Below are 72,089 nucleotides of genomic sequence, written 5' to 3'. Positions count from 1 at the left end.
TTAAAAGGCTCATATATAATGTCTTCCTATTTCAGTTCAGATACCAAGCCCTGATGTCAGAGAGAATGAGTTGAAAATTACTGGTGTTTTTATTTTCCTGGCTAAATTGGTACCATAATGGAGCAGTATCATTAGCTAAGTTGACAATCTATTCAGCCAACTGGCTGTGATATAACTTGGTTTTGACGATTTATTACTAATTTGGGTGATAGCCATTATTTCCAATTATTCAAATACAGTCCTATTGAATTAGCATTTTCTATCACACATTGGTTAAACTGACATCTTTTAACTTTGAATAAAATGTGACTTTTATATGTATTTGCAAAGCTGAAAGTTTTCTGCCCCCTTATTGGTTTACATGAAACTTTTTCCAGGGAGATGTCCTGGTAGGTCCCGTTGGGCTGGGGGCATCTCTGTGGGACTGGTTACTAAGCAACCAGCTGTAAGGATTCAGGAAGGGAGAGGTGATGCTCAGTGGGGAGGTCTGGCAAAGAATCATCTATCCTGAAGTCAAGGGGAATGCAGAGTTTTAAGGGCAGAGGGAGATGAGGGCCTAGAGAGGTGACATAGGAACCAGGAGGGTGACAGGAGGCAGAGTGATGGGTGCCTTTCCCACCACCCTGGATGCTCTCAGTAAAGGGACTGAGTGAGGGTTTTTCCACTGTGGTGCTCTTGACGTCTGGAGTCAGATGTAACTCTTCCTTGTGAGAAGGCTGTCTTGTGCATTGCAGGCTGTTTAACAGCATCCCTGGTCTCTACCTACTAGAAGAATCCCCTTCCGAGTGGTGACAACCAGAAATGTCTCCAGACAGTGCCAAACACCCCCTGTAAAATTTCCTTTGTTTGGGAACCATTGAACTAAACCTGTGATATCCTTATTGGGATGGAACATTATAGGACCAGAAAAAGAGGCTCAGTTCAGTGTCTGGATATATATTTTTTTAATATTTATTTATTTGTCTGGCTGCACCAGATCTTTGTTGTGAGACACAGGATCTTTAGTTGCAGCATGTGAGCTCTTAGCTGTGGCATGTGGAATCAGGTTTCCTGACCAGGGATTGAACCCAGGTCCCTGCATTGGGAGCTTGGAGTCTTAGCCACTGGACCACCAGGGAAGTCCCTGGTATCTGGATTGACATAAAAGAGAAAGAAAAGAGAAAGAAATCAGACAGAAGAATTGCATAGAAGTGACCATGAGGAGGTGAGGCCTTCAGATATCTGCACACACTGTGTGTGTGTGTGTTACAGGCAGGACGAGGGGAGCATCACATGTATGTTCTGACTGAGGGTCGCCATGTACAGTTGTGCAGGTTGCAAGCAACTCGGGGTGGGGGAGTCATAGTTATAGTCACAGAGATCTTAGATTTTTATAATACTCAGGACAATATTCTGGCATACAATGGCAAACTTTTTAGAGAAAGGTGTTTTTAAAATTTGTCTTTTGTTTCCTAATCCTCACTTTATAAGTACCACTTGGGCAAGCTATGGAGTTGTACATGAGAAATCAAATTGCATTTATGTAAATATTTTGGAAAAGGAGATTTATGGGAAATGGCCAGGTGGGCTGAAGTGTGAATGTAAGAGATTTGGAAGAACATATGAGAAATTATTTTTTAATTAGTTTTTATTGGAATATAGTTGCCTTACAATGTTGTGTTAGTTTCTATTGCACAGCAAAGTGAATCAACTATTTGTTTACACATATCCCCTCTTTTTTGGATTTCCTTCCCATTTAGGTTGCCACAGAGCACTCAATAGAGTTCCCTGAGCTATAGAGTAGGTTCTTGTTAATTATCTTTTTCATACATAGTATTATTAACAGTGCTTCCAACTGGAGTATGACCTCTGGGCATGAAGAACCTTGGGAGACTTTTTTATTATACCTACATGAATCAACCAGGTACGATTTCTGCTATTAAAAACAAGAAAACTCAGATAGAAGTGCAATACATTTGAAAAGTAGCTTTCTAATTAAAATCACACAAAATATGTATGTGTTTCCAAGAAGTGACAAGCGTGCTGGGGGCTTTAAGTGGTATAAATGACTTCATAGAATCAGGATTTTTCCCAAGGGACAATTTTAAACATTTCCACACCCTGTCACAGGCTTGCTATGACTTCCCCTCTGCAGAACGCAGGGGAAGCTCCTTTGCATTGTAATTGATTGAGGGTTTTCTTCTGGTCCATGTGCTTCAAGGAGATGTTGTCCTTCCTCACCTCCTCCCAATTTCCAGGTGACGGATGTGCTAGGTTGAATTCCATTTGTTTGCAATTGTATTTAGGGAATGCAATCGATTAAATGGAAAGGTGTTTGGTGATGAAGATGAAACACTTTCACAGGCTCTATGAAAGTGGATTTTATTAGGTGTCAAAAGTTAGCCTATCGTAGGTCAAATTCACACTCAGATTTCTCCGTGGTTCCCAACAAGTTAAGATCCAACTCAGGGGCTTCCCAGGTGACTCAGTGATGAAGAACCCATCTGCCAGTGCAGGAGACAAGGGTTTGATCTCTATGTTGGGAAGATCCTCTGGGGAAGGAAATGGCAATCTGCTCTGGTATTCCTGCCTGGGAAATCCCGTGGACAGAGGAGCCTGGTGGGCTACAGTCCATGGGGCCGCAGAGTCAGACACAGCTGGGTGACTAAATAACAGCAAGGCACCCAAGGTTCTTGAAGGAAAGGGATTGCCAAATGTTGCAATTTTATCCTCAGGCCCAGTCAAGAACCCTCTTATAAAAGAAAAAGAATGGAGGTTACTTCCTAGACTTCCAACTCGATGGTACAACAAGGGTAGCCTTCTGCTACAACAGGCGCCCTTCTGCTTCCATATGTGCAGCTCAGAAGCACAGTTTTCAAGGGTTTTAAACTGATTCCCGAGTTTGTGCATTTCTTTCCGAAGAAGCACTGTTTAGATCCTTCACCTTTAAAATCTGACTCCAACGTTAACCTGGTAACCCAGCAGGATGGCTGGAATGTTCCTTATTCCACAGGACTTCATAGGCTTTGAAAACTTGTTTGTTCTTTTTTTCTTACTTCTTTTTGATACCTATGCTTTGAGCTCTTGCCCACAGATTTCTCACATAAACAGAAGCCACTACAGAAACTTTCAGCTATTAGTATAGGTGTTTCAGAAGAGTTCTTCCAAATAGGAGGAGGAGCTTTTTTTTTAAATTTAAATTAAAAAAAATTAAATCCATTCTTTTTTTTAAAAAAATTTATTGGAGTACAGTTGAGTTCCAATGTTGTGTTAGTTTCAAGTATGCAGCAAAGTGAATCAGTTATACATATACATGTGTCCACTCATTTTAGATTCTTTTAGGGATATAAAGCACATGAAAAGATGTTCAGCATAACTAATTATCAGAGAAATGCAAGTCAAAACTATAATGAGGTATCACTTCACACCGGTCAGAATGGCCATCATCAAAAAAAAAAGCTACAAAAATAAATTCTGGAGAGGGTATGGAGAAAAAGGAAACTTCCTACATTATTGGTGGGAATGTACATTGGGTGGGAATGTAAATTGGTGCAGCCACTATGGAAGACAGTATGGAGGTTTTTTTAAAACTAAAACTAGAGCTGCTACCCATTCTTAAACAAACTTGTATCTTTGCTCAGAGCAAAGCACTGAAACAATCTCATGCAATCATTCAATTCATTCTCTAAGCATTTGTAGGGTGTTTTTACTGAAAAAATACATACAACCTAAAAGTTGAAAGTTATGCTTTATTTGGTGAAAATTTTTAGGACTTAAGCATGGGAGGCAGCATCTCAAGTACCCTGAGAGAACCGCTCCAAGGAGGCAGGAAAAGGAGCCAGGTTATACAGAAGTTTGCAACAAGAGCAAGTGGTCTGATCGTCAAAAGTTTTTTTGTAACTTAAAAACAAAAAACAAACAAAAAAACCCCACCAAGTTAAGGAATTTACTGTTTCTCTGACTGGGAAAATGCAAGTGGCTGGGCTCACTTGCATTCCTCTGATATGCACCTCAGCTATCTGGGGCCAGTATCCTGTGTTTTCACATCCTGAGTTTCCTCAGGGCTCACTAGCTCACCTTCCATAGTGGCTGCAATTGCTGGTGACCATGACATCCTTGTTTACTGATATAGCAGGAAACATTTCATTTCTCAGGTGTCTAACATTATCCCCCCCACAATGGGTTTCCTCATTCATAATCTCCTGGTGGTAAAGACTAGTAAGAAGATTGTTCTATTATACAATGAGTACTTTATCAGGACCCTGAACTTGGTAACTTTATGTAACTTGGAGGCTTCTCAGGACAATTCCATTTCCAAAATTAGACTCCCATATGGTTTTATTTATGTATTTTTATCCCTCCAAGGGATGATAGGGTAATAGATGGTGTCAAATTCATCATACTTATTCCTATAAATTGTCTATATTGTAACACTCAGTGATCACGGATAAGATACCATGCATTTCTTAAATCTCCTTTGGTGTATTCAAGCTCTTTTGATAGAAAAGTGGCCCTGAATAAATCAGAGAGGGACATATCCCTTTTTGTCTGATGCACAAGAAAGCTGTAACTGGATTTTTTCTTTTTTTAAAAAATTATCTTATATTGGAGTAAAATTGATGAACAATGTTGTGTTAGTTTTAGGTATACAGCAAAATGATTCAGTGATACATGCATCCTTTTAAAAATTCTTTTCCCATTTGGGTTATTACAGAGTACTGAGCAGATTTCCTTGTGCTATACAGCAGGTCTTTGTTGGTTATCTATTTTAACTATAGTAGTGTGTACATGTAACTGAATTCTATGGCTTCAGAAACTAATGGAGTTGGACTTGGATGGAGGATGTTAGCAAATATCAGTGATATACAGCTTCTTTCCTGGAGGAAGTTATTAAGGGTTAGAAGTTCCTTTTTTTTCAACAGGGCAGAGGGTAACCTACAACACTTGGGTAACGGGCTTCAATGTCCCCTCTGTCTACCACCCACAGCTGTACGAAAAGCCAGCTCAAAGACTCAGGACTCTGTCCCCTAGAACAGAGGTCTTCTCTTTCCATGGAGAAGTTAGCAGTCTGTGATAACAAAAACGTGGAGGATAACCTCAGTAGACCACATCTGCCTCCATCTCACTAGGATCAAACAAATGAAGTTATTCAGCCCAGAAGCATTTTTAACTTTGACATCTCTTTTAAAAGCTTTTTAGGAAGGGTCAGAAGAGCATCTCTATAGGAGGATGACTCTAGGTTGAATAATAGAAAATTAAGGTTGGAGGAAGAGCAGATGGGGATGTATTTGGATAGTAAGGAGTGGACCAGGCAAAAGGAAAAGGAAACTGTCCTTCCTTGAAGATGGATGCTTCTTAGCTCAGGACCTGCAGATATTTCAATGTCCCTGGAGGCTGGACTTCAAAGGAAATAGTCACGAATCACCAGACATGATGAATAAGAGGGGCCAGACCTGTCAGGGGCCTAAAACAATTAAGGAATTTGGACTCTATCCAAGAGCAATGAGAAGCCTTCCGAGATTTTTTAGGAAATAGATGGTCAAGGTAAGAATTCAGCTTTGAAACATCGCTCTGGAGTCTGTGAAAAGAATGATTTAGATGAATCAATAGAGGAAGCCAGGAGCAGTGCTAGTCTGTCCTGGGTCTCATCAACTGCATGTCTGTCTTCTCCCAACTTCTCCCTCTGCTGATATCTCTGGTCGAACTCAAGAAGCAGGGGCTGAATCCTTATGATACTTAGGCACATCCCAGGATCCATGCATTCTCATCTCTACAGTCCATCTTATATTTTGTCTCATTTGCTTTATCTCTTGTTCTCTGACAAAACCTTGACTTCTACAGACATGCATAAACTTGAAAGAATATTAAACCCAGTGTGACATTTATACCATTGGGTGTGAGAGATGTTAGGGTCATACATATTGTTATTGTTTATTAGGATAAACACTTGATTTCATTATTATAGTGACATTTATTCTTTTTCAATACTTTATTTATTTATATCTTGGCTGTTATACATCTTCATAGCTGCACAGGCTTTCTCTAGTCTGGCTGAGTGGGGGCTGCTCTCTGGATGTGGTGTGCGGGCTTTTCCATTGCAGTGGCTTTTCTTGTTGGAGGATGGACTGCAGAGCGTGTGGGCTTCCTGGGCTCTAGAGCACAAGCTCAATAGCTGTGGCTCACGGGCTCAGTTGCCCTGTGGCATGTGGAATCGCCCCGGATCAGGGACTGAACCTGTGTCTCCTGCACTGGCAGGATGGTTCTTTACCACTGAGCCACCGGGGAAGCCCAGTGACATTTATTCTTATTCTATATCAAAACTAGCATGATTGGACATCAAATGCATAAGAGTATAGATGTTTTGGCCTATTACAAAGGGCAAATGAATATTAAAGCTTAAAAAACTAAATTTATAGTTAAAAAAAAAAAAGGAACAAAGTAAGTAGTAGGACATGTGGTCCTTGTACAAAGCAGAATGTGACACATGAATGACTCCAGGGTCGGAAACTGAGTCGCAGAAATCTATGAAGCTCAAATGGAGAGTATTTGGTCAAAGATTTAAGTTTCTCAAATTTTCCATGGGGTACAGGGGACTTCCCTCGTGGTCCAGTGGTTAAGAATCCGCCTTCCAATGCAGGGGACACATTGGATACTAAGATCCTGCATGCCACATTGCAGCTAAGTACCACAACCAGAGAGAAAAGCCTTTGAGCTGCAACTAAGACTGGACAAAGGCAAAAAAAATTTTTTTTCCAAGTGATACATTATGCTACAAACAAAAGCTCTTCAAAATTAAAATGAATGCTCTATGCACTTGCAGTACACTTCAGAAAATGTTAAAATTATTTTTTAGATTCAGGAATCTTTTCTTGACTCGTGTCCCTTCTGTAGCAGGTGAATTTCAGACACAGGTAAATTGGACAACACACAGGAAGTACTCATTTTGAAGCAAAAGCACCCACAGATCTGACCATGTGTCCCCCTTGTCACTGACAGGGGAAGCAGGTCTGTGATCTGAGGGAGGGGCAGGGACTGGGGTCAATGTTCTCAGGGATTTTTGAGAACCTGGGTGTAATCAAGGTCCTGACTCAGCCCAGGCAAGTGGACAGGGGCTCCCGCTCAGCTCCTGCTGGGCTCTGTTCCTGAGGATTGAAAGTGGTGTCACTTCATAAACTCTGTCACAGCGCAGCTGTCCTGGTGACAGCATGGCACCCGAATCCCAGGCAACAAAGGCAAAAATAGAGAAGTGGGACTCCATAAAACTAAAAGTCTTCTGCACAACCCAGGAAATCATCAACAGAATGAAAAGGCAACCTCTAGGCTGGGAAGATATATTTGCAAACCATTGATCTGATAAAGGAGCTAATATCCAAAATAGATGAGAAACCAATTGGGCTTTTTAAAGATAATTCCATAAATATTCATGGAACTGCTATTGCATTCCCATTATACCCCAGATACTTAGAAAGGTTCAGTACAATGTTTTCAGATTCTTGATGCACTGGGAGTGGGAGTGGGGAGATGTCTGGGGGCTTGGTGTGATTGGGGGTTATAGGATGCTTGGGTGGAGATTGTTTAGGATGAAGATGGAAGGCAGCTCCTTTGTCTGCAAAGCCTTGGAACAAGCATTTCCACCCTAATTCCAAGGCTGTGGGGAGGAATTTATAAGCCCTCAGAAGCACCTCACCATGAAAAGCGTCTACAGATCTAAAGCAAGGGAAAAGCAGGAGGCGTGTGCTTTCGGGACAAGGGCGCTTCCTCTTTCATTTTGCCTGGAGTAGGGTCTTGGGGAGTGAAGCTGGCTTGTATCAAAAGACAGTTTTAATTTCTGGATGCCCACATACTGTCATGGGGGTGCTGTGGTTAAGAGCAGGCTTGAGAAGGCTCATTACAATTTTATTAGCCAGTGCTAATTTAACTTCCCTGGGAGTACTTATAGGAATGACTGTAAGTACCATTACAGGGGGGAAAAGCCAGAAAATAAATGTGCTTGAATGTACTTGAGAAAATGCCAGTGTAAAAATCACATATTATGTATCTTGGTAGTTTTAGCTTTCATTTCTGTAAACCGAATATCACATATCTTCTCAATAACCTCAGAATCCTAGGACTTTCTGGTCATTCTCATCCAAGTCATCAGTAGGGTTTTTTTTTTTTAATCATCTGATGCAGATCATTATATTAACATTTATTTGCCTGAGTTTCTGGACCTTATTACATGGAAGAGTGAGTAAACTTCCCAATTTGAATGAAGAGGTATTTATGGAAAATGAAGAACCTAAGGAAATAATCTCTTATAATTACTCAGTATCTTTTGTTTGTGGTCAGCTTGCATGTTATTTTTGGACCCACGCAATCAGGCTTGAGTAGGCTAGATATGCGTTATAAATGCTACACCTGCTAACAAATGCCATACACACAAAAAAATGAAGGAAGTTTTTTCTGTTTTTTGTTTAGTTTATTTGGTTGTGCTGGGCCTTAATTGTGGCACATGGGATCTAGTTCCCTGACCAGGGATCGAACCTGGGCACCGTGCATTGGGAACATGGAGTCTTACCAGCTGGGCCACAAGGAAAGTCCCCTGAACAGGAGCTGAAAGCATATTTAGCAACTGCTTGGGAACCATAACCCAGACCTACCCTGATGGAATGTAGTGATTATCTCATCCATGATCCCTTAGAGATGACAGATTTCATCTAAAATACACTGCTGTCAAAGGGACATGGCTTTACACGAACTCTGGGGAGGCAGTGAACTGTAAGAGTCATAGGATGTTAGGTATGCGTATTGTGTAAACTATAGACACCTGGATTCAAATCCTCATGTCAGGAACTTCCCTGGTGGTCCAGTGGTTAAGGACCCACCTTGCAATGCAGGGGATGTAGGTTCAACTCCTGGTCAGGAATTAAGATACCAGATGCCTCAAGGAGCAACTAGAAACCCACATGCTGCAACTGGAGAATGTGTGTGCATGACAAAAGACTGCCTGACTCAATGAGGATCCTGAGTGCCACAACTCACACCGGATGCAGCCAAATTCATGAATTAATTAGCTTAAAAAATCTTCACACTAACTCACTAGCTGAAACATTGAGTAATTTGACATCATGGAGTGGCCTCTTGTTGTTCATTGTTCAGTCGCTAAATAGAATCCGACACTCTTTGCAACCCCATGAACTGCAGCACCCCAGGCTTCCCTGTCCCTCACCATCTCCCAGAGTTCGCTCAAACTCATGTCCATTGAGTCAGTGATGCCATCCAACCATCTCATCCTCTGTCATCCCCTTCTCCTCCTGCCTTCAGTCTATCCCAGCATCAGGGTCTTTTCCAGTGAGTCAGCTCTTTGCATCAGGTGGCTAAAGTATCGAAGCCTCTTACTAATCTCTAAAATCCAGGTAATCCTTATAACCCTCACCTAGGGTTGAGAAAATTAAATGAGATCAAGAAAATTAATAGAAATGTGCTATGCCTGTGCTACTCAAGTAATCTTGGCTACTGTTACTATTTTTGTCCATATTATACCATTTGTTCTAGAGTATAAAACCCTCATGGATTCTAACACATAGGCACATTTGCATTGTAGATGGAAATCTTTTCTCTGAAAGTGTTTTGTAATGTTTAGTGTTGTGTGTGCGATATTCACTGGCTTCATTAATTCCATTTCTTATCAACAGCAGCAAGTTTGCTATCTTCCAACAGGCTCACCCCCCATCGAAACCTCCCAGGAGACCTCTATGAATGGTTTACTTTCCTAAAGTTTCTGGAGGTTAATTTGCCTCATAAGGCTTTTTAATTGACATAATTTTTTCCTGTTCTCTTAGGTACCAAGAAACTGAGGTCTGGGAATCTTGCCATCCATTGATGATGCTTTAAGTGAGCCTGTTTCTGGGTGGGAAAAAAGGGCAGCAATATTTCTAACACCGCCCAACCAGCTTTTTCCTTAATTAAGAGTGAGCTTCCCAGCAAGTGAGGGTGGTCAGAGATAAAAATCCATTAGCAAAATAAACAAGCTGATAAACTTCTACTAGACCCTGTGGAGAACTTTTTTCTATGTGTCCAAAATTGAAAGCTGATTGCCACATCATCTGTAATTACTAGACTCTCTTACACAGCCAGGCACTTAAAGGACTTGTGCAATTGCTGAAATTGAGAGGGATTATCCTTATAGCCCTGGTCAAAGCTTAGTGGAAAATGCACTTTCTTAAATGCACTATTCTTAGAATAGATGAGACAGACCTCTTTGGGCCAGGAGGTGACGTGGCAGTGTCTATAAGTAAAAGGTGGCAGGTAGCAGAGAGGAAATTTTTTCACTTTTCCATAATTTTCAGGTCATCATTGTCTTGAATCTCCTGGGCTACATGAAACCCGCAGACTGCATTACCCAGCAAAGGATGGTGGCTTCTATACATTATCCTTGGGAAGTGTTTATAGAAACTCATTTTATGTGGTTTTTCAAAGCTAACCGTGAAACTGAGCAGGACCCTGTGGTCCTTGCCCTCCATGTCCTCAGCTTGTCTTTTGTCTGTGGGAAAACCTTGGCCAAAGAATAAGCTTAATCAGAGAAGTGAGAAAATGCAGAAACAAATAAGAACAGTTAAAGGAGACCAAAAATGTAGTCATTAAGTATAGTCAAGGGCCATATATAGTTCCTCCTCAAAGGCCCTAGTCAAGGGCCATAGACAATGTACTGAGCCATCTCTTAGGAGCTGTCTTGTAGATACCGACATGCTCATGGAGTGCAGGAAGTTAACGACATGATGACCAGACATAAGTTGCCACAATTCTGAGACTAGGTCTCAAGAAAGGAAATAGACCAACGCTGGAACTGAAGATTAAATTCTACTTAAAACAATCAGGGAGCTTCCCTGGTGGCTCAGATGGTCAAGAATCTGCCTGCAATGCAGGAGACCTGGGCTCGATCCCTGGGTGGGGAAGATACCCTGGAGAAAGGAATGGCAACCCACTCCAGTATTCTTGCCTGGAGAATTTCATGGACAGAGCAGAATGGGAAGCCCATGGGATAGCAGAGAGTTGGACAAGACTGAGCGATTAACACTTCCACTTTCACAACAATCAAGATGCTGCTGGTCAGATCACCAATGACCAATGTGAAGATGCCTGTCAGAGCTGACTGTGTGGAGCCTTCTCCCTTTGCCTGGAAAAGCTCTTGCCCACTGATTATCAGTGGGGAGAGTTGGCCTTTGGACAGGTATTCCGCCCTCCCCTTTTGAATGGTTGCTGTCATTCAAAATAAAGCAAACTTTCCTTTCCACCAACCTGGTCTCTTTAGTGACTTTTGAATGGCAAGCAGCCAGACCCCATTTTCAGTAACAGTGGCTTTTCAAAGCTAAATGGAATCCAGTTATTTTGGGTGTCTTAAGTAAATATCTGGGTTTACCACATGGCTCAGTGGTAAAGAATCCTCCTGCTCATGCAGGAGATGTGAGTTCCATCCCTGAGTCAGGAAGATCCCCTGGAGAAGGAAATAGGAACCCATTCCAGTATTCTTGCCTGAGAAATGCCATGGACAGAAGAGCCTGGTTGGCTATAGTCCACAGTGCTGCAAAAAAGTTTGACATGACTTAGTGACTGAACAACAATAAGCACATATCAGTCATGTTTCTCAACTAGACAGGTATCCCAATGGTCTGCCAAGGACAGATGTCTGTCCTGTCTCCCAGAGACATCCAAGGAAAAACAGAAACAGGGCAGCTGACCCAAGGTCACACTACATGGGAACATGGGACATCAGTTAGAAGACAGGGCTGCCTCAGGGAGCAAGGAGGGGCAACCGAGAACCTTTGTCTGCCCGTGGAATAGAATCCATAGATAATTTGGGGCCAAAAAAAAAAATTCCTGATACTCATCAGCTCGGCCAAAAAGCAGAGCCATCTACAATGGGGTAAATTAGGGTGAATTAGGATACCCTCAACATCCTTGTGAAACTGCAAGCACAACTTTTTTTTCTCAACTCTTACGAAAAATGTCTTCTGCCGTAAGGCGATAGAGAGTGGTTACCCATGGTCTGGATCCAAGGTGCAGACTAAAATATTTTAAAATTAGTTACCAAAAATAAAGGTGGGAGATTTCACATAAAAATCTATGTTTCTAGATTCTGTTGAAAGCACAGGATTTTGTGCCCTGAATCCACCTTTTCACCCAGCAATGAGCCAGGACTGCGCTCTCCACCCTCCTTCCCCTTTAAATGGTGTGTGTTCCCTACTTGATGTGCTTGTAAATGGACAAGGCCAGGGTCAAACCCAAATTCAGCTGCTTGCTGCTCAAAAGGCCAATCCTCGAGAGACAAGTGTTGGTGGAAAGGGGAAAGCTGCTTTGTCTTATAGTCCAGAGACAAGGGAAGATGATGGAATGATGTCCGAAGACCGTCTCCAAGCTACCAGCTGGGAGACAAAGGTTTTAAAGGCAGGGGGAGGGAGGGGGCTGCCGGGGGCATGTTCAGCACACGCTCAGTTCTCAGATTGGTTGACATCAAGGTGAAGTTTTGAGCATCTCCAATCTTCTGGTTTCAACTGGTCTGGGGTCTATGTGCTTGTGGTCACAAGTTTCTACCTGGTAGGGATTTAATTCCTATAAAAACAACTTATCAATGGTTAGAGCTTTATCTGTATTTTTTTAGAATTTATTCTTGCTTTATTAACAATGTAGCTTACAGTTTTTTCAAGTAAAAAGGGTTTTTTAAAAAATAATTTAGAATAAAAATTAAAATATAATTCTGATACAGATTTTCATTTATTTACCTGAATATTTTTATGGAACTGGGAGCTCAGTGACTCTGCTATCGGGCTGGTTTAGCGTCTAAATTGTTATCAGTTTCTTGGTCCAACAGGTATTCTTTGTTTCTCTATATTCACATTTCCTAATCACTCACTTTTTAAAAAAAATTTTTTTTCATTATCTATTTATTTATTTTTGACTATGCTGGTTCTTCATTGCTGTGTGAGGACTTTCTCTAGTTGTAGCCAATGGGGGCTTCTCTTGTTGTGAAGCACAGGCTCTAGGCACACAGGCTTCCGTACTTGCAGCATATTCGCTCAGTAGTTGTGGCTCTCAGGCTTAGTTACTCTGTGTCATGTGGGATCTTAGTTCCCTGACCAGCAATCGAACTCGTGTCCCTTGCACTAGAAGATGGATCTTAATCACTGGACCACCAGGAAAGTCCCTAATCGCTCACTCTTGAGCCAGTGCTTTGAGATTCAGAGGAGGCCTGGGAGACCAAAGCAAAAGCCTTTTACTTTAAACATAAGGGCTTGAATGCAGTTTCAATCCCCTCTTTTCTCTGATACCCCTCAGTCTTGAGGAGGACAGTATTGGATGAGAAAGGGAATAACGTTATTTTTCTGGTTCCTGTAGTCAAGGAGCAAGTATCACAAAGGAAGTGTGCACAGGGTGCTATGGGTGCAAAGACACACATGTGTGTGCATGCATGTACCCCTGTAAGCGGTCTGGCGTTGCCGCTGTGAAACTAACACTGCAGAGAAAGCTGGACTCAACCATCATTCCTCTGCCCGCCCCTGGGGGCACTCCAGCAGGCAGTCCTGACCCTCCGATGGAGTTCTACGGAAGTTATGTACAAGCCTCCTGTCCATATCTTGTGAAGTAAAAGGCTGACTCAGGGGTTTATGATTGCAGACTCAGGGAATGAACTTAAGATTGCCAGGGAGGAAGGATGGGGAAGGGATAGTTAAGGAGTTTGGGATGGACCTGTGAGACTGTGTGTTTGTGCTAAGTCACTTCAGTGACTCTTTGCAACCCCGTGGACCACAGCCCACCATGCTGTCCATGGGATTCTCTAGGCAAGAATACTGGAGTGGGTTGTCATGCCCTCCTCCATGGAATCTTCCCCACACAGGGATCGAACCTGCGTCTCCTGCATCTTCTGCTTTGCAGGTGGAGTCTTTACTGTGCTGAGCCACCAGGGAAGCCCAGTAATATCCATTCCTCCCATTTATTGAGCACCTACTATGTACAGCTATAGATAAGGAAAGCGAAGTTCAGAGAAGTTAAGACATGTGCCTAAAGCCACCGTAAAGGAGTATTAAAGCCAGAATTCTGTCCTGGAGTGAATCCTTAAACACTACCCTTGACCTTAGCTCAAAGGACACCAGGCAGGTCAGGCAACACATGAAGGAGAGTGATTGAGGAGTGGTGGGGAGGAAAACTAGAGGTTCCAATGGCTGATGTCGTGGAAAATGGGGGCCCATGTTACCAATTTTTTAAAAGAAACTTGAAATCTGTACTTTCATGTGAATGTCATTAAAGAAAATAACTACTTTTTTGTGTGTGTGTGTGTGTGCAAACCAAACAAAATACACTGCAGGCTGAAGCTGGTGCCCAGACGGCAGTCTGAACCCATAGCTGTGCACTCCTCCAGCCCGGGTCTGTCTCCAGCCCAGAAGGTTCCCCCTGCCCCAGACACACCTCCCAGCCTTTGATGTGACTGCAGCTGCTCCAGGGCCTCCAGCTTCTCCATCTGCTGCTTGGTCTCACTGATGTTGGAGCAGATGGTCTTCATGGCCTGCAGGGCACTCTGGACCACAGGGTGGTCAGGCTGTTCGCCAGGGGTCCCCTTGCTATATTTAAAATGGATAACCAACAAGGACCTACTGTATAGCACAGGGAACTCTGCTCAATGTGATGTGGCAAGCTGGGTGGGAGGGCAATTTGGAGGAGAATAGATAGGAAAAGGAGTACGTTAAGGTTATATATTGTCACCCTGCTTATTTAACTTATACGCAGAATACATCATGAGAAATGCTGGGCTGGAAGAAGCACAAGCTGGAATCAAGATTGCCGGGAGAAATATCAATAACCTCAGATATGCAGATGACACCACCCTTATGGCAGAAAGTGAAGAGGAACTAAAAAACCTCTTGATGAAAGTGAAGGAGGAGAGTGAAAAAGTTGGCTTGAAGTTCAACATTCAGAAAACTAAGATCATGGCATCTGGTCCCATCACTTCATGGGAAATAGATGGGAGAACAGTGGAAACAGTGGCAGACTTTATTTTTTTGGGCTCCAGAATCACTGCAGATGGTGATTGCAGCCATGAAATTAAAAGACGCTTACTCTTTGGAAAAGAAAGTTATGACCAAACTGGATAGCATATTTAAAAGCAGAGACATTACTTTGCCAACAAAGGTCCATCTAGTCAAGGCTATGGTTTTTCCAGTAGTCATGTGTGGATATGAGAGTTGGATGGTGAAGAAAGCTGAGTGCTGAAGAATTGATGCTTTTGAATTATGGTATTGGAGAAGACTCTTGAGAGTCCCTTGGACTGCAAGGAGATCCAACCAGTCCATCCTAAAGGAGATCGGTCCTGGGTGTTCATTGGAAGGACTGATGTTGAAGCTGAAACTCCAGTACTTTGGCCACCTCATGCAAAGAGTTGACTCATTGGAAAAGACCCTGATGCTGGGAGGGATTGGGGGCAGGAGGAAAAGGGGATGACAGAGGATGAGATGGCTGGATGGCATCACCGACTCGATGGACATGGGTTTGGGTAGACTCCGGTAGTTGGTGGTGGACAGGGAGGCCTGGTGTGCTGTGATTCATGAGGTCGCAAAGAGTCGAACAAGACTGAGCGACTGAACTGAGCTGAGATTCACGTACATGGATGACTGAGTCCATTCACTGTTCACTTGAAGCTATCACAGCTTTGTTAATTGGCCGTACCCCAAAACAGACCTGGTAACTCAGTGGTAAAGAATCTGCTTGCCAATGCAGGAGATACAGGTTCAATCACTGACCTGGGAAGATCCCACATGCCGCAGAACAACAAAGCCCATGCGCCACATCTACTGAGCCTGTGCTCCAGAGCCCGGTTGTTGCTCAGTCACTCGGTCACGTCCGATTCTTTGTGACATCACAGACTGTAGCACACCAGGCTTCCCTGTCCTTCACCATCTCCTGGAGCTTGCTGAAACTCATGTCCATTGAGTCAGTGATGCCATCCAACCATCTCATCTTCTGTCATCCCCTTCTCCTGCCTTCAATCTTTCCCAGCATCAGGGTCTTTTCCAATGAGTCAGCTCTTTGCATCAGGTGGCCAAGGTATTGGAGCCTCAGCCTCAACATCAGTCCCTCCAATGAATATTCAGGACTGATTTCCTTCAGGATTGATATGGTTTGATCTCCTGCAGTCCAAGGAACTCTCAAGAGTCTTCTCCAACATCACAATTCAAAAGCATCAATTCTTTGGCACTCAGCCTTCTTTATGTTCCAACTTTCACATCCATACATGACTAGTTGAAAAACCATAGCTTTGACTGTATGGACCTTTGCAGGCAATGTCTCTGATTTTTAATACACTGTCTAGGTTTGTCATAACTTTTCTTCCAAGGAGCAAGTGTCTTTTATTTTATTTATTTATTTATTTTGTGAGCAAACGTCTTTTAATTTCAAGGCTGCAGTCATCTCGGGGGTGGGGGGAGAGGGTCACAACTACTGAGCCCACGTGCCAGAACTACTGAAGCCCATGCACCCTGGAGCCTGTGCTCCAAAACAAGAGAATCCAGCGCAGTGAGAAGCCCACGCACCCCCAGCTAGAGAGTAGCCCCCATTTGCCACAACTAGATAAAGTCTGCACAGCAGTGAAGACCCAGGGCAGCCAAAAATAATACACAGAAATAATTTTTTTTTTAAAGAGTTAGCGATTAGGAAATGTGAAGACATAGAAACAAAGAATAGCTGTTGAGTTGGGGAATTGGTAGCAATTTAGACTATAATTCTGCCACAACTCAGAATACCAAACTCCCAGTTCCCTGAAAAATATAAAGGCCTGACCGACATTCCTAAATTGTTTTCATAGGAAGCAGATCCCTCCAGATGAACAGTGTTGACCACAAGAACACAGACCCTATCTGGCCGAAACCAGAAGTTTGATGACACTTGAAACTTCACTTCAATGCCAACCAGTCCTAGAACTGTGCATGAGCTGACCGCGCTCTGCTCACTGAGCACTAGAAAACTCCTCCCTACCCTCTTCAGGGTGTTTTACACATCTTAAGGGCATAAGCCCACCGTGGTCCTCTTTGCCTGGCAAGGCAATAAAAGCTACTCTTTTCTACTTCACTCTGCATTTCTATTTGGCGCCGATGAACAGAGGCAGAGTCTCAGCAACACTGCTAAGGGCTACTTTCTGAAGATGCACAGAAATAACATTCTGGGTAGAGAGGTGAATCACAAACTAGGCAGAGGAACTCAGTTTTAGGGAGACTCATATTCGCACTCATCCATGAGTGGGGATCCTTTATATTTTGGGTCTGATGGATGCACCGGACATTTGGGTCCCCAGAGAAAAAGGGATGTATAAGACGGTCCATTTACAGATACTCAGTCCTTCAGATTCTGGCGGCTCTTGTGCTTTTCGGCCCACGTGGTTTTTCCCAGATCCAGAGCATGACAGGGGTGTCAGCAGGGTAAAAAGGCAGCTTCATTTGGAGGTGCTATTTTAATGACTGTGCTCTGCATGCTTGCTGGTGATATTCTGTCAAATGAATGCTTTTTGAGGGAAACACCACTGCCTAAAATTTTATCACTTTTCTTAATAATCATCTTTATGCTTACCTGGGGGGGCCTAAGGCAATTTCCTTGCGCATCTGTCAAGTTAATCCATTGGCTGTCACCTTGTGTTTGGAGTCAAAACAAATACATACACGAATCCTTAATTTATAGCAGGAATTTCTTTAAATCATATAAGGCTAAAGGAGAGGCTTTGTTTTTTTGATCCCATGATGTATTCTGTGAATACCCCTTAAGATCACATTTGTTCAATAGGTTGAATAAATCTGACTTGCTGCCAAGGTTATTAAATAGACTCCATCTTTTACTCTGCTAGTTCTCCCCCAATTTTTTGCTAAGGAAAAAAAATTCTCCTCTGTCAAAAAGAAATATTTAGGTCACTTACAGAAGTTATCTTTGCCCTGAGAACTTAATTATGGAAAGATTCAAATTTTCTCATATGTTATTAAATAATGCCACAACTTTTTTTGACTTAATACATCTGTTCCAATTTAAGTGAAGGCCTGATAATAGGAATAATGATTATTGCTGCTATGAAGCTGTAGTTACCACATCTTGGGGCTTCCCAGGTAAAGAACCCACCTGCCAATGCTGAAGACATAGGAGATGCAGGTTCGATCCCCGGATTGGGAAGATCCCATGGAGAAGGAAATGGTAACCCACTCCAATATTCTTGCCCAGAAAATCCCATGGACAGAGGAGCCTGGCAGGCTACGGTCCATAGCATTGTAAAGAGTCGGACACAACTGAAGCAACTTAGCACACACACACACCACATCAAGAGACAACTATTCTCCCACCTGTGATCCAGTTCGTGAACAAATGGCTCTTTTTATTTAAAAAAAGAATTTTTGGAGGGAGTCTGAACTGCAGAGGGATCTAAAATCTGTGAATTTCCCTAGTTTGAAGATATTCATCATTGTGCTCAGTCACTAAGTTGTGTCTGACTCTTTATGACCCCATGGACTGTAGCCTGCCAGGCTCCTCTGGGATTATCCAGGCAGGAATACTGGAGTGGGTTGCCATATCCTTCTCCAGAGGATCTTCCGAACCCAGGGATCAAACCCTTATTTCCTGCATTGGCAGGTGGATTCATATCATGTCTAACCAATCAGTACACATGCAGACAGCATTCAACGCCAGAATGGTGAGTCCCCACATTTCTGCCTACACCCACTTTCCCTGAACCATGCATTTCTGCAGATCTGTCCTCAGAAAGTCAACAGAGGAGGGCATCGCAAAAGGAGGTACTTTTTGCACTGAGTGCATTCTGGATGTTTAAAAGACCTGCGTTTTTTTTAATATGACCCGATCCCTTAGCAACAGTGATCTTTTACACTCTAGCAAGAACCTTGGCTCTTCTGGGCTTCGGGAGTTATTTTGACTAGACTTGGTTTTTACCTTCTTTTTCTTTTTACAACACAGAGCTATCACATGATGCAGCTTTATCTACCCCCTCACTCTATGGAGAGTGTTCTTTCTTCCCATTTCTTCCACAAGAAATCAAACCTCTTTCATCTTCTTCCCTGAAATACGTTAGGGTATTCCTGTGAGCTGACTTATTGGAAAAGACCCTGATGCTGGGAAAGATTGAAGGCAAAATGAGACAGGGGTGGCAGAGGATGAGGTGGTTAGGTAGCAATACCAACTCAGTGGACATGAATTTGAGCAAATTTTGGGAGACAGTAGAAGACAGAGGAGACTAGTGTGATACAGTCCATGGGGTGGCAAAGAGCTGGACATGACTTATCGACTGAACAACAACAATAATATGTGATTTATTCTTCCAGATCCCAGTAGAAGTGCTTTTGCTTTCAAAAGAGAATACTTGGAAAGGGGATCTATGCATACTTATGGCTGATTTATGTTGTACAGTTATACAACACTGTGAAGCAATTATACTTTAATTAAAAATAAACTAAATTTTAAAAATATTTTTAATTAATTAATTAATTTTAATTGGAGACTAATTGCTTTACAATATTGTGGTGGTTTTTGCCATACATTGACATGATCAGCCATGAGTGCACATGTGTCCCCCCATCCTGAACCCCCTTCCCACCTCCCTCCCCACCCCATCCCTCTGGGTTGTCCCAGAGCACCAGCTTTGAGTGCCTGGCTTCATGCATCGAACTTGCACCGGTCATCTATTTCACATATGGTAATATACATGTTTCAATGCTATTCTCTCATATCATCCCACCCTTGCCTTCTCCCACAGAGTCCAAAAGTCTGTTCTTTACATCTGTGTCTCTTTTGCTGCCTTCCATATAAGATCATCATTACTGTCTTTCTAAATTCCATATATATGTGTTAATATACTGTGTTGGTGTTTCTCTCTCCGACTTACTTCACTGTATGTAATAGGCTCCAGTTTCATCCACCTCATTAGAACTGACTCAAATGTGTCCTTTTTTTAAAGCTGAGTAATATTCCATTGTGTATATGTACCACAATTTCTTTATCCATTCATCTGCTGATGGGCATCTAGGTTGCTTCCATGTCCTGGCTATTATAAACAGTGCTGTGATGAACATTGGGGTGCGCGTGTCTCTTTCAGATCTGGTTTCCTCGGTGTGTATGCCCAGGAGTGTGATTGCTGGGTCATATGGCAGTTCTATTTCCAGTTTTTTAAGGAATCTCCACACTGTTCTCCATTGTGGCTATACCAGTTTGCATTCCCACCAACAGTGTAAGAGGGTTCCCTTTTCTCCACACCCTCTCCAGCATTTATTGTTTGTAGACTTTGTGATGGTGGCCATTCTGACTGGCCCCAGACAGATCACAGAGCACTAGAAGTGCTTTTGCTTTCAAAAGAAAATACTTGGAAAGGGGATCTATGTATACTTATGGCTGATTCATGTTGTACCACAGAAACTAATAAACATTGTAAAACAATTACACTCCAATTAAAAACTAAATTAAATTTTTAAAATATTTTTAAAAATAAAAAATATAGTAATATCCCTTTTCCTATGGTACCCTTCTGCATAGGGCTGTTGTCCAGTAGTTTCTGGCACAGAAAATGCACCCAGGAACTGTTTTCTGGATGAATAAGGACAATATTGGATTCCCTATCTTAGGTCAGAAGCCGACCATTGGTAAAGTCACTCCTTTCCCTCCTTTCAAGTTCAAGATTAGCATACTTAGATGATCCCATTTTCACAGTGAGATAATCTTGTATGATGACAGGCAGATCTTCAGAAAGGCAAAAATCACCAGCCCTGAAGTCTTGGTTCTGAACAGCTAATGATGAACAAGTAGCAGCGCCTTAAGGAGCCCTCGATGGCCACACGAAGGAAACAGTCTTGGTGCCGATAAGGGAGAACTCGCAAATCAATAAAGGCAATAATTAAGTGGGCTTTTTAGAAAGTTTATATGTTCACTGATGCAGTTTTGAATATTCGAGTTTAAAAAGAAAAATCATCTAGAGTGCAAAAATACAGACGCTAACTCTAAGACCACTTTCAATGTCAACCACTTGGAAACTGAAGGCTGAAATAAGCTACGCAAGTCTTTAATTTTTTTTTTTTTAAGCCTTTAATTTAAAGCACTATTATAAGAATGTGCCTGGGCTTGACAAAAACTTGAACAGTACTTTTGTTGAGTTTTGTGATGTTTATGTATGGGCCTTGTTGAATTTTTAGGTATGAAAATCTGTTCTTCATAAGGACAGAGGCTATTTATTTTTTAAAATGCCCTGACAGGCATTTTAGAAAATAGAGTTAGAATGGAGAGAAGCGCAGTTGGTCAGGACACACCCATGTCAGAGGTGGAAATTGCTTCATCTCTAGACTATACTGGGGCAGTGACAACGTTAAAAATGATCCTTACCCTCATCAAAACAAATGAGACTTCCAAACTCTGCAATTAGTTCTTTACAAGATTATATGCAACATGACTCTATTAATAACATTTATTTTTGCACATTCTCATTATTTAGCAGCAAACTTACTATTCTATATAATAACTGAATAATTGATTGAGTCTAAATAGTTGCATCAGCCATGAAATTAAAAGACTCTTACTCCTTGGAAGGAAAGTTATGACCAACCTAGATAGCATATTAAAAAGCAGTGACATTACTTTGCCATCAAAGGTTCGTCTAGTCAAGGCTATGGTTTTTCCAGTGGTCATGTATAGATGTGAGAGTTGGACTGTGAAGAAAGCTGAGCACCGAAGAATTGATGCTTTTGAACTGTGGTGTTGGAGGAGACTCTTGAGAGTCCCTTGAACTGCAAGGAGATCCAACCAGTCTACTCTAAAGATCTGTCCTGGCTGTTCATTGGAAAGACTGATGTTGAAGCTGAAACTCCAATAATTTGGCCACCTCATTCGAAGAGTTGACTCACTGGAAAAGACCCTGATGCTGGGAGGGATTGGGAGCAGGAGGAGAAGGGGACGACAGAGGATGAGATGGCTGGATGGCATCACTGACTCGATGGACATGAGTTTGAGTAAACTCTGGTAGTTGGTGGTGGACAGGGAGGCCTGGCGTGCTGCATGGGGTCTCAAAGCGTCAGACAAGACTGAGTTGAACTGAACTGAAATAGTTGCAAAGTCTACTTTATGAAGTTAAGTGAGCTTAGGGAGTGTAGCAGTCAGTAAATGCAAACATATACAAAGTAACAAATAATCCCCAAATCACATACACCAGAAAAGGCTGATTTCTCACATATGTCTCACTAATCTCAACTCTATGACTCTGGCTACCAGGAAGTAAAAAGTAAACTGATTCATATATAGCAGCCAGACTTTGTAGAGTACTGTCTCTTTTGAAGTGCTCTCCAAATTCTTCACATGAAACTGGAAGATTCTTAATATGGAGAGGACCACAGTGAGAAGAGGGATACAAATATGAATCTACAGACCAAGCTGTACAGGAAAGGGAATCTTAAATTATTTTTAATCTTTAAAAAAAGAAGTGAAATCACTTTATTTTCTAAAACCCCATTGACTTTCTCATTTAAGTCTTGAGAATATACAATTTTAGGGATCATCTTTAAGAAAAAAAACTAAAATTACAAATAAAAATCAGGAATGGATGTGCACATTTACTTAGGAGGAAAACATAAATCATAAGAGGTTAAATATTTTTAAAAGCTAACCAAGGCCACAAATATCACAAAATTTCAGGGAACAAATGCAGTATCGTTGATAAGTAATGACTTGAGGCAGCTCTATAATTCTTACACATATTTTGTTGAGTATGCTTTAGGAGCTTCTTTTTTTTTTTAATATGGACCATTTTTAAAGTGTTTATTGAATTTGTTACAATATTGTTTCTGTTTTGTTTTTTTTGGCCAAGAGGTATATGGGATCTTAACTCTCTGACCAGGGATTGATCATGCACCTATTTGGGAGATGAATAACCCCTATTGGCTTAAAACACCTCCTAATCTTGTTTGCTTTTCTCTTAGACTCTTTCTCACCTTCCCCCATGCATGTGGATTGTTTATCCCAGGTGAACAAGAGAAACACATTGTGACAAATCACAATTTCCTCTTCACCTATGGCTTAGATCAGAATCTAAAATGTGAAACTTAAGAGAACAAGATTCTTCTAACTCAACACCCACCACCTCTCCATCCTCTGACTTTCTGCTGTCTGAAAAGCATTGGCTCTGTCCTGAGTTTAAAATTTCTATGATGAGTCTCAAAAGTTAGCCATGGGCTTGTTTGCTTTTTATTTTCTTCTATTCTGGGAGTATTGTCATTTGGGCAATAAGCCAGAAGTGCCCCAGCTGTCTGGTTGTAAACAAAAGTACAAACAGATGTGGGGAGACTGCATACCTGGCTTAATATTTCATATCATCCCAACACAGATGTAGTTGTGCAACTGCAGAAGGCCCACAAATGCTTGGAAGGCAGCCAGTTCTAACAATGTTCTGTATCCCAAACCCAAACACTCTCGATGTGGGTGGTGGTATTGTTTAGTCGCTAAGCTCTGTCTGGCTTTTGCGACCCCATTGACTCTAGTCTGCCAGGCTCCTCTATCCATGGGATTTCTCAGGCAAGAATACTGGAGTGGGTTGCTATTTCCTACTCAGTCTGGGTGGGACTTGGTTAGTTTCAACGTGGCTCCCTCAAGGCAGGAGATGCTGTAATTAATAGAAAAACCAGCCTATAGGGGGAAAACCAAAATTACTCCCAGAGAGAGAAGACACACGGAATTAAACAAGCCTCTTTCCCCCCTAGTGTGTGTTATATTTATTTAAATATTTACTTAGAGCAAGCACATTTGAATGAATTTTCAGTTAAAATTAAATCAACTCATTAAATCATATTTAAGAGATGAGAAATGTACAATCAACGCAGGGAGCTAATTTCTGAGTCTGATTGACTTGAACCCAAGGGAAAACAGAATGTGTAAGGGCTGTGGTCTTCTTAGAATGGACAGGGCTTTCCAATATAGAAAGCATCCATAACTGGTGAACTGATGTTCACCCAAAGGTGGGGTGAACATCCCCACAATTCAGGAGCATGAAGAAGTTGAATAACAGTGGGGTACTCAGCTGGCAAAGAGCAGAAAGCAAACAGAAGTGACTCAGAAGCTTTTCAGCACCAGCTTCCCTGTCCCCAGGTATGAAACTCACCCAGTGGAAAATCCCATCTCCATTTCCCAAACATTCTCAACAAGATCTATGTGCTGGCCTTTCTGAACTTTAAAAAGTTGACCTATACTAAAAAGTTGACCTTAACCTTCTGTCTTCCAGTTGGGTCTGTCCAGTGGGAGGCACCAACCAGACCCCAGAGAGCAAGAGGAAAGACATATCAGAATATTTCTGCCCTGCCTTTTCTCTGACTTGGTGCCAAGACTCTGACAATAGCACTACCTCTCTAAGATTACCACCCCAGAAGATCGTCCCACCTCCAAGCCTTCAGCCTTGAGTTATGGTGACACTGGCTTCTCCTCTTGCCCTTTCAAAAATAAATGAAATAAATGAAAAATGCCAACAATGAACATGCTTATAATAAAAAAAAACTATAGTAATTTTAAAAATGTAGCCTGTGTTTCACCAGACCCAAACAGATCTACACAGTTGTTTAAAAAAAATCACTGCACTATATATTGAGTTTCAAAGATATGGCCAATGTATAAAGATAAAAATAATTTCCTGGCTCTAGACCCAAGAAAACATAGTTCTGTCTCAAAAAAGGTTTTGCAGAAGCCAGACTGATAAAGCAGGTCAACTCAAAGCTCAGGGTAGGAGCAGAACGTGTAATAGGAGGCAGCTTTCTTAAGGTTTGCATTTTAGGACATTTACCTCTGGTCATTAGAGTTATTGCCTAATAATGTCGTATGTGTCAACACGTGAGAGAAAACCCATTTGGTTGCTTTATTTCTCCAACAAGAGAACACATTCATCCCATTTGTAATTTTTGCTTGTATTTGAATAATCACTGGATAAAAGACCCTGTAAAAGTGAAGAGCAAGCAGTATGTGGTCAGAACCTGTACTAGGAGTGAACACTGGCGTGTCACTTTCCAGCTGGGGGACTTGAGTTGAGTTTAATGTCTCCATACCTTGATTTTCTTGTTTATAAAATAAGGGTTAAAAATACTACCTTTATAGAACCCTCCTGCACTTTTGGAGGGAGTTAAATTGGTGCAGCCACTATGGAGAACAATATGGAGTGTCCTTAAAAAAATAAAAATAGAGGTACGATGTGATCCACAAATTCTTCTTCTGGGTATATATCTGGAAAAGATGGAAACTCTAAATTAAAAAGATATATGCACCCCAATGTTCATAGCAGCATTATTTACAATAGCTGAGACATGGGAGCAAATATGCTCATCGAGATATGATTGGTTTAAGAACGTGTGGTATACATATATACAATGGAACATTACTCATCCATAAAAAGAATGAAATAATGCTATTTGCAGCAACATGAATGGACCTAGAGTCTATCATACTAAGTGAAGTCAGTCAAAGATGAACACCATATGATATCACTTACATGTGGAATCTAAAAAATAATACAGATGAATCTATATACAAAGCAGGAACAGATGTAGAGAACAAATTTATGGTTACCAAAGGGGAAAGGGGATGGGGGGAAGGATAAGTTAGGAGTTTGGGATTAGCAGATACAAACTACTATACATAAAATAGATAAGTAACAAAAGGATTTATTGTATAGCACAGGAAACTATATTCTCTATCTTGTAATAACCATAAAGAAAATGAATCTGGAAAAGAATATATATATATATACTATTATATAATATATATGTTATTGTATATATATATTATTATTTCCTTCCCATTGTATTGAAACACACACACACACACACACACACACAAACTGAATCATTTTGTTGTATACCTGAAACATTGTAAATCAACTATACCTTGATTACGAAAGTAATTAAGTAAAGTAAATTGAGCTTTACTTAATTAAGAAAGTAAATTGAGCTTAATTACGAAAGCTTTTTTTTCAGTTGGGATTTAGGGTGTGGGTTCAATCCCTGGTCAGGAAACTAAGATTCTACATGCCATATAGAGCAGTCAAAATTTTTTAAACATAATAATATATGTTCTTGTGTTTTGCTCATGTAGCATTTGTTTGTTGTTGTATGTGTTGTATTGTATACTTCATACACTAATTCAGCTAGGATTTAAAAAGGCAGAAATCAGGCTGTTCCTCTTTTTGTCTTCTCATTTTCTCACACATTGCTTAAGAACTTAAATTACTCTGATATTTTGCATTTACAATAGAAATAAATGAAATGTGGCAGATAAAATTTAGGTTATATCAAGTTTTTATGGCCCATGAAAAGCACACGCCATCTGAAAAAGCTTTCCAGGTAATTATAAAGATGTGAGGATAACTGTGAGGCATTTGAGATGGAGACCCGCTAATCACGTTAAAGCGGTTGTGAATGCATTAATTTATGATTAAGTGTACCATCCTGTGTGTTGCCTGGAGCTGATGAATTCAGATCCAATTCTGAAAACCCCTTAGAGAAGAAAAGCATTATTTGAGAAGCAAGGGTTTGGGGAAATCAGTGAATTTTAAAATAAATATGTCTTGATAATTAAATCTAAATGAGTTCTGGGGAGAGTTGGTTGGGGGCGGGGGCCCCTTCCAATCAGTATTCCTGAGATTAGAGGATCTGTCAGTCTGGGTTATGTAGCACATATTTAATATTATTAGTATTTCCTTCCTAGTTTATGGGAGCACAATTTCGTCAACATCTCCAGGCAAAACTAGTAAGAGCATGGAATAATATTTTCAGGTCTTAAAACATACAATGCACATCTTCCAAAATGGATGTATTTAGTATTCCACTCTTCTTAGCACAAAAATTGCCAAAACCTCTATGTATAAATACGGGGTTAATTTGCTTATGTCTGAGATCTACTGATGATCCATCATGGATGCAATAAACTCATTTCCCTATTCTACAGAAAATGAGTACAGGGACTTGTAATTTGTCAAACCTTTTCTGCAAGTGAGGAATAACAAGGCCAAATAGACTGTATTTTCTGAGACATTAACCAAGGTTAACCTTTATGAATAAATCATGACTTACCCGTGGACTGGCAGAAAGAGAGAAGATAAAGAAGGGAGAAGAGGGAGAAGGAGGTGGGGGAAGGTTTTACCTTGTTGGCCTAAAAGATAGTCATATTGTTTATCTTCATTCTGTGCCTCCCACTGGAGTCTTCATCCACTCATTTTATTTTTGGATTCAGTTGATTGTGTAGGTGGTGCATATTGCAGAACACAACTCATCAGCTCAGGGGGGAAAATTAATTCATTCTCTCCCAGCATGGCTTCCAATACACAGAATACTCATGCAGCTGGGGCTTGGGAAGCAGGTGTGAGATGACAGGGCACTCCTGCTCCATCACATATTTCATTTTGGTGGTATTGTCGGTTTCCAAATATGCCTTTCTCTCCTTGTACTGAGGTGCCTAGTTTGACGGCTTTGCATTGTGTTGCTTGGCCAAGCTCAGCCCCTGATGTTGACACTTCCATGAGAGGAGGGCCGAGCTTATTCCACGTGTGCTGTGGTGTCTATATAACTTACTCATGGCACAAAGCCTTTGGTGATGATGCCAGTTTCTGTGCCAGCTCAGCATCTCTTGTACTTAAACATCAGGAGCTCAAGCCCTTGACAGACAGGAAATTGGACCCTCAGAGCCACTTGAGTCATATTTCTGCAGGAGCCTGGCCCTTTCTTCATCGCAGCCCCAGCCAGGCCACCATCCAGAATCAGACTCATAAACATTAAACATGACTCCAAGTGGAAAACTTCGTGCCACTCCCGGGAAGCACACTCAGAGGATCTCAAGAAGTCTCTGATGGAAAGTCAAGGCTGCCACACAGCTCTCCGCAGCCCCTTGTATCACACTTGAAATACCCAGATGTTGCATTTAATACGTTTTCTCTTGAGGAACAAGTGCCAGGCACCATTTAATAGAATCTCAGTAGAATGTCAAGAACAGGGAACGCTGAAACAGAACAAAACAAGGAGCCAACAGTGTGTATTCAGGTTCACATCATTTGTCAGCAGGATCAAAGGTCACAAGTCTAGTTCCAGCACCAGGGGCTCCTTAAATATCTGTGTGATAAATGATACCAGTGGTTCCCTCTTTTTATAGTTAAATATGTCCAATCCTGAGAAAGTATAAATACCCATTGTCAAAAACTGTTGTCTCTTAATTGAAATGTAAAATTTGTTGTTACAAATGAACCTATCTAAAAAACAGAAACTGAGTCATAGACAAAGAGAACAGCTGGTGGTCACCAAGGGGGAGAGGGCTGGGGGAAGGACGGAGGGGGAGGCTGGGGTTAGCAGATGTGAGCTTTTATGTTGCTGTTTAGTCGCTAAGTCATATCTGACTCTTTGCGACCCCATGGACTGTAGCCCACCAGTCTCCTCTGACTGTGGGCTTTACCAGGCAAGAACACCAGAGTGGGTTGCCATTTCCGTTTGCAGGGGATCTTCCCAGACCAGGGATCAAACCCAAGTCTCCTGCTTTGGCAGGTGGAGCCTTTACCACTGAGCCACCAGGGAAGTCCTAAACTTTTATATAGAGAATAGATTAAAAAAAACAAGGTCCTACTACAGAACATAGAGAGCCATATTTGATATCCTATGATAAACCATAATGGAAATAATATTTTAAAAAGAATACATATATATGTATAACTGAATCACTTTGCCATACAGCAGTAATTAACACAAGACATTATAAATCAACCATACTTCAATAAGAAATAAAGTAAAATTGTTGTTACAAATAAAGAAGAAAACATAACTGCTGGTAGCCCCACCTTCACAGACAAACACTATTTACTTCCAGTGTTATTTCTATATGCATATTTATAAGGAGAGACCATAAACATACTTTACATCTGTTTCCCACTTAGCAAAGCATCAGAAGCATTTCTATGACCATGAAGATGTCTTTGGAAACAGAATTTTTGTTTCTTAAGTTTTTACATAGGTAATACATAACCAAGGTAAAAAAAAAAATATGTAAAAAAATGCTGGTAAGCCTCAAGGACACCTCTCTCTCTCTCTTCTCCCAAGATGCTTTTATCTTGGTAATATATCTCATCAACATCCATTAATCCCAATGCTTTCCCGTTAACACGAATGTGTTAAGAGGTGGGTAATATTTTTCTGACACTTGGAAGAAAAGCTATAACAAACCTTGACAGCATATTATAAAGCAGAGACATCACTTTGTCAACAAAGGTACCTGTAGTCAAAGCTATAGTTTTTCAATAGTCATGTACAGATGTAAGAGTTGGACCATAAAGAAGACTGAGCACCAAAGAGTTATGTTTTTGAATTGTGGTGCTGGAGAAGACTCTTGAGAGTCCCTTGGACTGCAAGGAGATACAACAAGTCAATCCTAAAGGCAATCAATTCTGAATATTCATTGGAAGGACTGATGCTGAAACAAGCCCCAATACATTGGCCACCTGATGCGAAAAGCCAATCATTGGAAAAGACCCTGATGCTGGGAAAGATTGAGGGCAGGAGGAGAAGGGGGTGACAGAGGATGAGATGGTTGGGTGGCATCACTGACTCAATGGACATGAGTTTGAGTAAGCTCTTGGAGATTGTGAAGGAAAGGGAAGTCTGGTGTGCTGTAGTCCATGGGGTCAAAAAGAGTCAGACATGACTTAGTGACTGAACAAGAACAAATGTTAGATGCCCGGAGAAGAGCATTAGGACCCATCAAGGTCCACCCAACGCTGCTGCTGCTGCTGCTAAGTCACTTCAGTCGTGTCCGACTCTGTGTGACCCCATAGATGGCAGCCCATTGGGCTCCCCCATCTCTGGGATTCTCCAGGCAAGAACACTGGAGTGGGTTGCCATTTCCTTCTCCAATGCATGAAAGAGAAAAGTGAAAGTGAAGTCGCCCAGTTGTGTCCGATTCTTAGCGACCCCATGGACCACAGCCTACCAGGCTTCTCCGTCCATGGGACTTTCCAGGCAAGACCACCCAACACAATGTCTTGCAAAAGTTCTGAAATCCCACACTGACTGGAAACACCTATGGGAATCCAGAAACCTGACAATTTCTCCAGGGCTCAAATAGAGTTTCATTCTCAGAACAACTAAGATATTATTTTTCCTGATGAAATTTCAATGAGAAAAGTAACTTAAATATTTGTAAATCCTAAATATTTATTGAACCAAATCAGCCTTTGACCACAATTAGATTAAAGGTAATTTTTTAAGAATAAAATTGACCCTACTCCTTATCATCCCAAGCACTTTTATACATGTTAAATCATATAATACTCAAAGCACCATCATTAATTTTACAACTGAGGCAACAGAGGCACAGAGAGGTTAAGTAACCTGGCCAAGGTCACACAGTTTGGGAGCAGGAAGCCAGGACTTGAGAGAATCACAGCTCGTGGTGAAGGCTGAGCTCCACCGCCTTGTGGGTGTGGGGTGCAGAGAGCAGTTGGAGGGTTTGACTGTGTGTCTTCTGGGGAGCAATTATTTTCACTTTTCTCAGGAGCTGTCTCTCTCTCTCTCCATCACCACCAGGCTTGGCAATAACAAGGAGCTGTTAATCGTTTCTTTTCACCCTTTTGCCTGTATTATAATAAGCAAGCTTTATAGCTGCTGTTCTCTGTGGACAACATTCCACAATGTTTTCTGTTGCTTCCCTTAACATTTACAAATTCTAGTGACCTCCCTGGTGGGCCAGTGGCTAAGATCTCACACTCCCAGTGCAGGGGGCCCAGGTTCTATCCCTGGTCAGGGAACTAGATCCCATGTGCTGCAACTAAAGATCCTGATGGTACACAGCCAAATAAGTTAAAAAATATTATTTTAATATTATTTTAAAAACCTCCCAGATTCTAGATCATCACCAATCCCCTTACACCAGGTAACAGAATGTGAAGCTTTTGTCCTTACTAACCAATTGAAAAGTGAAAGTATTAGTTGCTTCATCGTGTCCAACTCTTTGTGACCCCATGGACTTTAGCCCACTAGGCTCTTATGTCCATGGGATTCTTCAAGCAAAAATACTGGAGTGGGTTGCCGTGCCCTCCTCCAGGGGATCTTCCCAACTCAGAGATCGAACTCAGGTCTCCCGCGTTTCAGGCAGATTCTTTGCCATCTCAGCCACCAGGAAAGCCCTATTAACTGGTTGCCAAGTATCTAACTTAAGAGATAGAATCCTATGCTGTGGCAACCCCGCCCTAAGTTCACCAGTCATATTTAGAATCAGCCCCACTTCTGGAAGTTCCCCTCTACTGATCTTGATGAGGGGCTAGGGCATCAGCAATTATAAAAGCTCAGTAATTTGAACATGCATCCAGGGCTGAGACCCACTTTGGAGAGAGACGGTCATGTGTGTTGGAATCACTTGATGGAGAAAAAGACTTCTCAACAGAAGAATCATCATAAAAGAATGGGAGAGGTTTGTACATATTGTCTATGGTGCGTCCTTTCCTGAAGGAAAGAACTGGTTTTCCAAGCAGAAAAAGATTATTAAAAAGGCTTCACTTCTTTTAGAATTATGGTTTTGTCTGGGCATATGCCCAGGAGTGGGACTACTGGATCATATGGTAACTCTATCCTTAGTTTTTTTAAAGACCCTCATACTGTTCCCCATAGTGGTTTTACCAACTTATATTCCCACCAACAGTGTAGCAGGTTTCTCTTTTCTTCACACCCTCTCCAGCATTTATTCTTTGTAGACTTTTTGAGGATGGCCATTCTGACTGGTATGAGGTGATAACCTCATTTCAGTTTTGATTTGCATTTCTCTAACAATGAGTGCTATTGAGCATCTTTTCCTGTGTCTCTTGGCCATCTGTCTATCTTTCTTGGAGAAAGGTCTATCTATTTTCAGGGCAGGAATAGAGACACAGATGTAGAGAATGGACGTGTGGACATGCGGGTGGTGGTGGGATGAAGTGGGGGACTGGAACTGACTTATATACACTACCATGTGTGAAAAGATAGCTGGGTGCTCTGTGATGCCATAGATGGGTGGGATGGGGGCGGGTGGGAAGGAAGTCCAAGAGGGAGAGCACATACATGCATATATATACATTTACATATATATATATACATATACATATAGCTGATTCACTTTGCTTTACAGGAGAAAGTAATGCAATATTGTTTAACAACCATACTCCATTTTTTAAAAAGTGAAATAAAGACAAGTTGTGAATGTCTAGGTCTTGGTCCAAAGTGGCTGAGTTTTCTCAGCTTCACATATGGGCAGTGACAGAACTGGGATGAGTGTAACCAAGGAAACTGGTCCCCTAGATGGAGGGGATGGATTGTGGATTCTTGGGATGCACAACCAGCACCCTGAGTTGGGAGAACATCAGATGAAAGGAAGCTCCAGAATCACCCATTTCCTCTGCAGGGTTCTGTGACTTGAAGGATGGGAATTGGTCGTCACTGAGTGGACACTATAAATCTAAGAAGGAAGACCGCAGGGGCAGCAGTCAGGATGAAATGAGAACCGGAAGCTTCTTCAGTGCTTCAGGGTTGTGCAAATCTCTGTGTTCCTGAGAATCGCAGACAGAGAGGGAAATTTTCCATCAAAATGATTCGATCCTCTTTCCTGCCATCCGATGGCAGGGACTCAGCCAAACTAAGTACACTTAGGACCCTGAGGGAATGCGTCATTTACCTTGAGTGCATTTACATTTTCCATGTGTATTAATTTGTGCTCTAATGGACTTGAGGAAGTGGGTGTAATCAAGCTCTACCACTGCGTCAGAGAGGATGGAAAGGAGAAGGAAAGACTCATCCATCCTGAGAGTATTTGACGAAGAAGGATTGGCTATTTCTTGACAAGGTGCTTAAACTCTGAGAAAACAGGAATGGCCTGACCTCTGAGAGTTTTCAAAATAGCAACGATGATGTCACCCCAACAGGAAAACCAAATAGGTTGTTAGAGTCTTTCATTTTGTGTTGAGCTTTTGAAGGAGATGAAAACAGAAATCGATAAATCTGGGTCAAAAGTAGTGAAATGAAGTGAACAGAAAATACACACTTTATCACTCAGTCATGTCCAACTCTTTGCGACACCATGGGCTGTAGCCCGCCAGGCTTCTCTGTCCATGGGATTCTCCAGGCTAGAACACTGGAGTAGGTTGCCACTTCTTCCTCCAGGGGATCTTCCTGACCCAGGGATTGTACCTGTGTTTCCTGCCTTGGCCGGTGGATTGTTTACCACTCAATCACCAGAGAAACACAGATTTTGTCTGGACTTGGTTAAAACGTGGTGAAGCCAAAGATGCTCTCGTGGGGTTCATCATGTTGCTGTCTCCTGGAGAAAGCAATTTCATTTTTATTTTTCACATGATAAGTTAAAATAGAATCAATCTACATATTTAAATAACATGACAATGACATTCCTAAATGATAATTTATTGAAAATTAGCTGGAAATATTGAAAATCATTATTTTCCACTAGTCATCTGAAGCTGAATTCTTTTCTATCTATATGCAAATGTTGGATTCCTTAGCCTACTTTTTTTTTTTTACAATATTGTAAAATTGCCTATTTCATAAAGTTAAAATTAATAAAGTTCTGTTATGATTGTGAGGCTTTTTGATAGCAGGTTTGAAAAATTCATGCCTGAATGTAAATGTTGCTATCATATGCCTTTATACTGGCATGAAGCTATAATTTACATTTTGATATTTAAGTATAATGAATTATTTTAGTATCTTCCCATCATTACAAGGATTATTGATTCTTTAGAAAAAAAATCAGACATTTTAAAATGAACATGCACTTCTTAGAAGTAAAGCCAAGCAGTCGAACCTCAGAGTTCATCTCTAATTATCTGAACCCTGTTCTCCATGCCAGGATCTTTGGAGATTTCTCTTTGTTCCTTGTTATTTCCCCAGGTTTTATTTGTTTATCTAATTTTTGACTGTAATTTAAGTCTTCTTTGGGAGAGCAGCATGTAATTAAAATTGGTCCTAATTGTGTGTTTTTATTTCACTGCAGCTTAATGAGAAATTATAAAACAATTTGGTACAAGCTAGGAGATCTCAGCCGAGAGAGAGGTTGCCGTTGCGGGAGGCTTTCTGTCTTTTTAAGCCCCAAGATGCAGACGAAAACCTAGGTGATCCCAGGGTGTTTATGGGGCTCAGAGCTGTGGAAATGAGGTTGAGGACACAGGCTGTCAGCTTTTGCCTGGGTTACCCATAGACGTTCAGATTCAGGTTCAGAAAAGAACTGGAGGCTTCCTGTGTCTTCAGGAAATGACCAGATCCAGTTACTACAGCCAAAAATTCTGCCGACCCTCTACCTCTGTAACCCAGTTGGCTTTTAAGATGTTACGTGCATGTGCGTTCTCAGTGGGTCAGTCGTGTCGGACTCTTTGTCACCCTCTCAACTGTAGCCAGCCTGGCTCCTCTGTCCATGGGATTCTCCAGGCAAGAATACTAGAGTGGGTTGCTGTTCCCTTCTCCAGCAGATCTTCCCGCCCCAGGGATCAAACTGGCGTCTCCTGCATTGCCAGGCAGATTTCTTACAACTGAGTCACCAGGGAAATCCCATAAGATGTTATGTATACCCTTCATTTGTGTTTATTTGTTTATTCCACTCATTTCCTCTTTTTCTGCCCCATTCCTCAATCACCAGGATCCTCCCTACAAAATTATTAAGGCGAGAATCCCATCAGTGTAAACAATATCACAGTTTGCACATGTAAGACTTGCCTGGAAAGAAAAAACGTTGTCTCTTCAGTACAGTCATTATAGCCTGCATTTGAATATACTCTAGTCAACAAAAGAAAAGTGCCTGGTGGCAAAGCCAAAATAAATAAATAAGAGTGAGGGAGGGTGGGGGGATAGAGGAAGTAACAAGTGGGAGATACATTCTCTGTGATCATCAACGTGCCAGTGTTCACAGAAAATTCTATGAGTATGACTTACGGAAGCTTTTGTAAAGAAGTAATGACCTTCCAGGGCTTCCTTGGTAGCTCAGAGGTAAAGAATCTGCCTGCCAACACAGGAGACACAAAAGACTCAGGTTTGATCCCTGGGTCGGGAAGATCCCTTGGAGGAGGGCATGGTAACCCACTGCAGTATTCTTGCCTGGAGAATCACATGGACAAAGGAGCCTGGCAGGCTACAGTCCATAGGGTTGCAAAGAATTGGACACGACTAAAGCAACTTAGCATGCACACAATGACATTCCCACCAATAGTGCAAGTGGGAATGTCATTACTTCTTTACAAAAACTTCCGCAAGTTATATCCATAAATGGAACAGATGAACCTATTTGCAGGGCAGGAAGAGAGACACAGACATAGAGAATGAACATGTGGACACAGGGAGGGTGGGATGAATTGGGAGATTAGCATTGACATATATACGTTACCGTGTGTAAGATGGACAGCTAGTGGGACACTGCCGCGTAGCAACAGCTTGGTGCTCTGTGATGACCTAGAGGGGTGAGGGAGAGACTGGGAGGAAGGTGCAAGAGGGAGGGGATATATACATATACAAGTATGTATGACTGATTCACTTCGTCATATAGCGGAAACTAACATAGCACTGTAAAGCAGTTACACTCCAATTAAAAGAATGACACCGGGCTAGCATTCTGTTAAAATATCTTCCAAAGTCATTCATTTTAACTCTTTATTTATGATACGATAGCTGTTAATGAGGTTCTGGAAATTATGAGTGGATTCATCAGGTAAGAAAAAGGAAGACCAGGTTTTTCACTGTGATTACTGCCATTGCCCTAAGTTTCAGGGGTTCTCTACAGCCCAGGAATTTGGCTGGGATATACACAAACAAGGCAGGTCAAAAAGTGCTAAGCATTTCCTAAATGTTTTCCAAATTGGTTCCTAAAATATTGTTATAGGAAATTGAGGTAAGGACAAGATGCTCCAGAACATAGAGCAGGGATATCAAAGTCTGGAGAACAGCATTCAGCCCGTGACAATAGGATTCAACGATTGCACGCCTCCCCCCACCTCCAAAAATGCATTCAGGGTTCATGCCCTGTTGGACCCATGCCCAGCCAAGTCTTACGTTCCCAGCTCATTGGACCTATTGCTTCTATACAACATCTGTACCTCTGGCCATCAATCTGGTGAAGGAATTGACTCCAGAAAGAAGGAGGGGGGAAGAATGGGTGCATTTATGAACAGAAGTCCAAGTTCAGTAAAAGGAAGCTGGGAGAACATTTTGAAGTGCTTGATTACCTCTATGAAATAGGAAACACACTCTTCTGCTAAAAATAAGTTGAAAAGTGATGACAGAAGGAATAGAGGGGGGACTTGGAAAAGTATTTCCAGCACGTGAGACAGCAGAAAACACGGCAGAATTTCCACACTTTGTTGAGGACATTGGCTTCATATAATGGGGATGTGCCCTCTTGCAAGACAAACCCAGTGGAGTTTGGCCACTTAGATCCAAGCAGAGAAATTAGGTCATCATTTTTATTTAAGGCTGTAAACGGAAGGGCCAGGGAGTCTGGAGGGCTGTCAAGAGTGTTTTACACATACATACATAAGGTGCAGATTTAAGTGTTGTTACTGGGCAGATAGTAAGCTAGTCCACAGGACAAGCTTCAGGTTAAGATATTTTTATGTTTTGTATTTTAAAATACATTCTGTTAAAATATCTTTCAATGTCATTGATTTTCTTTTTTTTTTTTTTTAATAGCATCAAGTGGCATTCTTAGGAGACTATTGCAGTTCAAACCAGGATGTCTCTTAACACTGAGATTACAGGGGATTCTCCTGACAGTGTGTTTAAAATGATACCAACCTTGGGACTTCCCCGGTGGTCCAGTGGTTAAGGAGCCACCTTCCAATGCAGGGGACATGGGTTCAATCCTTGGTCTGGGAGCTAAGATTCCACATGCCTCCAGGCAACTAAGCCCATGTAACACAGTAAAAGATCCCGCATGACACAATGAGAGACCCTGCGAGCTACAACTGGACTCAATGCAGCCAAAAAGTAAATAAACAGATATTTTAAAAAATGATATCAGTCTTACTTCATCCAGCCATGAAAATGCAGAGTCAACAAGAGTCTTCCTTCTTTAGGGAAGAGTCAATCAACCATCTCTTTTAGTTATCTAAACATCTATTTGCTTAAAAATCCTTATATAAGAACATGTCTAAGCTTTTATTCATCCTTCATTTACTTTATCAAGAGGCTGGGCTTCTACTCCAGACTGTAATTGGGGTTATGAAAGGACAGAGTGTATTTCCTCATAAAGCTTCTATTCCAAAGACTGAGCAAAAATGGTATCACTCTCCTGGCTTACAAAATTAATTCTGGAAAGTCAAGGACTCAATTTTCATAAGGAATCCAGAACTTCCTGGTCAGGTAGAAGTAGATACTCTAATTTCTCTAACCTGATGGGTACATTTATGCTAAATAAAATCACCTCATGGAAAATGCTAGTCTCAGCTAAAGGTCACACAGATCCATCCAGAGGGTTGTTTTCAAAATAATTCGAGGCTAATTTATCAGAGTATTCATCAGAGACAGTATCATGGAGCAGGACTCTGTGAGGTCTTCCCAGAATAGAACCTCACCCATGTCTCTGCCCACCTTTTGTCTGTAGAAAAACTTTAGTCAAAGAATAAATTTAATCAGAGAAGTGAGAATATGTAGAAAAAAGACAGACAAGTCAAACAAAATGGTAATACTTCAGCCACTAAACAAAGTCAAGGACCCTTAGTTCTTCCTCAAAGACTGCAGATATAACTCTGAGCCATGTCCTTTGATCTGTTTTGCAGATACTGAAACCCCCATCAGGTGGGAGAAGTTTATTGTCTGCTCCCCAGAAGCAGGTAGACCCCAGATCAGCTGGAAGCAGAAGGTTGTCGATGCTGACTCCCAATTACCTCACGACCAACCAATCAGAAGAATGTCCATGAGCTGACCGTGCCCTTCTCTTTGAACCATAAATCTCATCCCTACCTACTGCGGGGGTGGGGCACACAGTCTTGAGGGCATTAGCCCACCATGGCCCCCTTTGCCTGGCAAAGCAATAAAAGCAAGCCTTTTCTACATCACCCAAAACTGTCTCTGCGTTTCTATTCAGCACCGGCGAACAGAGGGTGAGTTTTGACAACAATAGTGATGTGGAGAAAAATGGCTATAGCTGCACATGAACTAAAAAGAACAGTAATGAGGCACGGAAGAGTAGCGGAACTTTGGTATCTGAGCAGCGGCGAATCACGGTTTGCAAATCCACACAGAACCACTCTTCAACACTGCCCCCATGTGGTCAGATGGAGTAATGACAACAGTTCCTTTTCCGCTTGGTATTTAAAAGATGAACCTGTTTGCAGGGGAGGAAGATACAGACGTAGAGATCGGACTCGCGGACAGCCCTGCTCACAAGGAAGGAGAAGGAAGGGGTGGGACACATTGAGCGAGTAGCACTGGCAAATGTACACTATCGTGTGTAAAATAGCTAGCTAGTGGAGAGCTGCTGTAGGGCATGGGGAGCTCAGCTTGGTGGTCTGTGATTACTTAGGGTGGGATGTGGGAGTGGGAGAGACGCTCAAGAGGGAGGTGATATATGGATACAAATACAGAAAGGTCCTCTGGAGAAAGGAATGGCAACCCACTCCAGTATTCTTGCCTGGGAAATCCCAGGGACAGAAGAGCTTGGTGGGCTACCGTTGATGGGATCGCAAAAGAGTAGCAACTAAACAACAAGAAGACAATTGTGGCCATTTTAGTCCTGTGTTCTTGGTCTGGAAATGAGTCTGTTGGCCAATCCAGGCTCATGCAATATATTTGGAATTTGCTGGGATTTCTTGGAAAGATCTCTGAGAAAGAGAACACTGGAAGGGAAAGAGCCTGTTTCCACCTGCCCTATCTCATCCTGCTTGGAAGGTTGTCCTGTGAGGATGTGATCCCTGAAACTGTACAGGCATTACAGTCATGGGGAGAAAAAGGGAATTCCAAGGGAATTGGTAGTAAGGAATATTACCAATTATAGCTCTGCCCCAGGTGGCACTGGTGGTAAAGAATCTCCCTGCCAATGCAGGTAAGAGACGAGGGCTCGATCCCTGGGTCAGGAAGATCCCCTGGAGGAGGGCATGGCAACCCACTCCAGTATTCTCACCTCGAGAATCCCATGGACAGAGGGGCCTGGCAGGCTTCATGGGGTCTCACAGAGTCAGAGATGACTGAAGTGACTTAGCACACATGCCCTGAATAGTCTGTCTCCACACTTGTTAATTTCAGTTCTTTCTATGTGACAGTTTCCTTATCTTAGCACAAAATGCTCCCTAAATGCAGCTTTGTTTCATTATACTGAAAATACACAATTGAGAAAAATTAAAAATAAAAATGCACACTAAAAGTAAAAAAAATTCCCCAGTAAAAATTTAAAAACATCATGCACTTCTACTTGGTAAGTCTTATCTCAAATGTCACTCAATGATTGATTTTGAAATTCATCATTTCTTATCTGGCTTTTGACTTGATAGCAGCTTTCACCAAGGGGGCAGGAGTCAAGTGTTTTGTTCATCCCCTGACACATAACAGAGGGCCTGGTAAAATAGCTGATACTCAAAAATATCTGCCAAACAAAACTTGGATGAGCCAAAGAAATGTTATTTCAGATTTCTGTGAAACACTGAACGTTGTTACCAAATTCCAGGACAGGCTACATTTCAACTGAAAGGCAAGGGCACCTTCCACCTGAACAAATACATCTTGGAATTGAAATTATTCCTCCAAACTTTTGATGTATAAGGAACAGGTGCCCAGTTCAGGCTTCAGCAATCGCTCATGTTTGATTGATTGTGTGTCTTCAGAGGTAAAAGTTACAAATTGGCTCTAAAGGAGTGACTCACCAAGGAGGGATTGATTTTCTGTAAGTATCCCAGGGGCAAGGCTGGTCCCTAAGACAGGCAAGCACTCTGCAGGCTGCCACATCCTCTAAAGCAGAAAACCATCATCATAAATACCACTGTTAGTGTTCCCATTGAAATCTTGCCACTATTTGCACCGAATTGTCCAGCATCTTTCCAACCATGGATTGAGTGGAGTCAAACCCTATTGGCTTCTCCAAGTATATCACTGGTCCTGAGACTATTTACACAGAAAGAGTAGATCTTGATGTGCTGAAACCCTCAAAGTTGGACTGCAGAGGGAGAGTTATAGGCACTTGATCACAGGTTGGAGTTTGTTTGGCTATACTTTGCAAAAAAGAGTTCCACTTAGTGCAGAGAGGACCTCGTTGAGGGAGGGGAAGGGAAAATAGCATGTATTTTAGCGCTGTACTTGGCTATTTATATTTGCTTCATCTTCAAAGATTTATTTTCTCTATTTTCCAAGGGACAAAATTGAGACTTATGATAGTTACACTGTGTACATCCACCCGGATAGCAGGTGTCAGATGGAGCTGGTATTTGAACCCAGGACCTCTGCACGCTCACGTCCAAACCCTATCTGTAAAGAATGGCCATTGACGCTTCAGTTCACACATCAAATCCAAAAGGATGGTTCCCTGACCAGAGCTGTGCTGAGATATTTCTGAACGGACATCTGGGGTAAGAAGGACAAGTATCAAGATTGGCTAATAATGTGACCAAGGCTTCATTAGAACTACTTATTTGCTATTCCTGTCCCAGATCATAATGAATGTCGAAGTGCGCCAACTTCACTCGTGTTTGTTCTATTATTCTAGATTCAGGCTTTCTTTTTTTACATTCACTTATTTTAGCAGATTTTTTGAATCACTCAGTAACCAAAAATATCTGGTTATATTACAGAGAATGCCCTCATTCTTTTCTAGAAGTAAATATGTGCCTCATTAGGGTAGTCAAAGCATCACTTTGGAATGGCCCCAGAAGGTCAGGGATGGGCCTTGACCCAGTGAGATGAGAAGAGCAAGCAATCTATTTTGTTTTAATTATTTATGCTATTTTTGAGAAGGAAGACAAGTTTTTTGTTTTCATTTTATTTATTTGGCTGTGCTGGGTCTTAGTTGAAACACACCGGATCCTCACTGTGGCATGTGGGATCTAGTTTCCTGGCCAGGGATTGAACTTGCACCCCTTGCATTGGAAGTGCAGAGTCTTAGCCACTGGACCACCAGGAAGTCCCCAGAGACATGCTTTCAACAAGACTTGAGTTGAAAAGGATACTGCCCTTTGCTGATTGCATCTTTCTGCCGTGTGAAGCTTCACAGTTACATCAATATGCAGGAGAGATGAACCAGGAGGGGACAATAGGCCCTGGAGCCATTGTTTCAGACACCAATCCCTGCTCTACCTGAATGCAATACTCCTCACGGACAGTTACACCAACAAACTCCCTTTTGTACCTGCACTATTTTGAATTAGATGTTTTGTGTTGCTCAAATAGTCAGGAAAGTAGCCTGAAGACATGGAGGCACCCTTTTTGTACTCAGGATGCTAACCACCTTGAGTTTGTTTTACAAGGTGGAATAAAAGGTGCATTTAGCCATTTTCATCCATCCATCCATCCATTCATTCATTCACCAAACATTTACCAAGTGTCCTCCTCATATCAGGCTTGATGCTGGCTGACATCCATCTTGGTCTAAATCCCTCAACTCAACCAGTTCACCTTCTGTCATTTCAAATTCCCATAATCAGAAATCAACACCATGCCCAGGTCTAATATCAGGTCTGTCCAGGGTCCCCTCCACGTGGACACATTTGCTGATGCGGTCACTGTCACTCCTCTGGGCATTTAGGAGGTGTTGTCAGAGATGCTCCCCTTCTGGGTGATAAGAGTGATGCTGGCATTTCTCTAGCTGTGTTCATGTTGAGCTTGATAATAATCCCACCTCTGTTGTGGATACAGTATCTCTTCTATGATACTCACTCCCACAGATCCTTCTCCATTAGCACCGCTGATGTGCAGATCAGACACTTCTCATTTTTTTATCAGCACAAATAAGGTGCCGGGCTTATTGATGAACACACTCTGTGATGTTCAATCACTAGTTAAGTGCTTTGATCCTGAATATTCGAATGCAGATCTGAACAATGTCACCACCCAAGCAGGCATCTTCAATAGCTTAGATTCTCAGTCTCTAATTAATGAGGATGATGAAAATTTCACTATGATATTTTCCAGACTCTGTACACTAGGCAATGGGTTGGCTTTCTTATTTCTTTCTTTTGACTGTTAAACTCTTTTGGCGGGGGAGAGGTTTTACCATATATTTTGAAGTCACTTTGACATACAAGTAGCCACAAAATCAAATGGCCGAAAGAGAGAACATTCTGATATTTGTCCATCTGAATGGGCTGGAATTTATGTTCTGGTTAATTTCTTTGATCTATATGTTGCTAAATCACTCAATCTAATGGTTTCCTCTTTCCTTGCAGTGGATTGGTGGAATCAACCAGCTTCATGTTAGAACATGATGCAGAGAGAATTGCCAGTGAAACTCAGGGGGACCAGTGTCTCTCAGTCTTTCCCAAGCATACTCTCCACCCAAGTTAGCTGTGCCCCCCAAATGTGCTCTGCACCACCATGCCCACCATGGCAAACACCTCTAAAACCCATTCCAGATGTACTGAACCTGGACAGGAGTGTCTCTTTCAGCTCCTCTCCCCCCACTTCAGGCACCAGGAATATCTTTCAGTGTCTTTCCCAGTGACCTTGAAAAGATCCTTTAGTGCAGGGAGAACAGATTTGGTGCCTTCTTGTCTAAATGAGTTCAGAGTGAAACTGAGCAGGACCCTGTGGGGCTCCTGGGCACAAAAGTCTTTCTGTATCTCCTCTTTTCTTCCTTGCAGGAAGTAGGCTTTATTCAGCCACCCTGACCTTCCTTGAGTTCCAATGGGCAAGTTCAAACAGTTGCTAATCAGGAGAGGGAAGGCATGCAGAGACTAGGGAGAAGCAGTCGAAAAGCAACAGGGCAGCCTTGGGGCAGGGTTCTGGTCCCCCCTCAAGGGATACACAGAACAGTATCTTTGAGATGTTTTGCAGATGCTGAAACCCCTACCAGGTGGGAGAAGCTAACTGTCTGCTGCCCACAAGAACATAGACCCTAGACCTGTTGGAACCAGAAGGTTGATGAGGCTTACTCCCGATTACCTGACCACCAACCAATCAGAAGAATATCCATGAACTGATCACCCCCTCTTGAACCACTTCTATAAAATTCCTCACCCGTCCAGGTCAGAACACATAGTTTTGAGGTCATTAGACTGCTGTGGCCCCCTTTTGCCTGGCAAAGCAATAAAGCTATTCTTTTCTACTTCACCCAAAACTCTGTGTCTGTGATTTAAATCAATGTGGGGTACAGAGGTCAGAGTATCAGATTCAGCTCCAAGAGACAATGCCAACCCCATCAGAGACCAGCTGTTTGATCTTGGAAAATATGTCATTTGTTCAATGACCTGAATTTAATATGGTACTTGGGAACATAGATGGTGGAGCCAGGCTACCTTGGTTCCAGCCCTAGACTTGCCACTCACTAGCAAGATGACCTTGAACTAATCTCTTCATTCAGTCTTCCACAAGTATATATTGTTTGAATCGTCAGCTCTATTGCAAGCACTCTCCTTGGTGCTGAAGATACATCAGTGGAAAAAGATAAAAAATGCTCAGATAGCTTACATCTCATAACATGTAAACAGTAGAATATGAACCTCAGAATTAATTAAGTTGCATTAAATACTGAAAGGTCATTAAGTACAACAGGGAATGAGAAGGGAACAGATAATAGGGATCACGATTGCTGATGATAAAGGTAAGTGACAATTTGAAACAGGTGGTGAGTTAATAGTCTTTTAAGCTATAGTTGATCAAAAACCTGAAGAAAATGTGAAGGATTTAGCCATGTGACTATCTGTGTCTTAAAATACCACCATCACTCCAGTATTCTTGCCTGGAAATCCCATAGATGGAAGAGCCTGGTAGGCTACAGTCCATGGGGTCACAAAGAGTCAGACATGACTGAGCAACTTCACTTCACTTTCAATGGTGACAATAATATCCTTCCCCTCATAGCCTTATTGTGAAGGTTGGAATGACTCTCGCACATGAAATGCTTAGAAAAATACCTGGCTTGGGCTTCCGTGGTGGTCCATGGTTAAGAATCTACCTTCCAATGCAGGGGACATGAGTTTGAAGTTGCATCAAGACGCTAAGATCCCACATGCTGCAGGGCAACAGCTGAGCCCACAACTACTGAGCCTGCATGCTCTAGAGCCCAAGCTCCACAATAAGAGACCCTCTCACCACAACTAGAGAAGCCAACACATGGGTACTAGAGAGAAGCCCGTGCACTACAACAAAGACCCAGCACAGCCAGAATTTTAAAAATCTCCTGGCTCATGGGAAGGTTCAACAAGTGTTCGTACTTAATTATCTGTAATGTCATATACAAGGATGGGGCAAAATGCACAGCATTTGTGTTATGTATCCACACAATATGCAAAGTCTATAAATGGTGGCTGCTATCAGTATTCTTGTACTAGCTGTTACCATTTATGAGGAGAAAATACCTACATTTCAGAGTGCTCGATGTCTAGCTGGATAGAACATTTCATTCCTTCTTTGAGCTAAGAGACGTCACCCTGTGGGGTGCAGGTTTCAGCTCCATCAGGAAATCCAGAATCTACATGTTATTAACATTCCCAGGAAAGTCAAACACTTGCTAAAGGTTGAGATGTTCTCTGTGACTCGCGAGGATGGTGGTGGTAAACTGGGATGGGTTAGGTGTCTTCTGAGCTATCTCAGGCATGCAGCTAGGCCAGAGGCTGTATCTTCCTTTGTAATTTGTATCCATGTGTTCTCTTGGTATCCCTGATCCTTGAAGGGGACTCCAAGTTCTCAGATGCATCACCATCACATAAGGAAATTTGATAAAGAATGGCAGTGAAGGTTGGAAGCCTCTTAAATGAGGAATCATCCCAAGTTCATGTTTGAGATGGAATTAACTTTAAGTTCAGTTCAGTCGCTCAATCATGTCCAACTCTTTTCGAGCCCAAGGACTGAAGCATGCCAGGCCTCCCTGTCCATCACCAACTCCCAGAGTTTACTCAAACTCATGTCCATTGAATCAGTGATGCCATCCAACCATCTCATCCTCTGTCATCCCCTTCTCCTCCTGCCTTCAGTCTTTCCCAGCATCAGGGTCTTTTCCAATGAGTCAGTTCTTTGCATCAGGTGGCCAAAGTACTGGTGTACTGAAGTCAAGATCACTTTGTTTTTTATGTATGGAGGTATAGCTGCTCAGAAAAAGGCCTCCAGAAGTCACAGCAAATCATTGTAACACAAAACCCATTCTCTCTTTAAAATTTTTTATTTTTCACCATTTCCCCATAAATCCCCTATGCTCAAACCAAAGGTTGTTCACCAGACTTCAAGAGCCTAGAACATTTTAAACTCCAGTGACTTGTTTTATTTTCTCTATCTCTCAGTACAATAACTGTTAATTCAATGAATAGCATGCTTGAAAACATTCATGGCAATAGCTTCTTGGAACTGTCCCCAAGGTTGCTACCCAAGAAACACCATAGCAAAACAAAATAAACAAAAATTGAATCCTTAGAATTAAATTTATTGTTTAACCCAGGCTGATTCTAAGAAATTTGAGCTAATTTACAATCCACTTCTAATGTTGAAGCTGAAACTCCAATACTTTGGCCACCTGATGTGAAGAGCTGACTTATTTGAAAAGACCCTGATGCTGGGAAAGATTGAAGGCGAGAGGAGAAGGGGACGACAGAGGATGAGATGGTTGGATGGCATCACCATCTCAATGGACATGAGTTTGAGTATACTCTGGGAGTTGGTGATGGACAGGGAGGCCTGGTGTGCTGCAGTCCCTGGGGTTGCAAAGAGTCGGTCACGACTGAGTGACTGAATTGAACTGAACTGACAATCCACTTATTTTTTAATTTAACTTTTTCGCTGAAGTACAGCTGATATACAGTGTTGCTCCAATCTCTGCACAGCAAAGTGACTCATTTATACACATATACACATTCTTTTTCTTTATATATCATTTCCCATTATGGTTTATCCCAGGATAGTGAATATAGTTCCCTCTGCTATATAGTAGGATGTTGTTGTTTATCTATCCTATTTATAATAGCTTGCATATTAACCCTAAACTCCCAGTCCTATTCTCCCCCACTCCTGACTCCGTCTGCAACCACCAGTCTGTTCTCTGTGTCTGTGAGCCTGTTTCTGTTTTGTCGATAGGTTTGTTTGTGCCATATTTTAAATCCCACATATAAGTACTATATGCTATTTGTCTTTCTTTTTCTGACTTAGTTCACTTAGTATGATAATCTCTAGTTGCATCCATGGTGCTGCAAATGGCATTATATCATTCATTGTTCATACTACTCAATGACTGAGTAGTATTCCATCTTATAAATGTACCACCTCTTCTTTATCCATTCATCTGTCAATGGACATTTAGGTTGCTTCCATATTTTGGCTATTGTGGATACTGCTGCTGTGACCATTGGGATGCATGTATCTTTTTGAATTATAGTTTTGTCCAGCTAAATTCCCAGGAGTGGAATTGTTGGATCATAGAGTAATTCTACTTGTAGCTTTCTAAGGAACATCCATACTGTTCTCCACAGTGGCTGCACCAACTTACCTTCCCATCAACAGTGTAGGAGGTTTCCCTTTTCTCCACACTCCCTCCAGCATTTGCTATTTGTAGACTTTTTGATGATGACCACTCTGACTGGTGGGAGGTGGTACCTCACCGAAGTTTTGATTTGCATTTCTTTCATAATGAGAGATGTACAATAATCTATTGATTTCCTGCTTACACCTTGTCTCTGATCACCCTTTGAATGGAGTGTCTGTACTGCTCACTTTGTAAAGAGCGACTATATTTATCAGGAGGCATGATTCATCTTTATCCAAATCAACATATTGGGGCTTCCCTGGTGGCGCAGAGGGTAAAGCATCTGCCTGCAATGCGGGAAACCCGGGTTTGATCCCTGAGTTGGGAAGATCCCCTGGAGAAGGAAATGGCAACCCACTCCAGTACTCTTGCCTGGAAAATTCTATGGACTGAGGAGCCTGGTAGGCTACAGTCCATGGGGTCGCAAAGAGTCGGACACGACTGAGCGACTTCAGTTTCTTAAAGCAACGTATTTATCCCGAATCTAATGAACCAGGATAACATGTTGACAACCCAAGAGGGAAGGAGAGAGAGTAGTGGATTTATAGACTATGGGAACACTATTACGTCTAGGGGCAGAAAATAGAAACACAAACATCACAGAAAAGAGTGGACATGGATTTCCATCCTAGAATGACTTTCTGCATAAGTAACATCCTGTTACCCATCCAAAGAATCAAAGGTAGAATTTGGGCTATTTCCTTAGGAGAGTTAAATTTAAATTTCTTATGACCACAAGCCAAAGTTCCAAGAGGAATGGAATTTCTGGGTCCTTCTTGAAACCAGGGTTCCAGCTAGTTTCTATTAGAATTCTTTTTTTTCCTCCCCTGCCATTTGTTAGTGTGAGAACAGCCAAGCAGATATTGGCTTTTACTTCATGCATGAGAATGACCTTGGGGTTTCTTTAACTCTGTTTTTTTTTTTTTTTTTTTTTTTTACTGTATGTTTTGTCTTGATTTATACAGAAATATTAGCTTGTCAACATTCCCTCTAGCAACTTGTGTGGGAATTCAGTCCAATGTGTATTTTCTTATTGCTTAATTTCTTTGCTTGCCAATAGAACCATTCGTTTTTATTTCATCTAATTTTATATTGTGACTTGCTTTTGAGTCACCCATATTTCCTGAATTGCAGTGCTGCCATTTGCTTTTATAATACCACAAATAAAAGATGAGAATCCATTTACCAGTATTTTTTGTGGCATTTCTTCTCCTGATTTGTACCAGTACTCACTTAAGCCAACCTATTTCTTTTATTTCTGTAATTTTACACCTTTTTTCAGAGCTAATGGACTGTTTTTTATATCCCAATCAGTTTCCTGCTACATTCCAATATAGAATATGATGTATTTACATGGGCAGAAGAATATATTTTCTCTACAAAACTCTTTAATATCACTTTCAGTGAATTCACTATAAAAATCACTCAGATACTTCTACAAATATTCCACATGAAACCAGAATGCTTTGTAATCTGATGTGTTTTAAGTGGCAGAAAATAAAATACTTGTAATTTCTTAAACGGGCCCTGAGTGAGTGATACTGAACCAGGTTTTGCTAGACATGCACGCCTCTTTGAGGCTTCCCTTGAGTTCAGTTGGTAAAGAATCTGTCTGCAATGCAGGAGACCCAGGTTCAATTCCTGAGTCAGGAAGATCCCCTGGAGAAGGTAATGGCAACCCACTCCAGTATTCTTGCCTAGAGAATCCCATGAACAGAGGAGCCTGGTGGGCTACAGTCTGTGGGGTTGCAAGAGTTGGACACGACTTAGCAACCAAACCACCACCACCACACACCTCTTTGCACAAAATACTTAATTTCCCCAATACCTGAGGTTGTGTTGGTACCGACAACTGTGGACCTCAGAGGAAGGACTACCATCCAGGTGCTGTGTTGCCCCCAGAACATGGCAGAGGGACCCCCTCTCTGGGAGGTTGAGTGCTGAGACCCAGACTTTCTGAAGAGGTGGCACTACCCAGGTGGGGCGATGCCTTGAGGCTTGTGATGAGGCTAGTTCTGGGAGTGTGAAAAGCAGATGCTACCACCAATTTTTGTTTGCAGTAGAAAGTTTTAGCAAATGAGATTTGACCCAGAGATGAGCAAGCAAGTGGGGAGCCAACAGAACCTCAGACCGCCTGGGACCTGGGACCCTTTGCTGCAGCGTTTGCTGTTGGCAAAGGTCTCCTCCAGCAACAGATACAAATAAGAGACTAAAAATAACTTCATGCTTGTGCAGTTGGGGCAAATTACAAACAATAAGATACAGAAAGACCACAAACCAACTGCTGCTTCCAAGGTGCTGCAAACAGCAACAGTGGAGTCCCACACATGATTCCTGCACAGGGCATCACCAAGAGGGTGCGCAGACCACCGAAGCTGTCTCTCCTGCAATACCCACCTGTCCAAACCCCACCTCACTCCATTTAAGGAACCAGCCCAGTCTCCTCGGGGAACCCTCAAGGGAGCCTGACATTTGCCTGAATTTCTCTTCTGGCCTCTTACCAATTTCTATGAATTAAAGAGTCCAATGAATTCCCTGGTAGCTCAGCTGGTAAAGAGTCCGCCTGCAATGCAGGAGACCCCAGTTCGATTCCTGGGTTGGGAAGATCTGCTGGAGAAGCAATAGGATACCCACTCTAGTATTCTGTGGTTTCCCTGGTGGCTCAAATGGTTAAGAACCTGCCTGCAATGCAGGAAACTCAGGGTTCGATCCCTGGATTGGGAAGATCCTCTGGAGAAGGGAACAGCTACCTACTCCAGCATTCTGTCCTAGAGAATTCCAGGAATTGTATAGTCCATCGGGTCACAAAGAGCCAGACACAACTGAGAGACTTTCACTTTCACTTTACTTTCCAAGAGTTCAATGTCTCTGGTCAGTAACAAGGCAGTAAGGGTGGGACACAGCTAGAAATACCCAGGTGCCAAGCTGCCTGGTGAAAATGACCTCCCAACTGCCTGCGATGGAGTCAGTTCCACCCTCTGCCATCTGTGTGACCCTGAACAAGTGACTGGACATCTTTAAGCATGCATTTCCTTACCTTTAAAATGATTATAAAAAGAGCATATGCTTTAAGAGTTTTCATACAGATTCAGTGAGTCAACTCATGCATTGTGCTCAGAAAAGCATCTAACTTAAGGGTTCCAAAATACTATTGTCGCTGCAAGCTAGGTCGTTTTAATTGAATATTTCTGAATCCCAGTTTCTTCAGTGGTAGAATGGATAATATGTATAGTTTTATAGGATTAATTCACCCTGCAAATGGTTGCAAGTTACACACTATGCCAGGCGTGGCTCCAAGAGCTGGGAAAGCAGGGTTGAGGACTTCCTTGGTGGTCCAGCAGTGAACAATCCACTGGTGAAAGCAGAGGACACAGGTTCAATCCCTGGTCCAGGAAGATTCCACATGCCTTGGGGCAATGAAGTCCGTGTGCCACAACTACTGACGCCTGTGTACCCTAGAGCACATGGTCTGCAACAAGAGAAGCAATGGCAATGAGAAGCCCACGCGCCACAACTCGAGAAAGTCAGCATGCAGCAATAAAGATCTAGTGCAATCAAATATAGCAATTAAATAAGAATTTGTTTAAAAGGCAGAGTTGAATCAAGTTATACTCCACAGAGTTTTCACTGAGGGCTAGATGAGTAGCCCTGTAACAGACAATCAGCAAGGAAACAAACAAATGAACAACATAATGGGGAAACAAAGGCCCATAGCAAGGTTCAGTAAAAAGTAGTTATATTCTTACTGGGTGAGGCCTAGGCCAGACTAAATATTTATCCAGGAAGAGATACAGAGACAAAGGGCATGAGGATACAAAAGGAGGGAAGATAAAAGCAGTGTTTCTTCAGTTCACTCCCTTATCGTGGATACCAGGCAGGCAGAAAGGGGTTTTGTGATTTTCCTAGTGGTATTTTTTCAAAATCATTTTGGCTGTGCTGCACAGCATGTGGGATCTTGGTTCCTTGACCAGGGATCGAACTCGTACCCCTTCACTGGAAGCGCAGAGTCTGAACCACTTCCCAGTGGTATTCTGGACCAGGTCCTATATGAATTTTGCAACTTGAGAGTAATATTAAGGACTGGAAGGGAAGAGATGATGGGGAAGTAAGATTTGCAGATCATAAGACTGCAAAGAGGAAGGAAAGGAGGGGAACTCTGAGTACATTTTTAGGACTATTTTTACAACTTTAGTGTTCATATGATCTTCCCTTGGAGGGAAAGGTAAACAAGCCCTGATTAATCAATTCGTCAGTCAGGGATCACACACTGCTGGATGAGTTCAGAAGGTGAGAAATGTGTGTGTGTGTGTGTTTGGGCTGGAGAGGGAGCAGGAGAGAGAGAGAGGAGAAGGGGCAGAAGCAGATAGAAAAGAAGACAGTCCTTCTGCTTTAGGAGTACCGCATAGTCCACATGTATTTTAGAACTACATCTGCTTTTTTTTTTTTTAACTTATGTATTTGGCTGCGTGGAGAGAAGGCAATGGCAACACACTCCAGTACTCTTGCCTGGAAAATCCCATGGACGGAGGAGCCTGGTAGGCTGCAGTCCATGGGGTTGCACAGAGTTGGACACGACCGAAGAGACTTAGCAGCAGCAGCAGCATTTGGCTGCGCGGGGTCTTCGTTGCAGTAAACAGGATCTTCATTGCATCATTTGGATCTTTGGGGTACCTGGTTGCAATGTGTGGGCTTAATTGCACCTGGGCATGTGGGATCCTAGTTCCCTTACCAGGGATGAAACCTGGGTCCCTTGCACTCCAAGTCAGATTCTTTTTTTTTCCCCCCAGTTTTATTTATTTATTTATTTATTTTACTTTACAATATTGTATTGGTTTTGCCATCCAAGCCAGATTCTTAACCAATGGACCACCAAGGAAGTCCTTACCCCTGCTTCTGAGGTCACATCTAGGGAGCCAAATGGAAGGAACTGTGGGAAATTATCAACAAGAGTTTTATTTTTTTCTCTTAAACAAAAACAAACAATAAAAGCCTCAACTCTTGGCTGCCCAGACCTATTGTGCATACTAAGTTGCTTCAGTAAAGAGTAATATTGCATAGGAACCTGGAATGTTAGGGTTGTGAATGAAAGCAAATTGGAAGTGGTCAAACAGGAGATGGCAAGAGTGAACATGGACATTTTAGGAATCTGTGAACTAAAATGGACTGGAATGGGTGAATTTAACTCAGATGACCATTATATCTACTACTGTGGGCTAGAATCCCTTGGAAGAAATGGAGTAGCCATTATAGCAAACAAAAGAGTCTGAAATGCAGTACTTGGATGCAATCTCAAAAATGACAGAATGATCTCTATTCATTTCCAAGGCAAATCACTCTATATCACGGTAATCCAAGTCTATGCTCCAACCCATAATGCTGAAGAGGCTGAAGTTGACAGTTCTATGAAGACCTACAAGACCTTCTAGGACTAACACCCAAAAAAGATATCCTTTTCCCTATAGGGGATTGGAATGCAAAAGTAGGAAGTCAAGAAACACCTGGAGTAACAGGCAAATTTGGACTAGGAGTACAAAACGAAGCAGGGCAAAGGCAACAGAGTTTTGCTAAGAGAACGCACTGGTTATAGCAAACACCCTCTTCCAACAACACAGGAGAAACTCTACACATAGACATCATCAGATGGTCAATAACAAAATCAGACTGATTATATTCTTTGCAGCTGTAGACGGAGAAACTCTATACAGTCACCAAAAACAAGATCAGGAGCTGACTGTGGCTCAGATCATGAGCTCCTTATTGCCAAATTCAGACTTACATTGAAGAAAGTAGGGGAAAACCACTAGCCCATTCAAGTATGACCTAAATCAAATCCCTTACAATTACGCAGTTGAAGTGACAAATAGATTCAAGGGATCAGATCCAATAGACAAAGTGCCTGAAGAACTAAGGATGGAGGCTTGTGACATTGTACAAGAGGCAGTGATCAAGACCATCCCCAAGAAAAAGAAATGCAAAAAGGCAAAACAGTTGTCTGAAGAGGCCTTACAAATAGCTGAGAAAAGAAGAGAAGCTAAAGGCAAAGGAGAAAAGGAAAGATATACCCATTTGAATGTAGAGTCCAAAGAATAGCCAGGAGAGATAAGAAAGCCTTCCTCAGTGATCAGTGCAAAGAAATAGAGGACAACAATAGAATAGGAAAGACTCAAGATCTCTTCAAGAAACTTAGAGATACCAAGGGAACATTTCATGCAAAGATGGGCACAATAAAGGACAGAAATAGTATGGACCTAACAGTAGCAGAAGATATTAAGAAAAGATGGCAACAATACACAGAAGACCTATACAAAAAAGATCTTCATGACCCAGATAACCACAATGATGTGATCACTCACCTAGAGCCAGACATCCTGGAATGTGAAGTCAAGTGGGCTTTAGGAAGCATCACTAAGAACAAAGCTAATGGAGGTGATGGCATTCCAGTTGAGCTATTTCAAATCCTAAAAGATGATGCTGTTAAAGTGCTGCACTCAATATGTCAGCAAATCTGGAAAACTCAGCAGTGGCCACAGGACTGGAAAAGGTCAGCTTTCATCCCAATCCCAAAAAAAGGCAATGCCAAAGAGTGTTCACACTACTGCACAACTGTACTCATCTCACACGCTAGCAAAGTAATGCTCAAAATTCTCCAAGTAAAGCTTCAACAGTACATGAACTGTGAACTTCCAGATGTTCAAGCTGGATTTAAAAAAGGCAGAGGAACCAGAGATCAAATTGCCAACGTTTGTTGGATCATCAAAAAAGCAAGGGCATTCCAGAAGAACATCTACTTCTGCTTTATTGACTATGCCAAAGCCTTTGACTGTGTGGACCACAACAAACTGTGGAAAATTCTTAAAGAGATGGGAACACCAGACCACCTGGCCTGCCTCTTGAGAAATCTGTATACAGGTCAAGAAGCAACCGTTAGAACTGGATATGGAACAACAGGCTGGCTCCAAATTGGGAAAGGAGTACGTCAAGGTTATATAATGTCACCCTGCTTATTTAACTTATATGCATCATACATCATGCGAAATGCTTGGCTGGATGAAGCACAAGCTGGAATCAAGATTGCTAGGAGAAATATCAATAACCTCAGATATGCAGATGACACCACCCTTATGGCAGAAAGTGAAGAGAAACTAAAGAGCCTCTTGAAGAAAGTGAAAGAGGAGAGTGAAAAAGCTGGCTTAAAGCTCAACATTCAGAAAACTAAGATCATGGCATCTGGTCTCATCACTTCATGGCAAATAGATGGGGAGACAATGGAAACAGTGAGAGACTTTATTTTCTTGGCTCCAAAATCACTGCAGATGATGACTGCAGCCATGAAATTAAAAGACTTGCTCCTTGGAGGAAAACCTATGACCAACCTAGACAGCATATTAAAAAGCAGAGACATTGCTTTGCCAGTAAAGGTCTGTCTAGTCAAAGCCACGGTTTTACCAGTAGACATGTACGGATGTGAGAGTTGGACTATAAAGAAAGCTGAGTGCCGAAGAACTGATGCTTTTGAACTGTGGTGTTGGAGAAGACTCTTGAGAGTCCCTTGGACTGCAAGGAGATCCAACCAGTCAATCCTAAAGAAAATCAGTCCTGAATATTCATTGGAAGGACTCATGCTGATGCTGAAGCTCCAATACTTTGGCCACCTGATGCGAAGAGCTGACTCATTTGAAAAGACCCTGATGCTGGGAAAGATTGAAGGCAGGAGAAGGGGATGACAGAGGATGAGATGGTTGGATGGCATCACTGCCGCAATGGACGTGAGTTTGAGTAAGCTCCGGGAGTTGGTGATGGACAGGGAGGCCTGGTGTGCTGCGGTTCATGGGGTCACAAAGAGTTGGACGTGACTGAGTGACTGAACTGAACTGAATTGAAGCTGCTTCAGTGGCATCCAACTCTTTGCCACCTTATGGACCGGACCATAGCCCACCAGGTTCCTCTGTCCATGGGATCCTTCAGGCAAGAATACTGGAGTGGGTTGCCAGGCCCTTCTCCAGGGGATCTTCCCCACCCAGGAATCGAACCCTGTCTCTTATGCCTCCTGCATTGGCAGGCGAGTTCTTTACCACTAGTGCCACCTGGAAGTCCCCAAATGTATTAGAGCCCACATGTAACTATGACCCCTCTGGCCTGGTGTCCTGTTTTCTGAGCTGCTTCCTCCCCGTGGCTGACAGGTGGGATCAACCTGGAAACCCCGTGAACTGCCTTCACTTCAGCCTGGGTCCAGATTCCCCAAGGTGCTCTCTGGGGGGACCTGCTCCCACCCCAAGTGCTTTCTCCTGCCCACCCCCAGCTCCTCTTAGGCCTGGCACCTCCGTGTGCCTGAGTTAGGGTACACAAATGGATTTTCCCCGAGAAGGGAATGGCAATCCACTCCAGTATTCTTGCCTGGAGAATTCAATGGACAGGGGAGCCTGGGGGCCTACAGTTCATGGGGTCACACAGAGCTGGCCACAACTGAGCAGCTAAGAACATACACAATGGATTTTCAGTTCGCTCAGAATCTCTCTAATTCTCTTTCACTGGCTTTCATTTTGTTTTCTTTTCTTTCAGAATGCTTTCTAGGCTCAGGAAGCCCTCTGTTGCTCTAACAAAGCAGAAAGAAGGTGACACAGGGCACAGACAGCTTGGTTCCCTTTCTGAGGTTGGACTGAACCTCCCAGGAGAGAGAGGGGTGGCCTGATCCCTTTCCTAGAAGACGAGATGGAGGCGGATGTCCTAGCGCTGGGAGAGGGGTGTGGGGAACTGGTGGCAGCTGGCGGCTGAGTGCTGTCTGGGCATTGGGGTATTGTCAGGAGAGGGGTCCCTCTGGCTCCCACTCCCCACAGATTCACAGGAACAGGAAGAACCTAATTAGGGTGGCGGCCGAGGCAGCCAGGAGGGGAGAAGTTCCCAGTGCTCCTGAAAATCTAGGAGAAAGGCAGAGCAATGGGAAGTTAGGCTTTCCCCAGCCCAGTACCCCCCACCCCCGCAAAAAAAAGAAAAAAGAAATGCTATTTCGGGAAACAAGTCTGCAGGAGAAAGGGTTCTTTCTTCTTTAATAGTTAACTGAAGTGCAGTGCGTTTAAACTCCATGAGTACATAATCCAACGAGTCAACAGTTAACCTTTCTAACGTTTCCAGTTTACGGTGGATTTTTGCACATAACGCTTTGAGCCTTAACACATAGGCGTAACCAAAACACAGGTAAAGTGTGGAAGGTGCTCTCTCGTGTCCGACTCTTTCCGATTCCCTGAACTGTAGCTCGCCAGGCTCCTCTCTCCATGGGATTTCCCAGAGAAGAGTATTGGAGTGGGTAGCCATTCCCTTCCCCAGGGGATCTTCCCGATCCAGGGAAGGAACCCAGGTCTCCTGCATTGCAAGCAGATTCTTTACCATCTGAGCCGCCAGGGAAGGCCAAATACTGGTAAATGTCCACCTATGTAAACACAGATTCCGTGCTTCCTGTTCTCCCAGTGGAGGTCGAGGATGGTTATGCAACAAATGTATGGGATTTTTAATTCCTGAAGTCAAGAGCTTCCAAGACAACTGAGCAATTTAAAAGTCGGAGGCGCTGATCGCCTGCTGGGAGGGACCAAGGGTAGATGGGGAAAGAAAGGACCCTTCTCCATATTCGGGCAGAATTCCCGAGGACCCCGCTGCAGGGGCGAGGGAACGAGTCTGCAACCTCGACCTCGCAGTTTCCCCGTGGGAGGACTCGGTTCGCGGGGACAAGAGATCACGGCTGAGAGCCATCTCACCTGGTCCGTCTGCCTCCGGCGGCGCCACTTCTCCAGCGCTGGAGGCGCCCAGAGTCCCCGCCGGCGCCCTTCTACCCTGCGCCCAGCTCTCCTCCAGCTCAGCATCCGCGCGGGAGGGTGTGGGTGCTGGGCGCCCCCGGAGGGCTGGGGATAGTCCCGGAACCCCAGAACTGGGAAGGAAATGAGGGTGGGACCAGGAAGCGGAGGCAGGAGAAAAGTTGGTGGCGGAGCGCGGGCAGCGGCGAGGGCCGGGGCGCAGTCTTCGGAGTCACGACCGGGCTTGGGACGCATCAGAGTCCCTCACTCGCGCGGGTCGCGGCGTCATGCGAATGCGGGACAGCGGGAGGCGCCCCAAGTGTGCGCCCTGGGGCTGCGCCGGTCGCTGAGCTGGATGCTGGCGAACCCGAAAAGGTGAGTGCGGAGCGCCTCTGTTCCCCTGTCCCCTGCCCCTGGAGCTGGGCAAGTTCTCCAGGCTTTTGGGCGCACGGGGCAGAGAGAACTTGAACTTCGGGTCCGTCTCCGGGATCTAGCAAGGGCGCTGGTCCCACCTGGAGCACCTCGGCGGGGCACCCCCATCCCTGGAAGAGAGGGCGCGCGCACCCGGTCTCCCCTACCTGAGACCACCTGCAGACAGATTGCGGGTAGGTCACCCATGGGGATGATGAGGGAGCGACGAAGATGTTGCTGTATACTGTTTGTCCCGCACCCCAATACCCTGAAGGACTGTAGGACTGAGAATGGGGAGCCCGGTTTTTTGCACTTTCCCCAAACCCTGGGACTCCATCCGTCTCTCACCTAGATTAAACCACACAGGGACTGAGAGTTCTAGGGGTGAGCCGGCCTCTGACCCCATCTTTTCCCAGCCCTCTGGTCTCGAGAGCCGACTTTAGCCCTAGGGGGGGGACTCTCCGTGAAGCTCCCGGGGAGACCCCTGCTTGTCGGAGGCGTGGGATCATCCCCGCGGGCAACTCCCAGGGTCTTCGGCGGTCCCTGCTTGTAAGGGTTGTGGGTCTCAGTGCGCTGGTGTCCGGGAACAGTGGGTGCATCTCCAGATTTACAGTGAGTTTACTACCTTTGCCGATTTTTATGATGTACTCGCTGGCACCTGGGAGGAGCCAAGTACACGGGTCAGAAAGGGAGGAGGCGTCTTCCACGCCTGGGAGCAGTGGATTGCGTACACCCTCCGTGCCCCGCTCAGGGAGTAAAGAGTGTCACTCCCATCCTGCTTGAGGTTGCACTCACAGTGGCTTTTCAGGTGTGCTGGGATGCCTGAGCTTGAGGACTGGACGAGGTAAGACAAACACTTTCCTCGCAGGGTGAGGGGTGTGCAGGTTCCCGGCGACACCTGTAGCTCAAACTCCTTCAAAGCAGGGCGCAGGGTCTGTCTCCTCCTTTCAGCGCCCAAGGTTCTACCGCAGTCCTAATACACACCACTAATGCTGACGCTGAAGCTCCAATACTTTGGCCACCTGATGCAAAGAACTGACTTATTGGAAAAGACCCTGATGCTGGGAAAGATTGAAGGCAGGAGGAAGAGGGAACGACAGAGGATGAGATGGTTGGATGGGCATCACTGACTCTTTGGACATGAGTTTGAGCAAGTTCTGGGAGCTGGTGATGGACAGGGAAGCCTGGGGTGTTGCAGTCCGCGCGGGGTCGCAAAGAGTCGGACACGACTGAACGACTCGACTGAACTGATACAGAAAATAGATAACCAACGAGGACCAACTGTATAGCACAGAATTATATTTAACATCTTGTAAAAACCTATACTGAATATGTAATGGAGCAGGATCCTGTGAAACAGGAGGGGAAGGGTACTGGACTTCCCTCATAGCCTCTGCTTTAGCTCCCCTCTGAAGTACCTAGATAATAGCATTTGATGCACATTTCCTGAGTTGTTTTGTAGATGTGAAGACCCTCACTCCCCACCCTCCCACCCTGCACTAAATGGAATATGTTAACTATTTGATGACCCTAAAGCACATAGTCTTAGGCCTCCTGGAGCTTAAGGACTGATAATGTTAACCCCTGTGACCCCACCCTGTTCCCTCATCATCAGACAATTGGAGAATTGTGCACAAACTGATCACAGACCCTGCAATACCCCCACCCCTCACTTCAGTTCAGTTCAGTTCAGTCACTCAGTCGTGTGCGACTCTGCGACCCCATGGACTGCAACACACCAGGCCTTCCTGTTCATCACCAACTCCTGGAGTTTACCCAAACTCATGTCCACTGAGTCGGTGATGCCATCCAACCATCTCATCCTCTGTGGTCCCCTTCTTCTCTTGCCTTCAATCTTTCCCAGCATCAGGGTCTTTTCAAATGAGTCAGTTCTTCGCATCAGATGGCCAAAGTATTGGAGTTTCAGCTTCAACATCAGTCTTTCCAATGAATATTCAAGACTGATTTCCTTTAGGATTGACTGGTTGGATTTCCTTGCAGTCCAAGGGACTCTCAAGTGTCTTCTCCAACACTACAGCTCAAAAGCATTAGTTCTTTGACACTCAGCTTTCTTTCCCACATCCAAGGTCAGAGAAACTCCTCACATCACCAAACTTAAGAAAACTTTAAAAATTTTTATTTAATTTTAGTTAGAGGAGAATCACCTTGCAATATTGTACTGGTTTCTGCCATACATCAATATGAATCAGCCATAGGCATACATATGTCCCCTCCTTCCAGAACCTCCCTCCCACCTCCAACCACTCTAGGTTGTCTCAAAGCACCAGATTTGAACTCCCTGCTTCATACAACAAATTCTTACTGGCTATCTATTTTACATATGGTAATTTACATGTTTCCATGCTACTCTCTCAATTTGCCCCACCTTCTTCTGCCCCTACTATGTCCACAAGTCTGTTCTATATGTCTCATCTCAATCTCACCTGACTTTTAAAAGTCCTTTGCCAAAGTCCTTGGGGGGAGCTTAGGGGTTTTTTAGGGCATGAACCACCCATCTCCTTGCATGGCCTACATCAAAACTTTCTCTGCTCCAAACTCCGATGTTTCAGTTTGTTTGGCTTCACTGATTGTCAGGCACATGAGCTTGGGCTAACAGAAAACGAATCTATATATCTTTCTCTATACATAACTGAATCACTTTGCTGTGCATCTGAAACACTCACACAGCATTGTAAATCAACTACACTTCAATACAAATAAACAAATAAATACTTTTTTAAAAATTAAAAAAAAGAAAACTATGGCTGTAGAGGGAAAAAGTTGGAAATCAACGTTAAACACTTCAAGGGCATGTGGGTATTTATAGCCGGATAACAAATCGAGGGGGATCAGTGGGTGGGAAACTGGACATCAAGGAGGCTTCTTGCTAAACTGTCTTAGCAAGATTCTAGCTAAAGATGAGCCAAAGTCATAGATGTCAAAGATAGGGGCAAAGGAAATGCTATGGACTGAATGTTTGTCTCTCCCCCCACCTAAAAAAAAATTGTATGTTGAGATCTTAACCTCTCAATGTGATGGTGTAGGAGATGGCATTTGTGAGAGATGATTAGGGCATGAGGGTGGAGCCCTTGTGAATGGGGTTAATGCCCTTATAAAAGGAGACCCCAGAGACCCCCTCACGTCTTTCCTCCATGTGAGGGCACAATGAGGAGATGGCCATCTGTGAACCAGAAGGCAGACCCTCACCAGACACAGAATCTACCAGAGCCTTGATCATCATCTTTCCAGTCTCAGAATTGTGAGAGACACATATCTGTTGTTTATGCCCTCCAGTCTACTGTATTTTCATTATAGCAATCCTGATGGACTAAGACAGAAGTCAATGGTGTGAAGATCCTTGATGAACTGATTTAGCAGCCTCAGGAAGTGGAAATCACCCAATGTTAAGAACTTGTAGATTGATGCATGTGCATAGCCATGTGTAAAGCAAACAGCTAATGGGAATTTGCTCTATAGCACAGGGATCTCAGCTGTGTGCTCTGTGATGACCTAGATAGGTGGGATGTGGGGAGTGTGGGAGGGAGGTCCAAGAGGGAGGGGATATAGATGTAGATATATATAGATGTATAGATAGATCTCTCTCTATATATATACACACACAGACACACACAGACACACACACACACACGGCTTCTCAGGTGGTGCTAGTGGTAAAGAACCCACCTGTCAATGCAGTATATTAAGAGACTTGGGTTTGATCCCTGAGTCAGGAAGATGCCCTGGAGGAGGGCATGGCAACCCACTCCAGTATTCTTTCCAGGAGAATCCCGTAGATAGAGGAGCCTGGTGGGCTCCAGTCCATAGGGTCGCAAAGAGTTGAAGATGACTGAAGTGAATTAGCATGCATGCGTAGCTGATTGACTTCATTGTACAGTGGAAACTAACACAACATTGCAAAGCCACCACATCCCAATTAAGAGAAAAAGAATTTCTTTCTAAGAAGGCTCCTTTTCAAAGTAGTCTGGCTGAAGTTTGATCAATGAAGGAGTTTTTGCCAGCACTAAAATGCAAAAATCTGGAGCCAGGCCATATCAGAAACCCCTTCGCTTGTTTTCCTAACTTCATGGGTTTAAGTTCTTAAGAACCAATGCATTTTCAGCTAGTTTGGCGACAGCAGTTCTGTTGTGGTGTAGGAAAGCATCCCAGACAGAAGCCAGGAGAACAATTAGAAAAGGATTAACAGATGATTTAATATAAATGAGAATATTACAAGTTGTAGGCTTGACATGCCTCTATTAAGCATTATTAAGGCAGAAATTGTACTGCATATAATGCCACAATCTATTTTACTGAAAAGATATATGTATAGACTTTAGATGTGCCAGTGTAATTAACAGCATTCTTCCAGTGAATCTTAAAGCATCCAATTTACTCAGATTGCACTTTGCAACTCGCTGCACTTACTAATCAGCTTGTCAAGCATAATAGCCATTTGGGGCTAGATGTATTTAATCCTATGTGAATACGCTTATCAGAAATGTCTTAGAAAGACAATGTATGACTTCCTGGCGAAGAAATGGCTGCAATTAGGTGGTAATCATGCAATGTCTTGTTACTCTAGTTTTTAAAATTTACCAGGCTAATTCTGTGGTAGAGGAATTCAGAAGTTACAGCAGAAAGTTCAAAGTATGATTATACTGGGGATCAGAGCATTCTTGGAAGGTATTTGTTCAAGACTTAGCTGTAGAGTTCAATTCTGAAATCTCTGAGTTCATCTGTGCTGAGAAAGCATTTGCTCTGACTCCTGACTCAATGGATGTGGATTGTATAGCTAATATGGTACCCAAAGTCCTGGGAAGAAGTGATGCTGTTATATTCATTAGAGGGTCCTGGTATGCATGGGCCTCTGGCTGGATTTGGGGACTGGACTACTTGTATTCTGCATGAGCAAAAGCACATGTGTTCAGAGTGGAATGAAGTCATTTAGTATCTTAGGTTATGAGTTCTTTTTTCTCTTCATTTATTAAGGGGACATCAGTTATAACAATGCTTTTGAATAGGAACAGAATGTCTAGAGCACCTGATCTCCTGACACAGAGCAATCAACTCCTCTACAAGATCAGGATGGTGAGCTTGGAAATTCACAGGACCAGTGATGCAGCCTGGATCCTACAGGGTAAAAGGTAGGTGAACCAACTGTCATGTCTTTTTCATCAGATAATATTTGTGAGTATACATCCTTGCTTTTAAAACCATGTGTCAGTACTTCCCTGGTGGTCCAGTGGTTAAGAATCTGCCTTCCAATGCAGGGGACATGGATTCTATCCCTGGTTGGGAAACTAACATCCCACAAATCTCAGGGCAACTAAGCCCAAGTGCCACAACTACTGAGCTCATGCCCTCTGGAGCCTGCCCACCACAATGAAGATTTTGGAAGATCCTGCATGCCACAACTAAGACCTGGTGCAGCCAAAACTAAATAAATATTAAAAAATGAAATCACGTGTCACAATCATAATTTTTTGCATTTTTATTATTAAAAGGAACATTACCTTTGTTACAGTTCACTCTTTCCCAAGTAGGTGATGCAAGTTGTGTAAATAGGAAAAATACATTCCAGTAGCATTTCATTTACTCCATCATCATGAATGGTCTTTGGAAATCATACAGCTCTTCAGTCTAAACCTTTTCATTTGTAGATATTACTAAACTGGCTCCCTTAGAGAACCTATTGTGTATGACCTTCATCTCCATGTACATCAAGACAAAGGTCTACAATTACTGAAGACAGTTTCATTGAAAGGTATTTGGGACACAGGGTGAACACAGCAGTTTCATAAGTCAAGAAGCCAGCCCCCTTGGATATCATCTTTGCTCTGAGAATCTCCTAGCTTCTCAGGGACTGGAAAATCTGAAATGCAAATACAGTTAAAAAGCCTTGTTGGGAGATGATCACCTAAATATGGAGGGGGTTCCAGCATTTGTCTTGTGTTTCTGTTTCATTGGCCTGGTTGGAACCAAATTTCTCCCCCTGAGCATGGTTAAAGCTCCATATACAACAAGGCTCAGAAGCCACACCTGAGAACAGAGGTTCTGGAACCTGGAACCTGAGGTACTAATGGGTCACAAGGATGATAAAACCACCCATGGGATTGCCCGATGCTCAATACCTTTCATTGCTTCTAGAAAGTGTCCAGAGGTGTTCTGTTTTGCCCTGCCTGGCTGAGATGAAGAATGAGGTCACAAATCTAAATTATCATAAGAGAATCAGTATGAATATTTACTGCACATTCAGATAGGGTTAATAGTGTCCCCCCAAATTTATATACATCCAGAAAACCCAATGTGTCTTTGTTAGGAAATAAGACCTATGCTGATGTCATTACTTCAAGATCTTGAGATGCAATTGTCCTGGATTTAGGGAAGTTCTGAAATCTGATAACTGATGTCCTTGTAGGAAGAGGTGAGAGTGCTTAGGGACACACAGGGAGGAGAAGGTCATGTGACCTGTTGTTGCTAAAGTCGTGTGACCTGTGTTCAGTTGCTAAGTTGTGTCTGACTCTTTGCAACTCCGTGGACTGCAGCAGCCAAGGCTTCCCTGTCCTTCGCTTTCTCCCAGAGTTTGCTTGAACTCATGTCCATTGAGTTGGTAATGCCATCCAACCATCTCATCCTCTGTTGCCCCCTTCTCTTCTTGCCCTCAATCTTTCCCAGCATCAGGCTCTTTTCCAGTGAGTCAGCTCTTTGCATCAGGTGGCCAAAGTATTGGAGCTTCAGCTTTGGCATCAGTCCTTCCAATGAATATTCAGGGTTGATTTCATTTAGGATGGACTGGTTTGATCTCTTTGTAGTCCAAGGGACTCTCAAGAGTCTTCTCCAGCACCACAATTAGAAAGCATCAATTCTTTGGTGTGCAGCCTTCTTTATGGTCCAATTCTCATATCCATAAATAACTACTGGAAAAACCATAGCTCTGACTATATGGCGCTTGGTCAGCAAAGTGATGTCTATGCTTTTTAATATGCTGTCTATGTTTGTCATAGCTTTTCTTCCAAGGGGCATGTGTCTTAATTTCATGGCTGCCCAAGAAAATACAATCTGTTGCTGTTTCCACTTTTTCCTCATCTGCTTGCTATGAAGTGGTGGGACTGGACGCCATGATCTTAGCTGTTTGAGGAGGCAAAGATTGGAGGGATGCTGCCATAAGCCAAGGATGCCTGGGACCACCAGAAGCAGGAAGAGGCAGGAAGGATTCTTCCCTGGAGAGCGTAGTCTTGCTGGTTCTTTGATTTGGAAGTCCTGGCCTCCAAATTCCCCAGACTTGGCTTCTCTTTAATGAGTTCTCGGTACAAAATCATCTCCTTACCTCTCCTTAGAGATGTTGTCCCCAGTCTGCTAAAATAGCTCTTTTACCCTCCTCATTCATCACTCTACTCAGTTTATTAGACTATTCCATTTTCTGCATAATTATAATTATTTTAGGTTTGTGTCTCCATTTGCTCCTGGTGTGTGTGACTGCATTCCATATGCACAATCAGTTAGGGAAGGAACTTGTCTGTTTTGCCCCCGCTATATCCTCAGCACCTCCAACAATGCCTGGCACAGGTAAGCATGCTGTTAATATTTGTTGAATGAGTGAATGAATGAATGAGTGAATCTCATGCTTTAACCCAAGCTTCTAAGGACATCTAATTCTTCATAACTGAGGGGAGATGTCCCCATCAGCAGGATCTGGGTTTTGGTTTTGGTGACTCCATGGCACAGCAGGGACAGAACTTGGTAAAAGGCAGCAATGACGGGTTGTAGATTTTAGGGCAGAATGATGCTGTCCTATATTTTTCCCCTTGGAGTCCTTCTGTAGTTTCTCTGGAAGATGTCTCTGCTTTGGACAAAGAGACATGCCATCTCAAGCCAAACTCCCACAAATGAATCCTAACTAGTGGAAGAATTTTTCCTGCTTCACTTGTAGTCTCCACTCACTGTGGGTCCTAAAGTCCTCCAATATGACTGAGGGGGAATTTTAAAGGAGAGCATCATGGGCAGTTATGAACTCTCAATAGGCAGTTAGAATACTCAGAAGACATGGGGAAAATGTGAGCTTACACGCAGGGCCATGGGACCAGGACCTAAGGGACGACCTCGGGCTTTCAGCACAACCAAGTTCTCATGGTACCTCAAGCACTGACAGTCTGAGGGATCTTGTCTTGGAAACTTCCCCTTTCTAGGTGCATTTTCATGTGCATTCTTTTAACCAGTGTTTACTGAGCACTTACTACATACCAGGAAACATTCTAGGTGTGAGGGATTTAAAGAGGAACAAAACAAAGTCCCTGGAGGTCATACTCTTTCAGGGACAGTGAGCCATAAACAAGTGAATAAATAGAAAATATGGTTCTCATAGTGACAAGAGCTCTGAATTAGTGCAGAGAAAAAGGCTGGAGAAGAAAGGGGTAAGACTTACTATTCTATATAAGGGGACAACTCTCTGATGAGTGAGCGCTCCTGTAGAGACTGGAAATAATACATAAATGTTATTTAAAATATACATTTAAAAATAATGTCCATTTTTAAAATAAGTTACTCTATGTGAGTTACTATTTGCATATAATATGATTTTGTTTTGCTTTAGTTTCCTCATTTAAAATTTTGTTGTTGATGTATAGTTGATTTTGAATATTGTGTTGGTTTTAGGTTTAGAACATAATGATTCAGTTGTTATTTCAGATTATATCCCCTTATAGGTTATTATAAGTTACTGTTTATAGATACTGTGCTATAGAGCAAATTCTTGCTATTCATATATTTTACACATAGTAGTTTGTATCTCAGAGTCCCATACTCCTAATTTATCCCTTCCTCCACCACTTTCACTTTTAGTAAACATAAGTTTGTTTTTTATGTCTATGAATATATTTCTGCTTTGTAAATAAGTTCATTTGTATCATTTGTTTAGATTCCAAATATAAGTGATATTATATATTATTTCTCTTTCTGACTTACTTCACTCAGTATGAAATCTCTAGGTCCATCCATGCTGCAGTGAATGACATTATTTTATTCTTTTTTATGGGTGAGTAATAATCCATTGTATGTGTGTACATCTTCTTCTTAAACCAATCATCTGTTGAGGGCCACTTGGGTTGTTTCCATGTCTTGGTACAAAGATGTATTTTCTGATGAATTCCTCTAGCAGTGTAAATAGTTCTATCTCATTTTTTCACCCACTACAAAGTATTATCTAGTTGTACCAACATGTATTCAGATTTCTTCTGTTGATAATCATTTAGATTGTTTCTGTTTTCAGGTTTTTTTTTTTTTTTGCTGCTACAACACAGTCTTGTTAAGCCCTATCTGCTACCGGTAGAAAATTTGCCAAAGGGCAGCACTTTTAAGTACTGGGGCTGGGAGGATTCTCAGGTCTATTTGGGGTTCAATAGGAAAAGAATGATATGACTGATTAGCAGTCCTGATCTCAGCCACAGGAAGTGGAGAATCATGCTTTTAGTACCAAGTGTCTGCCATGATGTTTCTGCATCTCGATTTCCAGTTAGAATGAACTTTCAGAGTCATGACTCCAAACGCACCTGGTGATCATCAACAACCCCCCAAAACATCTTACCTTTAGTAGTGTGACTGGATTTTGTGTGCTAAACAGTGAGTTTTTATATATTTGGGATTTATTTTAGTTTAACCCTTACTCCATACGACCACTGAGAGACTTCCTGCAACTCTCTCTGCCCCAAAGCAAGTTGGTCAGTGATTTTCTGAGGCTGTCTATCATCTAGCAGTCAGTCTGCTGTTTGGCAGAGGGTTTCCAGAATAAACTTCAAGCAGATGGTGCTTTTATGTTCTCCTATAAACCAGAATGAGCGAGGTGTTCTGCAAACAGCTGCTATCTCAGTTATATAAAAATGATTTCACAGCTGAGAAGAGCAATTGTAAAATGTCAAGGAGAATGGATATCTGCTGGGTACACCAAGCAAATGACCAGAAATAACCACCTTTGTCTGGCCAGATTAAACACTGTGTACTTTCTAAATGTTCTGTTATGCTGATTTCTCCAGAGTGGGTGGCCACACTTGAAATGTTCCAATGGAATTCAACTCCCTACGGCTAAGTATCGCTGCAGTATATGAGCCCTAATGATTATGTTCAGTAAACCTATTATGTCGATGTGCACATAATAAGGTTTAGATGTTTTGTCATTTCCTAGCACACATCAAAATATAAAAGCATAAAAGGATTTTCCTGGAGAATGAACTAGATTCTGCAAAGTGGAGAAGACAGACAAAAACCATGAAGGTGGGGGTTGTATTTATCTGTCTATATTCAGACAATGTATGAATATGTATTGTTACTTTCTAACATGTATTTTCTCAAGTATTCTTGCCTGGAGAATCCCCATGGACAGAGGAGCCTGCCAGGCTATAGTCCAAAGGGTCACAAAGAGTTGGACATGACTGAGCAACTAAGGGGAAAAAATGTATTTTCTCAAGGTAGAAGAGGGAAAAATAAAACCAGTTTCATAAGTTCAGGAAAGAAATTTGTTGTTGCCAGTCTGTTTCAGCCAGTGATAGATTCTGGGTATTTCTATGGCAGGAATGTGATGTGATACATGTCTAAAGCTTCCACTGATATATTAATATTTGGGAGAATTTATTCAATATCCTAAGATAAACCATAGTGGAAAGGAATGTAAAAAAGAATTGCCCTCATTCTTCCCAGCATCAGGGTCTTTTCCAATGAGTTGGCTCTTTGCATCAGGTGGCCAAAGCTTCAGATTCAGCATCCGTCCTTTGAATGAATATTCAGGGATGATTTCTTTTAGGGCTTACTGGTTGGATCTCCTTGCAGTCCAAGGGACTCTCAACAGTCTTCTCCAGCACCACAGTTCAAAAGCACCAATTCTTCAGCACTCAACCTTCTTTATGGTCCAACTAGCACATCTGTACATGAGTAATGGAAAAACCATAGCTTCGATTATATGGACCTTATACTTTGCTGTACAGAAACTTTGCAGAAACTAACACAACATTGTAAATTGACTATACTTCAATAATAAATATATGTGATATGTTCAAAAGTCAGCTATCAGTGGCATAACTGTTCATCATTTACCTTTGTTAATAAAGTTTTCTTGACATAGCCATATGCATTTATTTTCTCTTCTACTTTGCAAGACAACACAGAATAGTTGGGATAGAGGTCTAAATTATTTTCTATCTGGCTAATTACAGAGAAAAGTTTGCTGAGCTCTGATACTTTCTACTCAGCTGCCTAGATGCAATTCCAGCTTTCCATGTACAAGCTCCATGACCTCAGGGAATCTACACAAGCTCTGGACTCTTGCTTTAATTTTGAGTCAGTCTTCGAGAAGCAAGACCATCCCATGGGCAGACTCCTGTGTTCCCCACCTGCCTCTTGTTTGTAGAAAATCTTTAGCCTTCTAGGTCTTCTCCAGATTCCAAAGAACATATGTAATGAGAGAAGTGAGAAGATGCAGAAACAAAGGAAAACAGTCAAGCAAGACAAAGTAATAATAATTTACCATAAAACAAAGTCAAGGACCTTTAGTTCCTCCTCAAGGACTATAGATAATATCCTGAGCCATATAGAGTGGTTTTGCAGATACTACATTCCACGCCGCCTCCCCCACAGACGTTAACTACATGCTTCCCACCAGCAGCTAGACTCCAGACCAGTTGGAACCAGAAAGCTAATGATATCGGCTCCTGATTACCTCACCCCCAACCAATCAGAAGAATGTCATGAGCTGATCAGGTACCCTGCAACCCTCTCCCTCACCCAATCTTTAAAAACCTTTCCGTAAAAGTCTATCTTGGGCTCTCTGGAAAACCTCATCTTCCCCAGGGACAGGACAGTCCTTCAGCCTGTCCCAAGGGAGGCCCTGGGCCCGTTACAGCCAAACCAGTGTGCCCGGTGCCGAGCTTTTGGCCACTGGAAGAATGAATGCCCTAAGGCAAGGAAGAGGAAGCTCCCGCAGTTGTGGGGCTTGCTGACCTGGAAATTAACTAGGGCTGCCGGGGCTCAGAGATATCAGGTCCCCGAGAGCCCATGGTAACCTTAAAAGTGGGGGACCAAAACATTGACTTCATGGTGGATACAGGAGCAGAACTGTCGGTAGTAACAAAACCTGTGGCACCTCTGTCCACAAAGACTACCGCTGTAACTGGGGTATCGGGAGAAGAGATGACTAAGTCGTTTTGCCAGCCCAGAAAATGTCAGATGCGGGGGTGGGGGGGGGCACCAAGTGATTCATGAATTCCTCTACATTCCTGAGTGCCCAGTACCCCTGTTGGGAAGAGACTTGCTCTCCAAACTAGGATCACAAGCGACTTTCTCCCCTGAGGAGAGGCCCACCTTCTGGACGGACTCTATGACTTATTTGCCCTCTCTCTCAATACCAACCCAAGATGAGTGGAGGTTGCATGAGCCTCTGAAGGCAGAACCGTATGGGCCAGAAGAGCATGAGGGAGCTAACTCAATTATTCCCTGAGGTCTGGGTGGAAGACAACCCCCCCTCCCCCCAGGCTGGCTAAACATCACGCCACAGTGATAATGGAACTCAAACCAGGCACCATCCCGGTTAGAGGGCGCCAGTACCCGCTATGGATGGAGGCCTGAGCCGGCATATTGCCCCACATCAATAGATTGAAACAAGCAGGCATTCTAGTAGAGTGCCAGTCGGCTTGGAATACGCCAATCCTGCCAGTCAAAAGGGAAGGAGGACAGGACTGTAGGCCTGTACAAGATCTCAGGCTAGTCAACCAGGCTACTGTGACTTTACACCCCACTGTTCCAAACCCCTATACCTTGCTTAGCCTCCTCCTGCCGAGGACTAAAGTTTACACTTGCCTAGATCTCAAGGATGCCTTCTGCATACGCCTCGCCCCAGCGTCACAGCCCATCTTTGCCTTTGAGTGGGAAGATCCAGTGGGGAGCACCAAACAACAGCTCATCTGGACTCCCCCACAAGGGTTTAAAAACTTCCCAGCCATCTTTGGGGAAGCCTTGGCTTCTGATCTGGACTCATTCCATCCAGAAGCGTATGGATGTCAGCTCCTACAATAGGGGGATGACCTGCTGCTGGCTGCCTGAGACCAAGGAAAAATGCTGGAAAGGGACAAATGCACTGCTCCAGCTGTTGATGGAAGCAGGTTACTGGGTGTTGAAGAAGAAGGCACATATCTACAAAGAGGAGGTAAGGTATCTGGGGTTTGTTTTAAAGAAGGGCTCAAGGTTCCAGACCCTAATTGGGTCCTATGTACTGATGGCACTAGCCTGATAAAACAAGGACAACAGCTGTTGGGTTAGCCAGAGCAGAAGGGGCCATCAAGACTGAAAAGAGAGGGTGGGAATTGCCAAGTGGCAAATTATTGGTACCGGAGGAGCTGGCACACACACTGGTAAGCCAGACACACCAAGCGACCCACCTAGGCTATGCTGCCTGCTCACAGGTTAATGCTGCCTCTTGGGTATTCAGACAAAAACCTCCGGGTATTCAACTGAAAGGCACATTGCCCCTTGAACACCTGGGAGTGGACTTCACTGAAATGAAACCTCACCGACACTACTGTTACCTGCTGGTCATGGTATGTGCATTCTTGAGATGGGTAAAAGCTTTTCCTACCTGGACTGAAAGAGAATCAGAAGTATACCGGTGCCTGATTAGGGAAATGGTTCCTAGAGTTGGATTTCCTACCAGCATTGGATCAGGCAATGGCCCGGCTTTTGTAGCTGATTTAGTATAACAAGTAAGCAAAACTTTAAACTGCACACTGCATATAGGCCCAGAGTTCTGAGATGGTGGAATGAACCAACCGGACACTTAAAGAGACTCTCCAAGTGGATCAGAGAGACTGACTGCTCCTGAGTGGACTTGCTTCCGATGGCTCTGCTCAGACTCAGGATGACCCCACAGTCCCAAGGCTATTCTCCATACGAAATTGTGTATGGGAGGCCTCCTCCCATAATAAAACAGGCGTCAACAAATTTGCCTCAGGTAAGGGGGGGATAGGATTTCACAGCAGATGGAACTGGGTAAGGTAATAAATCGGGTAACTAAGTTTGTACAAGAAAGGGTGCCGTTCCCCCTTGGGGAACAGATTCATGAGTTTACACTTGGTGACCAAGTATGGGTCAAAGATTGGAAACATGATTTGCTAGCCCTTTGGTGAAAGGGCCCTTATGTTATTCTAACTACCCCTACTGCAGTTAAAGTTGCAGGTATTGTCCCTTGATCCATCACACCAGAGCGAAGAAGGCATACCACGCTGACCCGGAGGACGCCGAGTGGACCACCCAGAAGGACCCCACCAACCCACGGGAAACCAAGATCATTCTGAGGAGGAAGAAGAAAACGAGGTCCCGGACGAGCCCTCTACAGGATGGAGCTGGGTAAACGACTCCTGCTGCTTGGCCTCACCAATGCAGTTCTGAACCTGACCACTGCTCCTGCACAGGACAACGTCTTCATCTCGTGGGCCACAACTCCGCCAACTGTTGGGTATGTGGGGCTATGGCCTTGTCAGTAACGGACAGACTCCCCTGGTGGGTATCGCCACTCCGTTCCTCTCTCTCACAAACCATAACCTTTCTTTGCTCTCCTGCTGTAAGAAGAAGCCATCAATGGGCCAGGGACATAGGGTTACATTTAACATGAACACCAGCCTTACGGAGATAACAAAGGCTTATACCTCATATATGAGAATTAAAGAGGAAAAGGGCTCCCTTACAAAAGGGGGACAGGCCTCCCGGTGCCTTGAGCAATACTACCAGGTTTGGGATGAATGTTTCAGGATGACTCCTGAGAAAGGACAGTTGATTGCCCCTGCTACTATTTGCTGGGAACAAAAAGAACAGAAAGTTGGATTTGGAGACCATCCCCTAGACCCAAAAGAATTGTTATTTGTCCCCTGAACAAAGTAAACAAATCTTGGAAGTTACCTATCACCCCAATCAGTCTGCTCAGTGGCCCAGTTCCGACTGGAAATATAATCCTGGAATCCGCTGGGTAGTCCCCAATGGGACCCAGTGGCTCTGTGGGCTTAACTTATGGCCATGGTTACCAGTTGGCTGGGTGCGGCGTTGCACATTAGGATTTGCTTTCGCCCATGGCAGAGTTAAGCCTAGCCTACACCAGCCTCCAGTAAACCTGCCTTATCTGCATGCAAGATGGACACGATCTGTGTTCCAATGGTATGACTATCTTGCTGCCTTGTTTATACCCTCTGTAGGGACAACGGATATCATGGTTAAGGTAGAGGCCTTAACTAA

General features: G+C 43.0%; 1 long non-coding RNA gene across 1 annotated transcript; it reads right to left on the bottom strand.

Annotated features, from left to right (window-relative positions):
- Positions 1-23,752: 23,752 nt before the first annotated feature.
- On the bottom strand, positions 23,753-56,518 carry LOC122420278. Its single transcript, XR_006263252.1, has 3 exons — positions 56,385-56,518; positions 27,136-27,987; positions 23,753-25,221 (listed from the first exon to the last, which is right to left on the bottom strand). It is a non-coding gene; the product is annotated as an uncharacterized LOC122420278 (long non-coding RNA).
- Positions 56,519-72,089: the final 15,571 nt, after the last annotated feature.

Source organism: Cervus canadensis, chromosome 1, assembly GCF_019320065.1.
Source record: "Cervus canadensis isolate Bull #8, Minnesota chromosome 1, ASM1932006v1, whole genome shotgun sequence".
Taxonomy (NCBI): Eukaryota; Metazoa; Chordata; class Mammalia; order Artiodactyla; family Cervidae; genus Cervus; species Cervus canadensis.
The sequence above is the reverse complement of the archived record's forward strand: the minus strand, read 5'-3'. Positions and strand labels throughout refer to the sequence as shown.